The 72,089-nt window shown below is 41.0% G+C and overlaps 3 protein-coding genes across 3 annotated transcripts; 1 reads left to right on the forward strand and 2 right to left on the reverse strand.

Annotated features, from left to right (window-relative positions):
- Positions 1–8,995: 8,995 nt before the first annotated feature.
- On the reverse strand, positions 8,996–38,758 carry LOC138616179 (solute carrier organic anion transporter family member 3A1-like). Its single transcript, XM_069690304.1, has 10 exons — positions 38,167–38,758; positions 34,493–34,952; positions 17,820–17,918; positions 17,379–17,648; positions 17,074–17,238; positions 16,722–16,920; positions 16,441–16,576; positions 16,118–16,290; positions 14,532–14,596; positions 8,996–14,237 (listed from the first exon to the last, which is right to left on the reverse strand). Exons 1-10 carry the CDS (start codon positions 38,323–38,325, stop codon positions 13,861–13,863), a joined length of 2,103 nt encoding a protein of 700 aa, XP_069546405.1. The 5' UTR covers positions 38,326–38,758; the 3' UTR covers positions 8,996–13,860.
- A 6,359-nt stretch (positions 38,759–45,117) lies between these two features.
- On the forward strand, positions 45,118–45,912 carry LOC138616180 (high choriolytic enzyme 1-like). Its single transcript, XM_069690305.1, has one exon. It carries the CDS (start codon positions 45,118–45,120, stop codon positions 45,910–45,912), a length of 795 nt encoding a protein of 264 aa, XP_069546406.1.
- A 16,891-nt stretch (positions 45,913–62,803) lies between these two features.
- LOC138616181 (gonadotropin-releasing hormone II receptor-like) lies at positions 62,804–70,708 on the reverse strand. The gene is made up of 4 exons (XM_069690306.1): positions 70,544–70,708; positions 69,316–69,912; positions 66,826–67,030; positions 62,804–65,351 (listed from the first exon to the last, which is right to left on the reverse strand). The coding sequence occupies exons 2-4, from the start codon at positions 69,862–69,864 to the stop codon at positions 64,840–64,842; spliced, it is 1,266 nt and encodes a 421-aa protein (XP_069546407.1). The 5' UTR covers positions 69,865–69,912; positions 70,544–70,708; the 3' UTR covers positions 62,804–64,839.
- Between the last annotated feature and the right edge of the window lie 1,381 nt (positions 70,709–72,089).

Consider the following 72,089-nt stretch of genomic DNA (forward strand, 5'->3'; position numbering starts at 1 on the left):
TTTCGGTTGTAAATTACAAAATCACAGAACTTGTGGGGCGGCACGGTGGTGCAGTGGTTAGCATTGTCGCCTCACAGCAAAAAGGTTCCGGGTTCGAATCCGGTCCTGGGCCTTTCTGTGGGGAGTTTGCATGTTCTCCCTGTGCTTGCGTGGGTTCTCTCCGGGTTCTCCGGCTTCCTCCCATCATCCAAGAACATGCACCTCAGGTCAGGTTACCTGGCGCCGCGCTAGTGGCAGCCTGCTGCAGCATCTCCCCCCTGAGAGCCCCCCCTGCTGTAGTGAAGAAATTTCCCCTTGGGGATTAATAAAATAAAAAAAAGAACTTGTTGTGACATTTACAAACTTGAAATACGTCATGAATTTCTGACAGACGGTTCATTAAAATGAGGCTGCATAGATGTCTCGTTTTTTAAAATGCCTCGTCTCGTGTTTCTGTTCGTGTTTTTGTGCTTATTTACTTTTATATTTTCGTCATGTACGTGTTAATTTCTATATAGAGTGAGGCAATGAGATCGGATCACAAGTGATCACTGGAGATGCATGCAGAGATGCCTGATGATGTCAAATGTAAACAGACAGCTTAAAGTTGACCACTTGTGATCCAATCATGCCAGGACTGATCAGGCCAGATTGATAATGGAAGGTGGAAACAGGCTCAATGTTGTAGTGTTCGCTCTTGATGTATTTGACTGTTAAACCAGTCTGTGCATTTATTTTAGATTTAGTGTAGATGAACTGGAATCATTTGGCTGTCCATGGAAACCTTTGATAAAAAGTCATTGCCATGTTAAAATGTCTGTATGGCTCTTTCACTGTTGACTCATGCTCCATGAGTCCCCAGGCTGAGTGTGCTGTCACGTTCTTCCAAACGGCCAGAGCTGCAGTCATCCAGCGAGTGCTCACACACAAAACAAGCTCTGCTCTGCCTATTAACAAAACGCACGGCTATGGTACAATACCAATCAACAGTGGAAGGTCAAGGCTAAAGTGTTTACCGTACTGGATCGCCATGATGCATTCCTGTTTGTTTCACTGTCCCCTCCCCTCCCCTCCCCTGGCTCCGTCTCGTGACAAGCCGAGTTAATATTAATCACCGATTTAGGTGTTTAAAGATGATAAATCCCCCCTGTTTTTTGTGTGATCTGGTGCCCTTTAATGCTTATGACCAGTGGGGAGCTGAAAGCGAGCTAATTGGAGACAAAGTGAAGGAGAGTTAGGCCAGGAGAGACCTGCTGTGTGTGCAAAACCACCAGGACGCGACTGTTTACACCACAGTGGGAGGCATCTCCGGCTCGCTGCTCACAGATCTGCACCATTTTGTTTGTGCTTGATGTGACTTTGCTAAAAAAAAAAAAAAAAAAAAAAAAAAAAAAAGCTTTTTTTAATCCTGAAAATTATAAATAAACTTGGCTACAATTGAGCTAAGATTGAACTAAAAAGTAGTTTTGATGGAACAAAACTAACTTCTGCAGTGGGTATGATGACACGTACGAGGTCAGCGAAAACATTCGTTTTTAGAGGGCTATTAGAATTGCTTACAGGTTCATTATAGCTTTCTGGGAATATGCACTAGTATTCTTACCATTTAGAATAAATTGGTGCGGCATAAGCTCATCAGCGTAATGAGATTAGTGGGTGTGAGTTAAAATACACTGCAGCCCGTCTCAGATGTGACGGATGTCATCTGTCGCAGACCAAGTGAGCGTGCAGATTAAGTGTGTCTCGACCCAAATAAGAACACAGGGAAACATACAATTAAAAATCTGAAAGTTAAATTCACTTACAAATTCGAAGAAAAACTAAAAAAAAGTTGTGCTGCATGTGGTCAGTGAATGGATGATCATCAGGAGCAGCCTCTGATGTTTTTATTTCTGTGCATTTTTAGTTCCAGCACTTTTGTAATTATGATTATAATAAACATAATAATCCATTAATTACAGTGTGTACACACCCACACATTTCCGTGAAGAGACCTTACCAGGCAACATAAGTAAAAACAGTTACACTGTAAAAAAAAATACAAAAAAAACAACAAAGAAACTATATTTTAAGGCATTAAACTCTAAGATTTGTAATTTGAGGTTTGAAGTTTTCTAAAGTTTAGGCTTGAATTGATCTAATTTATAAGTTTAGATCATTTCAAGGCAGAGAAACATCATTTTACATATTACAGGTGTGAACTTAAAGTAACTAGTCTGCAAGCTTAAAATACCTTGTTTACAAATGAGCTAAAAGTTTGTGTCATGTCATCAGCAAACGATTCATTCAAAAGAGCAAATCTTTTTGGGGAACAAACTGAACTGAGTCACTTTTTCAAACGATTCGTTGTCAGTTGAGTTGAGCTGTCAGTCAGCTGCGAGTGAACGTGCAGGGAAACACTCACGGAGGACGTTATTTTCTTGGAGCTAACGATTAATGTAGCGCAAGTTAGCACAAGATCATCAGTGGCACTCTTTACAGGGTTACACTTACAAAGCCTTATGAACACAAACACACGGTTCCCTGTTGTTTTACCAGACTTACCCCGATAAACACAAATTAAAATGACCGGCTGGATCTGTCATAGAGGAGAGTGTAGAGAGCCACAGGTGTTGCTGCAGATACGATGAGAGGAAAACTCCAGTGATTTGTTCACTGGGCGTAGACGGCGAACGCGAGTCCTGAGTGACAGTCAACGGCTCAAACTGCATCAGGTTTAGAAAGATTCAGAGTAATGTCGAACTGTAGATCAGTTTAAAACGTTAAAACTGGCATTCATCTCAGAAAGTCAAAGTCAGCGAGGAAACTTTTAAAATATTAAGAATTTTAAACGTAGGTTGGCATGTTTGTCGAACAGCGCTTCCGGTTATTGAAGCCGGGGATTGTGACATCATTCATCATAAACTGTTCGGCTATGTTTCAGTTCACTGAGCGGGACTGTTCAGTCGGAGCTCCGGTCACAAACAGAGTGATTCAGTGAATGAATATTTTTTTTAAATAAAATGATTGTAGTGATTCAAGACAGTGAAAAGATTATTGTAGTTTTTCAGATACTGCTCATTGTCTTTTTCTATGCGGCCATCATTACTAGTGAGCTGAGAAATAGAGATGTTTATTGTGAGCTTTGTGATTGTTGCATTTGTCAGGCTTCACATTTGAAAGGTACAGGAAGTCTCTGAATCGTAGCTCGCACTTGAATTTTGATCGGAAAGCAGACCAGGTAAAACACACAAGTTTAAGTTCTGGAAACAATCATTGATCAATTTAAAGTTAAAACGGACAAACTTATGTTTATTTACAATAAGTGAAACGTGTATTTGATATACTTTAACATGACATTTCATAGCCCAACGAATAAAGTGGACATTGGGGGAACATTGTTTTTCCTAAATAAATAATGTGGAGTAACAGTTATTTTTTAAAAAAGTTACGTGTTACTTTAAGAATTACAATAACAACTGTACAATAAGTGACACCGTCGCTGGGCGGTGTAGAGAGCCTGTAGATTATCTCCTTGCCGTTGACCTTGGCAGCCACAAAGCTGGGATCTCTTAGGCTGTTAAGCAGGGTCACATCCTGGTGAGAGAGCAACAATAGTTTGTCAGTTAGATTAGCAGCCCCCAGCCGCTGCTTCACCTGCACCTTCTCTCGCCGTCCATTAACCACAGACCGCTGACCTCTGACTCCTTCGGGAGCATTCTTCCTGGAGCGAATTTCATGCTCGGTGGACACATTGTGCTGTAGGTCAGTGTGCAATGATAAACGCATCGCAAACGGTTCTTCCCAGTTATGACCAGATTCATCTTGGCAAAATGTTGGGATCCTCATTAGGACATGTACAAAGTCCTACTTAACCTCTGACCTCATTCAGCCTAAAACTCATTGTCTGGAACAAGATTAACCCACATTGCTGAACAAACAGACAGTATGTACAGTGAAATATACCAGAATATATTAAATAAATCACAAATGTTTCACACTTTGAAATAGACTTTTAGAATGACACAAATGTTTACCCACCTGATGCATGAATGGGCCAAAAATGACTCTGGCTGTCATATTTTTTTTTAAGACGTGTAAGCATTCCTCAACATTTTGGTTTTGATAATCCAAATTTAAATTTGACCTCTTAATTAAGTTCAGCAATTATTCATTTCATTTTATTAAATTCTTATTTCAAGTGGGTCAGAGTGGGTAAAACATAACCAAAATAATAACAATAAATGAAGAGCTGTTTTACATTTCTACTTTTACACTGAGGAAACATTTACGCAAATGAATATTTGTTGTGACTGCCAATTAGCAGCATAGCTAGCTAACATGAGCTTGTCAGCTCATTTACTGTCGATGACTAATGGTAAGCAGCTTAGTAGCTCAGCCAGCTCAATGGAAAGGCAGCGTACCTTGAGCATACCTCAAATATTTTTGAGTTTGATGAGTTGATGATGACTGACAAACATTACAAACTGTACTGGTGGGGAATTCAAATAATTATTATTACCCAAATTAGAGAAATGATTATTTGTGACACACAATCTTGTTCTCATACAGGTCATTTTCGATCCATCTAAGGGTATTTAAACAACCGCCGTGTGTCATTTATGCCTGCGTTTTTTCTCGCCGTATTTGCTGAGCAGCAGTGATACTCTGTAAGTTTGACTGAGGTGGGCTTGGAGAATTTGGTGTCTCCAGGAAGTTTCCTTGCACTTGATCTGTTGATCTGTGGCCACTGCAGGGAGGCGATGCAGGGACGTTGTGATGTATTGGATGTTGCATCGGTTCAGACAGCAGTGTGAAGGCCAGGGGGGATGTGGACAGTCGGAGGCATGTGTGAATGACACAGAAACTCAAAAAAACACGAGTGTGTCTCAGTGCTTTTCAAGGTCAGGTGCCGAACATGAGTGTAATTCAGAGAGACTGTTCTTTTGCATCTGTCCGCACTCAGGAAAAAGTTGTGGGCGGCAGGTTGCATGCGTCGTCTTTGAAAACAGGCATTTTGGAAGTAGAATTGGAAACGGCACAATGGTTTTAATTTGGCATTTAAATGGTGAAATGGTGAGACACTGCAACCACTTTTCTCTGCACCGCCCACTCAGCACGGTGTTGCTTCTACATTTTCACAGCACAAACACAACAAAGAAACAAACCCTCCCTCTCACTCTTCCACCAGAGGACCAAATGTCATTCAAAGCAAAGACACCTCTTTTGTCCTTCACAGCGGCACATTTCCTCAGACTGAGAGGACTGTCCAGTGTTTTGATTGATCATGTATTTGTATCTATTCATAGAGGCCAGATTCATCATTCCAATTTGTCAAGTTGCCGGAGTGCCGAGTTAATTATGTGCAGGAGAGCCGGAGAAAGAGGACAGCCTCCTGTTTAGACTCATCTGAGGTTTCTCTACCTCACCTCGTCTCCAAACGAGCAGCCAGAGCTTCGCTGGGCTACAGGAGCTGCTTGGCACCATGGGTAATTAGTGTGATGAATGCTTTAGCGGAACAAATAGTGGCAGTCGGCTGTCTCGCTCATCGTGTGGCTGTGCTGTCATAGCTGCGGGGCTGTGGGCTCATCAGGGTAATGGATGATTCTGCAACAGGACCATCCTTCAACCAACAGCGCCAACACCGAGCACGAAACAGTGTTTTAACGTATTTTTTTTCTGAGTGAAAACAGCCTGTCTGGTTGTGTTGAAGGCTGGTTATGGATGTCAAGTGCATATTTGGAGGTTACCGACATCCAATAACACTTAAGTCTGGATAAATGTAATAAAAAGTCTATTTTATTGGTCACAGGAATTGCAAGGGAATGGCTTGACACATTATTTGAAATATGTTTTTGTGATTTTTTTTTTTTTTTTTTCCCCCCTTCTACAGGGTCTCTTAGGACTGCATACATGGATATGCAAAGATCCTGATACTAATCCTCTGTGGGATTGTTCTCTGTGCCTCGGCTGTAGAGCCGTCGCTGCTGAAATGATGGATCACATTATTAGATTAGAGGAGAGCAAGGACAGCCTACAACTACATTTGCAATTCACAGCCTCTTTTGTATGTGGACCTTTTCTGCATGAAAGGAATGTGCCTAATTGGGCCGTTGTCTCTGAGTCAGAGATTGTTTTTTAACAATGCGGGGAACCTTGCAATAAATCAGGTCAGCTGTCGAAACCACGTCACAAGAACGAGGCATTAGTCAGATATGCAGAGTGATCCTTTTTGCATACAATGTAAAGAAGAATACATCATCATTTACTGGCACTGAGCCCTAATTCTTCCTACAAATGAAGGGCATATGGTGATTTTTATTTTTTTTCCTGGATGAACCCGGGGGCAGAGGCAGCCATGAAGGTCTGGCTCTTTGTGCTGTCATTTGAGTACCAGCTAATAGCCCGTGCTTACTCTGTGCCTTGACTTTTCAACCCACTGTGACAGTGAATAATATGCTGTATGTAAGGTTGAATTGCCAGCCATGTCATCCATGTAGCGGAAACTGAGTAGGTTGACTGCCACAGACAGGTAATCCATAGCTATATGAGAAAAAAAACACAAGTTCAGTGAATTGTTTCAATGTCAGCCAGACCCAAGGCTAACAGAGCATGAGAGACAGGCGGGGTTGTAGAAAGGTTATTTCTGGGTTCAGGAGGTGAGACTTTGGGGATGTGGATATGTCAGTCCAGCAGAGTCCTCAGGTCAATGTGAAGACAAGTGGAAGACACATTTCTCTGTCAGCACGCAGAGAGCCCGCACGGGTTCAGGCTTTTGTCGTGAAGTCCCAAGTCATTGAGTCAATAGCCAAGGAACATGACACAACCTCTCACAGTCACTCGGCATCAAGCGGAACAGGGAATGGCATGCTTTCCATTTCACTGCACCGTGGCCCCACCAAGACCCCGTCTGCACTCGAGAAACAGGAGAGCTCTCAGCCCAGGCTCTCGGATAAAAGAAACGGCGCAACCTGGCCCTGAACACGTACGTCGCTCCCTCAGAGCAGCGGTACAAGATGATTCATCGGTCAATCCATAACCCCGGCTATTATCTCTACTGGCTGTTGTAGCGCGGCAGGGAGGCCCGTGGATAACCAGAGGGCTTGGATGACAGGAAATTAGATCATGGCAAAGCACAAGCACATTTCGATTAAACTCATGTCAGAATTTATCTTCTTCTGTCAGTGCATTTAGATGGGGAAAGAAAATTCTGCGTTTCACCCTATCAGACTGAGCACTGATCAAATGAATGGGTCTTTATCACGCATGTAATAAAGCAAATTACATTTTATTGTCTGTGCAAAAAAAAAAAGTGAATAAAAATAGTGTATCTTGTATTCTGTTTCATCATCTAATCATCTCCCCAAATGTTTTGCTTGTGACGCTTACAGTTACTCACGACCTCTTTTAAGATTCCTGAGAAGATAAAATGATAAAATGAGCCTGACCAAAATTCACTGCATAAATGTATAGGTCTGGGTAGCCTCCACAAGAAATCGATTCCAGTCGTTGCAGCCTATAGGTGTAGAACAAATTTGTAACTTTTGGAGCAGCCTTTAACCATTTAGCATTGAGCACCATATGCACCAAAACTCTGCAACTACATTTAGGATTTTTATAATCCCAGAAAAAAACCCTGAAACTATGAGAAATAGGCTGGCACAGCCAGGCTAGAAATAAAACGGTAGGAAGATGAGATGAAAAACTGGAAAAATATCTGGAAAAATCTCTCCTCTGCATTTAATTATCTCATGATAAAATGTATCATGCAACCCCTTGTGGGCCTATTGTCCTGGGTGGGAACCAGCGATCTATTGGATGAAACATACACGGGGATGTACAATCATTAGCATGTGGCTACTGATAATTTGCATCTGCGTTCACATGGTTTTATTCATAGCATCGTGGCTCAAGGGATCTGTTTGTTGCAGTTGACTTATTCAGGCAGATTTTTTATTTCAAGACATAGCAGATCAATCGATGAAGGGGCAAGGGGAGCCTTCAGATGCAGTCCAGAGAAGGAAGCTGGTAATGGGTTGAGTGGTGCAGAGGTGTGCAGGCCCAAAGAGGTCTCCAGTTGAACCGAGTGAGCAGGGATCCAAAAGTGAGTGCCAGAAATTGAGGCTGGGCACCAGGCGAGGGAGACGAGGCAGAGATGCTATGACCAGGAGGATATGTAGAATCGAGATCAAAAACACTGAGCGTGTCAGGCTAGAACAGCATTAACCGCAATGCAATTTTAATCTGGCAGTGTCAAGGTGGCAGATCTGAGTATAGCTAGAGGTCTACATTACTGTAATGAGGTGCAGCTGGTGGCTCCGCCCACGACTTGGGCACACCTGCAGACAATCACACAAAGACACAGAGAGAAGGAGAGGGAGGGGGAGCTGCTCTGAGGGAGACCTGTGGCACTGCTGCTTAGATGATGTTCCAGGGGCAGATGCAAAAAAACAACAACATAGGAATATATGTGAAACCCACCAGATTACATGTAAAACTCATCTACTACCGTCCCACATGAAACCCAAATATTTGCCTATGTGGAACCTGTGTGCATTGCCATGTGAAATCTGAATAATTATGTGCCGCACCAAAAAAAAAAAACAAACAAATACGCGATATAGATTAAAAAAAAAAAAAAAAAGAAAAGAAAAAGGAATTAACATGCAATACATGCAATACAAATGTATTGACAAAACCGTCCATAAAAAGGGTAAAAATGTTAAAAAATGTTTTAATTAAGTGGGCAAAAAATAGCTTGACTTTGCCTTTTGTCAAGGCTCTGTCTTCTTTCACTGGCAAATCCCTTTGTTCCTGAGTGGTGTGCTTTCTTAACACAGGTTAAATATTTATAACATTTATCAATATTGTTGAACCTTTATGTTTGTCAGAGCTCATACGTTGTTGTTGATGTGATTATGACATAATGAATGAATAATGATGTTTCAGTGGTGTGAAAATAATAATATCTCACAATGTAAATGAGATGCTATCAAACACAAAGTCTTAGTTTTCTAGTAATAATCAGGCAGAGCAGTTTAGAAACAAAAATAATATATTTAATGTATTTACAATAAACATACAATCATGTAATCTTCTCCAAGAAATATACAGAACATAAAGCTTTTAAATATAAATCCATGTAACTTAAAAGGAAAAAAAAGGGAAAAAAAAAAAAGATCCAAAGAAGCAACATGGCATATCTAAAAATCTTTAGTGATGCTTTGAAAATATAGGTGATATTTTCTTATTTCAATGCCCTTTTCCTTTTCAAAGGTCCCCTGCGAAGAGCCTTGAAATTCACAAATTGAATACCACCCACAACATAAGGAGACACATCACTCTAAAACCCTCACTAACATTGTTAGCACAAGGTTTCACTTAAATCAAAGGCAACATGCTGCCTAAAGGCTCAAAACCGAAGGATTATCTACCTGCATATGAAGAGTTTCCTTCCAAAATAACAGCCATCATTGACAAAAACTGTAAAAAATGGTTAATAGCAACAAAAAGATCAACAAATTATGGCCTTATTTACAGTAAATCTGATCAATGTTGGCAAAAAATGTCTCCTGAAACTAAAGATAATAATGTTTTTGCCCGCAGCTGTCATATTTGGCCGGTAAACTCTTCATATGCCAATACTCCTGTCTATAAAAGTCAACCTGCTGTTGCCACAAAGCAAGGCCATCAAAAGAGAATAATGTGAAAATAGGATGTAAAAAACATTTATGCTCTAAAGTTATTTTCGTCATCACAAGGCAAAACATCTCAAGCACATTTCGGTGCCAAAAGAAACAGTCCTGTTGCCGCAGGTGAAAACAAGGTCACAAGCAAAGTGCTGTCACACTTGCCAGCGCATTGGACAGACCTAGGAATATGTTGGCTTCTTCTTCTTTGCGAGTGTTGAATGTTACAGTGCACAGGTTGATATGGCACAACAAGGGCTCCTCGGCAAAGTCTCAGAGTGGACCTTAACATCCAGGCACAGTTGCAGGACCGCTAGTGGTGAAGTTTGGCTGATTTTCTACAGTCAACCTCGAATACTGTACAATGTCAGGCCGCAGCTCAACATTGGTGCCACTTATTTCAAGCAAAGTGTTGTTTTTATTTGGACCAAAAGCAACAAACAGTTATCAGCTTTGCCACTGATGGAAAGAGAGATAATCTAAATTAGACAATACCTTCACTAGTAGAAAAGTCCTACATATTAACAGTTATTACATCCTAAATAATACTGTTTTCTAGACCAATATACAATATTTTATAGGCATTATGTTTTTGGGACACTTTTGTATGATATGGTGAAAGTAAGTTGAGGGATATCACAGAAAGGCTACATACAGCTGGAGGATCTGCTCCGACCTCCAGCGTGTTGAGACAAAGTTCTCCGCAGGACGTCACAGAACACTTCTATGGTGTCACTTTGGCACTTGTATGGCACTATTATGTACAGAGGAGTCAGCACTATGACACACTGGACGTTACGGATATTGACGACAACGCCGCCTGACGGGGGTTGCTGAGGAGGAGATGGTGGTGGCCAGCTGGTAACGTTACTCATCACCCTCCTCACTGCTCGAAAGCTTTTTTTTTTTTTTTTTTTTTTTTTTAACTGTTTGTACTTCTCAGCGTTAGTTCCAGCTGTCCTGAAGGTCCTGCTAGGAGCCAATCTTCCCATCTAATTTTGAGCTCGGGAACTGTTTCAGGCACTACCTGTTCAGGGCACGAAGATTCTGCTGTTTTGAGGATTGAAATCTCGCTGCGTTGTCTCACTGTTTTCACAGCGACACCAAGCAGACGTGGTCTGGTTTGGTTTGGCATGGCTCTGTGGTGAATGTAGGTCCATTAAGGGTTGAACTGTTTTTTTATTTTCCCCGCTTGATCTAATATTCTCTGCATCATTTATGATGGCAAAGCAGCATCACTGTAGAGTTTAAATCTTATACTATTGGTTCATTGAAGTGCTAAACTAAATTAATACATCGTATGAGTCATTTGGATACAAAATAAACAGCAAGAAATGACTCATGAACCATGAGTGGTGGCACAAACTGAGGAACTGTTCAAAGGATGGTGGCTTTGAGTAGCTTCAAGGAACAGTTTGATATTTGGGGAAATATGCTGCTTTGCTTTCATATCTGTATGCTAAGTATGACGCTACAGTTCGCAGTTTACAGCACAAATAACAGGAGCAGCACAGGAAGCAAAATCCAGTTACCAGCACCTCTAAAGTTAGCTTGTTAGCACTTCTCGTTTGTTTCATTCATACAAAAACTGAAGTGTAAACCTGACGTGTTTTAGTTTTAAGGGGGGTTTCGTGCATTTGTTGGCGGGGTGCAGTGACCCCGAGGCGGAGCAAGGCGACCCCTCAAGGCAAAAACTTGTCGTATTTATGTTTCAGTTTCTGTATGGAGTCAACAAACAAGATATTGCCTGTAAATAACTTGAGATTTGGAGGTGTAAGTAGGCAGATTGTGGACAAAGCCTGGTTGCTGTTGTTGCCCTCTTTGCAGTCTTTATGCTAAGCTAAGCTAACGAGCTTCAACCTTTCTGTACAGTTGTGAGTCATCATCATTCTCTCCTTTAACTCATAGCAAGAAAACAAATACACATATTTCCCAAAATGTTGAATTTCTCCTCTCACTACCGTCTCCAAACCTCAAAGGGATTGTACATTTGGGAAACGAAATTGATGACAGGTGGCTGGATTTTTGATGCAAAACATATTAAATGCTTACAGAGTAAGCCAGGAAAAACACTATATTCTCTACATATATAAACTGGATATGTCAGAAATCAGAATCCCATTGAATTCATTGACAAAAAAACAAAAACAAATCTGTATTTAGACAATCACTTCAGTGTGAGTGATTATGAGTCAGCTGAGGTTTGATAATAAAAAAAAGTTGTCAACATCACAATGCAGTATGCATTATAAAGCTCTTCCATGGTCAGTAATAGAATTTGGAGGCCATTCAAGTTAAATGTGTATTTAACCATTGTGATGGCCAACAAACCACAGAGTCTGTGCAACTTAGTGACATCATACTGAATATATCTTTTTATATTTTCTATGCATGCTTTAGCAGCATGCTCTGAAATGAAATGAAATGATACCTCTGGCTGGACACTGTGCGTCATGCTCTGCTGCATCTGCTGACAGCTAGCCCACCACAATCACTAGGTCTCACTGCGTTGACTTGGTGCTCTACTTAAAAGCCTTTCACACTCTCAGCGTGTGCGCTCATAACGTGAACTTTGCTGCCAATACCGGTGCTCTTGGCGAAGGTCTCCTCCCCCACAGCCTCCACCTGCTTCGGCCCTACTACACGCACGTACCCTGGAGAGTCTCATTTGCTACGTCCCCTGCTTGTTATTTATAAAGTTGCTTTGTGTTCCATGCATCACTGCTGCAGGGGGCGTCCCCCAGAGGAGAATTACACGCCAAGTCAAACTGTATTTCTGCATCTATCTGCCGTCGACATGACTGTTCCTGGCAGAATTATAGTGGCGGTACGATCAAATCGGTGGTTAGAGATACAGCTATGTAACTGAAATGTCACAGGTTTAGTTACTGAATCAGATCATGTGTGTCTTGTCCAATTATTCATGAAAAGGTCACCTCACTCAGTATGTTGCTTTGAGTGATATCATTATATAAACTATAAGACTAAAGTTTTATTTTAATTAGCTCGTGGAAGTTGCACCTAATTCTATAAATGTTGAGTATAAATAAGAAGAACAAACAGTTCTGCGGCTCTGAAATGACAAAATTTGATCTCAGACTTTCATCCAGCATTTAAACTAAAAACTCCACACTATCACACAGTAAAGGGATCATTATTGGCTCAGCGGTCCTCCACTTTCAAGGATGTCCTCCAGAAGAACAATGGGACTTTTAGTCTGAGGGCAATCGTGAAAGAACGCCTTCCTTATTTCTCTAATAACGTGTGAAACATCTTTCACATCGACTCAAACTGAAGACTTTGGTTCCAAAATCGGATGAACCGCCTCTTTAGGTAAAGTGACCTCTACTCTTGCAGATGATCGGTGGCATGTAAATAGAAGAAAATAATCCTTTTCTGTTAAAATATTGCTGTAAACTTCACCTCTCGACCTTTTTTACAACATAAGTGAACATTGTTTTCATTAGAAAATGAAATGATTTTTAAAACCACATTATTTCATTCATTTTCCGCAGCTTACTGGTCGGGTCTCTGGGGTCAAGGTTGTTTTACAGTGGCTTTGAAATTAATTAGGTTTGAATTGAGTGAAAACTTAGAGACGTTTAGGGGGTGTTAGTAACACACAGGTGTCTTAAGAGGCCTTCTGGAGGGTTGTTAGAAGAGTGGTCCAAATTGCACTACATTGTAAAGAAAAGTGGTCACAAAATAAATTATGTAAATATTCTCCATGTTACCTGTCATCCTTTTTGCATCTACTAATGACTGGACCTGAGAAATACTAAAGGAAAATAAATTGTCTGATAAGATCTGGTGTATTAAATCCAAATATAATGTGACTGATTTTAAATGGACTTTTTAGGGGGGACATCTCTTGAATGGTGTTGTTCCTTTTTTTTCTTATTGCTGTTGACCTCAACTCTGCTGTCAATTAAGGGGGAAAAAAACATGCTCAAAATAACTAAAAGAAAATGTAAATACAGATGTTTTTCAGCCAACTTCTGATTGTAGCTGACAGAAATGTGGATGTAGAGCATTTTGGGATTCATCTCTTAATTTTTTTTTTTTGTTCAATATGTCAGATGTTTTGGGTGAGAAGAAGATAAGACCCTTACTGAGGACATTCCTCTGAACAGATACGACACTAAAGAAACATCTCACATCGGGTCAGTTGCACATTAACAGCCCCAGACTGCAGTCCCTTTGAGGATCACCACTATAAAACCGACTCCATGTTGTCGCACATCTCATGGTCCTCCAGGTTGTATATGAACTTTGTCCTGTTGGCTGGATTCTGCGTTATCTCCTTGCCCAAATTGTCCAGAGTCACGTTGGAGGCGAAGAGTTCGGTGGGCGTGAGGTACCCCTCGCTGTTCTTGATGTACTTCCTGTAGTTCTTTCTCAGACACTGCCACGTGGTGGTGTACAGGACGAAGGCGGACGACTTGAGGGCGATGGCAATGCTGACGTACAGGTGCCTGTAGGCCACGTTGTCGTACAGCATGCAGGCGCCCTTCTCGCCGCAGACGGAGCTCCAGAACAGACAGGTGGAGTCGATGCCCATGCCGAAGATCAGGGGGGGAGGGATGAAGCCTGCAGTGGGGGGGGTGGGAGGATTGTGGACAGACAGCAGGTCAGGAGGTCAAAAAGAGTACCAGTTTGAGTTTAAGTTGCAGACAGACTGATGAAGTTCATCTCAAGCAAGGTGAGGAATTGGTCTGACATTTAAATCACAGAGTAAAACTACAGAGGAACAGCCTGTAGCACAAACACAACACAGTGAGACTTAGTGCGCAGTGGGCGCCAATACAAATGAACCGTACCGATATAAAAGCAGAAAAACAGAATAAAAATATATAAATGTTAAGAAAATGTAAAGTTTCGTACCTATCAGTCGTAGGAGCAGGAACAGAACTCCGAGGGCGTACGATTTCAGCTCTGGACTTACAGTTCTGAAAATCAAGAAACAACTGGGGTGAACAATGTGGACTGATAATCTGAATAGAGTGGCTGTCTGTGGTTGAGTAGTGCGAGGAAGACAAAATTGGTAATCAGTCAGGGAAATTTTGCCATTGAAAACAAACACCAGTAAAAACTTCAAAGCTGTGTTCAGGGACAACTCAGATAGTCTTTTTACAATCTAAGTCTGATTTTTTTGGATGATCAAAACCTTTTCTTCACCAGAATATTCCATTACAGATAAAAACACGAGTTTCCTATGTTCCCCACATGGGACACGTGACCACATGAATGATGTGTTTACCACATGTTGCAACATATGATAACATGGGGAAAATATGTTGAACGGTTTTCACATGGGAATCTACAGTACATGGGCTTCACACATTACACCATGAAAATGTTCCAAAACACCATGCTTACCATGGGCAAAATACATGTTTTGCATACATGAAATTCATGTGTTTTTTTTCTGTAAAGGTTTGATTAGATCTGGGAACGTGGTAACATTGTTTCAGCAAAGCCCACAATCAGTGCGGTCATGAACACGTCAATATTTTAGCTTTTTGAATCTTAAACTTTTTTTATCTGGATGTAAAACAGAAATGTTGGCATGATCGCTCATGAACTCTCAATTACGATAACTATAATTTAAGGTTGAACCAGGAAGTTGGTCTATAAACTGTAGCTATGTCTGGTTGTACTAGTATGTTCACACTGGTAAACTGACAAAATAGTTACTCAAAACAGTCAGTATGCATATAAACAAAATTGATTTTGGAGCATGCTGTCGATTATGTCTGTATTTTTCCTCCCCAATGAAATACACATAGGAAATGGGAAGAAATGCACATTGTTGAAAAAGTGCAACTTTATACCACGTAATAGTATGATAGATAGTATGTAGGTGACTTCAATCTAATTTTCATAATGTACCGCTTTAAAAGTTAGCCCAAACTTAAAAAGTATTTTTTTTTACTAATAGTTACTGATAAAACAAGGACAATGTCAGATATCAGACAAACTGTGACTCTGGGAGTATCACTGAAATTCAAACTTCACAGGAAAAAAAAAAAAAGTCTGTCAAATCTGAAAATGGTTTTAGATGCGGCAAAAAAAAAAAAGTTTTAAATTGTTTCAACAGTGAGCTGCTCCTCTTTCTTTGTACACTGCATTGTGGGAAAATAGTCTCCATCAATAGTCCACTAAAAAAAATCCCATTGAGTTTAGGATGAGTTATTATTACCTTAGCAGTTAAGGCCACCAACATTTACTGTAAGTAAGATCAAGAAGTACATTTATACACATTGGCCTTATTGTCTGTTTTGTGCCTTCAATGTTCTTTGTCATTATAGATGACGTAATGTTCCCCTGTGCGTCAATATTTCTCTGAAGAAAAATCCTTCTTCAGACTACTGAAGTGACTCAGACTTCATGAGTTTGCAGTTAATCTGCTTTAAATGCCATCAGCTCCCTCTTGTGGGCCGTCTATGAACAGCCGCGGGTCTCCCCACCTGATGAGGATGATGACGGAGGGCGTCTGGGCCATGGCTCCGATCATGCTGCACACACAGATAACACACAGGAAGGTGAGGAAGGCCTGCTGACAGCCTGGACTTGGACACTTTCCTGGTAACGCCACGGCCTCTTCAGAGGTGCTGGATATACACGTACAGCTGGTCAGGTTCTGACGCAGAGACAAGAGATAGCATCGTCAATATCACACACGTGACTGCAGCACTGCATGTGCGTGTATACATGTATGTTTCCTGTTGTTTACTGACAGCTCTTCAGGGCTCAGGGCGGTCTGAAAACAGCTTGTTTCAGTTAGACTCACTGGTTTGGTGCAGCCAGCGAAGCAGGCTGAGAGGTAGGTGACTCCATTGGAACCACAGACAGGGCTCACTGATGCTGTGTAACAGTTACAGTTATTGATGCATGCTGACTCAGGCTGCTGCCAGGACTGCAGCGTCCTGTGGAGGAGGTCAAAGGTCATGTTAGGATTATACAGCAATCACTGTAAACAGATATAAGACTGGTGGAAAAACAACAGGAAAGCCTTCCTCGGAACAAAAAATTCACGAGAGAACTCGGTATACATCACGAGGTCGCTCTTACTCGTTGCCGTAGGCTACCGTAACCCCGGCGACAGGTCCCGTGTCACAGCCCAAGAAGAGGAAAGAGACGTAGCAGGCAGTGGACACCAGGTTGACCAGCATGGCCATGCGGACGGCACCCAGAGCTGACAGGTTCAGCTTCTTCACCAGGAGCCCCCCGAGGAAGATGCCCAGACAGGCACAGGGGATGGCCGTCATGCCTGGAGACGGAAACACAAGCACGTCCAATGGAAAGATTCTCTACTGCACAAAGACTGTTTTTATGACCTATACAACCGTCCTCTGTGATGATTTAATGGTACAAAAGACAAAATACTTTGTCTCCATTCTGACAAGATAAAAACCCCGCCTACCTAGCAGCTGATTGGCTGAGGAGGTGGTAAGGTTGAACTGCTGCTCCAGGTATTTGCCCAGAAAGGCAGCGAAGCCAGCAACCACAGCGATCTCCATGCAGGCTGCCAGCGTGATGCAGCTGAACACCGGATTGGAGAGAAGGTGCCTGGTTACCCGCGGGATCACTATGGAGACAAGAATGAAGGAAAAAGGGGGGAAAGAAGAAAGACAAACAAGAACAAAAGTATTCGTGTGATTGTTAAATACAAATCGTATTTATTTGTCACTTATTGCAGCCCCTCTCGTCCTCTCTTCCTCTCCTTACCTCTCAGATGCTCACACACCGAGAGTCCACTGTTCATATCAAAGCCATGAATGGCCCCGTTGAGTTTGGAGCCCTGGTACTCCAGGGTCAGCGAAGAAGGCAGCATGGCCTGCTCACTCTCCCCTCCACCGTCCATGTCCTGCTCGCCCAGCGCCTGGGGGAAGCCAAACATGAAGAGGGCCGACAGGAAGAGTAAGGCACCGCAGAGGAGGAAGCCGCCCCACCACGCCCCGATCCAGCGAGGGTCATCTGGGGTGATGTCCAGCTTACCTGGAGGGAGGGTGGGAAAATTCAACACGGTTATAAATGGAGGGGTGGATGGCTAAAAATTAGGTTGCAAATACTTATGTATTACAATAATAAATATATGTTGTCTTTAGGTAATTGTGGTATAATGTGGTAATATTCTTCAATTTTTGTTTTCTTAATTTGCCAACTTACTGGTGTCAATGAAGACAGCATCAACATAGACTTTGGTACAGACAGAACCTAAGATGAAGCCACAGGCCGGGCCAAACACTAATGTGGAAAATAAGATACCTGAAAGACAAAACGAAGGGACAGAATAACTTAATATGTCAGTCAGGTAAAACAGCAACAGCAAAATTTAGCAATATTTTCAAGTTTGCATCATAAAATCAAGCAAAACATAAGGATAAATGAAATCAGTGCATTTCACCACATTTTCAGCAGAGGGCAGTATTGTATCAAGGTTGTAAGGTGTTTTTTTTTAGGACCTTTCATAATATATGAAACATCCTAGCAGAGAGAGCACTTCTCTTGTTAAATTCACTGTATGACTGGGAACCAAAGGTTTGGTATTCAAGCCAAGGGACTTTAAATTTCATCAGATGTCTTCCATGGACAGATTTATTCACCGTCACTGTAATATAGGTTGCACAATGTAATTGATCCAAGACTAGATTATCCTGCAGCATCATAAATAATCAAGCAGGAAATGGGTTCTTAGTGTAAGAGCAGAGGGAAGCCACTGATACCGCAACTCTGATTGACTTTCTCTTGAGTGCAAAAAGCGGCCCAGCTTCAGCCCAGAGGCTGAAAGGTTTCCATAAAGCATCAGACCGCACCGTGTGTGTGTGTGTGTGTGTGTGTGTGTGTGTGTGTGTGTGTGTGTGTGTGTGTGTGTGTGTGTGTGTGTGTGTGTGTGTGTGTGTGTGTGTGTGTGTGTGTGTGTGTGTGTGTGTGTGTGTCAGTTAATCTGTGATCCAAGCTGGTGGTAAGTGGAACAATAGGTGTGAGCTCCACTAGCCTGACTGCTAATAATGGAAGCCAGAGTAGGGAGGTGCAGCTCCCTCCAAACTGAATGAGAGCGCCAGTCAATTTCTGTGCGAGCGATCTAAAGATTAGTCCTGCGGTTATCGTCAGTGATGAATGTGAAGGCGGACTGGTGTTATGAATGCATTTCTTTGCAGGCATAAAAATCTATATCTATACAATATTGTACTTTAAGTACAAAGTAGTAAAAGGTAGAAAAGAAAACTCTCAAACATGCATGAAAGTGGTGAAAAATGTCATCAGTCTCATGTCAGTGGCAGGAGGACAGTTATGTGCAAAACACTTACAAGAAGTTATCTCTGCTAAAGAGGGAAATATTAGCTTCTGGGCAGGAGTGTATTTCATTTTACAGTTATTGATATTTTTTTTTGTGGAGTAAATATTGAAATAGCAAATTTTCTTTGCGGGGTTATTCAAGTATACCATCTTTATCTGCAGGTGCAGATGCTGGCTTGACCAAATATGTTAATAAAAAGCCAGCAATGGAACATGAAACACTAATGTTTTCACATGACTGTACATGAGGCGTGCCTCCAAAGCAAAGACATACATGACCATCAGTGAGTCCCATCAGATTACTAACTTAACATATCATTTCCATTAAGATATGCTGTTCTAACATAACTGACCCTGGCCAATAGGCCACCTCTCTGTCATCTGTGTTCATTTCAGCAGTCACTGATCGAGTCAGGTGATCGAGGAGGTCTGGGGTTACAGCAGCAACGGTTCAACGTCCAACTAATGACTAGCCTTCCTCCTCTGTCTTCCACTGGGGTCAAATCACAGACAAACGCAGGACAACTAATCCATAATGAATGTGATGCAGGGAGGCTGACACACACACACACACACACGCACGCACGCACGCACGCACGCACGCACGCACGCACGCACGCACGCACACACACACACACACACACACACACACACACACGTGGCAGCGAACCAGCAGGAAATGTTGGACTTCAGCCAATCTGATGTAAAACGTCATTGTGGGTACAACCAGCTTTACTGTGTCCCGTTACATGAGACGAAGGTGAGAGCCCGGAGCAGACTTCAAAGAGAAACAGCTGATGACAACAGCAGCAGAAAGTATGATGACAGAGGTGTGTGTTCAGCTCTCTTGTGCCATGAGAAAGGAGGATGGAAAGCTCATGATCCTTTAGCACGGCTGCTAGACAGCCATCAAGAGAACCATTCAGGACTGATGCCAGTCTGCTGTCTGGACTCAACAGTTGGTACATCCGAGGCCATTTCCTTGGAGACGAGGCTGAGGGCTCACGGCAGTGGAAGAATCTGTGTAGTGAGGTACGGAGGCTCTAACCGTACTCTAAAAGGTGCCGAGTGAAAACTATTGATATCACAAGATTTCAGGGTATTTCTGTGATAACAATGTTCTTGACAAAATAATGAAAATATTTTATTATCGTTCAAGACCATAACATCGCAAAATAACCTGAGTTATAGTTTTATGTGTCAGTATAAACAAAGCAGTTTGCCTTCAAATATTATGCACAAACTAACAGATTACTTTGGTTTGTTGTATATATGATTTTTTGTAACTAAACTACTTCCACATGACTAAAGTCGCCCCTTTTTGAGACGAACTCCATCACGATGGAGCCGCTTTCAGCCGTGCTCATAGTTTTTGTTGTGCGCAAGTTAAACATGTAACATGCATCGTGTCGTTACAAAGCGTAGGTATAATGTCATTAAGTCTTATATTGCCATTATCACACTACAAATTTGATTTATAATATACAAAAATGATTAAAAAAAATATTGTACTGTTTTGACTCATATTTTCTTACAGAAAGATTGTGTTTATGTGTCTATGTGAAATTATAATAATGTGCATACATTTTAATTTATAATAGACTCAGCATAGGATCTGGTTGCACAGAATATGAGTTTCAGAAGTAATAAATAAAATAAGACCAATGAATCTAATTTAAAATTCACAAAGATGAAGTCGAAAGCCAGTAAAAAAAAAGTGTAAACACTAATATTACAGAAATGTTTAACATCCTGTGCAAGACAAAAACTCAAAGCAGGAATGCAAAATGAAAAAAAATCAACTTTGAACTTTACTTGAAATTTAAGTTGCTGCGTTGTGATGTCACACATTTTGCAACATCATCCGCTGCCTGACTTATTTGATGACGTGCACACATTCTTAAAAACTTTCTTTAAAATAATGACACCTCTGACACAGGATTGGTTTAACTTTTGATTGCTCATTAGAGGCTGAATGTAAATCTGTCAGGACTTATTGACTTTGCAGTGATTGCAGTTCTGCCTGAGTGTAACCGAGGATGGAAACCTTTCACTGTCTTCAGATGAGCTACAGTGGAGCTGCATATGTCGGAGGATTGATGGCTCTGGTACATGCAATCAGGAGAGTAAGGTACAGCAGGTCTGTCACCACTATAAAACTAGTGTTTCAGAGTGATAATACACAGCTATAGAGATGACCGTCTCTCTTTTCATTACAATTAAAACAATCCAGCAACCAGCTGATTTAAATAATGACCAAGCTTGTGCAGTAAGGAAATTAACATTATTTGTATATTCTATAAAATTTCTTTCGAAATATAAGATACGTTACATCCATTTTGGGAAAAATAACATGAAGTTTATGATGAAATATCTCGACCTCATCCAGTTTACACTACCTACTGTACTGTGGCCTCCAAAAGTAGGTTAACAGTGAAACTGATGTTTTTGCTGTTGAGACAATAGAGATGACTTTAGATTTGATTTTGCCTATTTATGTACAAATAATATATAACTGCATGTATTTATATATGGATATCTAAAAATATATATATTTATACCCATAAGTATGTTAACAGTACAGTGAAATATGAATCTATTGTTAACAGTTTTTCATTTAAATGTCAAATACAAAAATGTATTTCCCTACATATTTTGGAGTGCATTTTATTAATGGCCATTTTGTGTATATTGTGGTACCGACTAAAAAAACTACCCATTTATTTACACAGTGCTCTCAGTCATGTTTGATTATTTTGGAATCAACTCGTTAATTTGAGATTGCACACGGATGAACTGATGCAACAGATGCTGCTGTACTGACACACAAAGGTAATATAAAGTTTTATACCCAGGTATATTTTTTTATCCTTTCTAGGTTTAAAAAAATAGTAGGTATAAAAGGTATAAGAAGATGGTTGGTTGACATGAAAGAGTTAAATCTGCCAAAGCAAAGAGCTCGACCGGCGGCTCTGTTCGATGCTGCGCACTATAAAATATTTCCAGAGACTTCCATTGTTCTTGTGAAAAAACAGCGGACTGATGTTGCTGTGTCTGAGCACTGACAGTGAACGCAGACATCAGAGGAGCTGGAGATCAAGCTCACGTTAATACAGTCTTACTAACAAACACAACAGAGGAAGGTTTATTCCTGCCACATAAGGCTGTCTGCATAATAACTGTGTCACGTGAAACCAGATGAGTGAAGAAAAACTGTAAGAGAAATGTATAATTTTCAGAATTGTTTTTAAAGCACAAACACTTTGGGGAGATAGAGAGCAGGTTGGTCATCGTCTATCTGAGCTGAACATTTGGAGATGGCAGGTAGAGACACTCCACTTATGCAGAGAGCTCGTAGTGGATGTGAGACAGCTCAGCACTATATACTGTATAATATATAGGTCTGCAACATGGCCCGACCTGACAGGCTTGTGCCTGAAATATTAGTATTGACATAACATGTACGAAAAAATATGGTTCCAGTATCCACATCAGTCTATGTACATTAAAAAAAATCTGTTAATAATATTAGACATTATATTAATATACTAACATATCTGTCCATAAGGAAAATCTAAAATTTTCTTTCAAAGTCTTTACCAACATACAATATTATTACAATGTCAGAGTCTGAAAAAAATTGGGATAAATTCACACAAAACAATAAAAAAAAGTGTTGGACCCACATCTCTATATTATAAAAAAAAAAAAAAGTAAATTATATTTATCATATCTTATTTCGGATTTATTTAATTTAGTCAAATGATACATATATTACATTTCATGTAAATTTTATTTCCCAGCAATTTTTACCAAATTCACAGTTTGTTTGTTTTTTACCAAAAAGTATTTATTTGAACACTCCACTCTTATACTACTTATAAAACACTGCAATCGGCCCATAAAATACCAACCACTGAGATAAGACCCCTTAAATCTAATGTGAAGAAATATGAGGAGTGTCCTAAATTGCAACACAGCCCTGATTACACCCGTATTATATACCAGGGCTTCTGTTTAACTGATCACTGATGTACAAACAGGCAGTAAGTGGAGGGAAGCATGGACAGTCTTAAAGATACTGTACAGCAAATTCCAAGATTTGCTTCTCAATACATTACATACGTGTTAAATGAGTTGCTGAAAGCATGTGCAACGTTTGAAAACTTTGTCGCACTGAAATGTAGAGTTAGACCGTTAAACAGTTTCTCATCCTCATCGTCTTCAGCTCAGGTTTTTTCAGGCGAAGGTAAAAGGTAACTTCAGTACGTCACCGAGCTACCGCAGAGCTGGTTTATATAACCTTCTGCATGGCTCCTCCTCTCACACCGTGAAACGCTATAAAAGCCTGGAGCTCATTTGCATAAGAGGTCATCCCACTGGACTTCAGTTCTACTCCTGACGTAGTCAGATTGTTATTGTACATCAGCCAGCTGCTACAGGACGTCTCCCTCCACCCGCAAGGGAATCTTTCCTGGAAGCAAGAACCTCCAAACTAGCGCTGCATCGCTATTTAAATTCCCTACTGATGAAGGAAAAAGAGGTGGATTGATTTTGTGAAGAGTCTCGCTAAAGGAGACTTTAGGATTAACACCAACAGCCGCCTCAACAGGGACCATTTCAGGAAGGATAGTTTCACCAACTTCCACCGGAGACGGACGGAGCTCACGGACGCACCGTTCCTCCTGCAGCGCAGAGCTGAACTGACCATCGTCCTCTCGGCCGTTCACTCTCCAGACACACCGGCACCGTTCACCGCCGCCGGCAGTCCACTACTCAGGGTAAGTTCTGTCCTTGTTATAATTATACTAGATAACTTTTCCACAGTAACTCTGCTATATTTAGTCTGCGGTGCAAACCGCTAACGTGATTTTATTCGGTGTAGAAGAACTTTATTTTCATGAAATGGGAGCTAACGTGCTAATTAGCTTCTATTGAGCTCGTAGCAGAGTTCAGAGGAAAATGCTCCGATAACCGCGGATTGTTTTATGCGTCTCAATAAAGCTCCGATAAGGACTATAATATATGTAACTCTGTATTTTACATGTCAGGGTGATGGTAAACATGGACCAGAGGAGATCTAGTCCTCCCGATTAATGAGGATTGTTGTTTTTGTACTCCGGTGTAACGTTACAATCACCGACCCTCTCGGTTACATGTACCGGTACCGGTCCGGATAAACGAACCCGACTACATGCAGGAGGCTGCAGAGAGCAGGTGGAGGTGGAGATGGAGGAGGAGGAGGAGGAGGATATCAGTGGAAGAGAAAGACTGTCTGCTCAACCTGAGCAGGTTCAAAGTTTGAATTGACGTGATGTAATGAATTGACATGTGATGTAATGAATTAACATGTGATGTAATGAATTGACATGTGATATAATGAATTGACATGTGATGTAATGAATTGATGTGATGTAATGAATTGACATGTGATGTAATGAATTGACATGTGATGTAATGAATTGACATGTGATGTAATGAATTAACATGTGATGTAATGAATTGACATGTGATGTAATGAATTGACATGTGATGTAATGAATTGATGTGATGTAATGAATTGACATGTGATGTAATGAATTGACATGTGATGTAATGAATTAACATTTGATGTAATGAATTGACATGTGATGTAATGAATAGACGTGATGTAATGAATTAACATTTGATGTAATGAATTGACGTGATGTAATGAATTAACATGTGATGTAATGAATTAACATGTGATGTAATGAATTGACATGTGATGTAATGAATAGACGTGATGTAATGAATTGACGTGATGTAATGAATTAACATGTGATGTAATGAATTGACATGTGATGTAATGAATTGACATGTGATGTAATGAATTAACATGTGATGTAATGAATTGACATGTGATGTAATGAATTGACATGTGATGTAATGAATTAACATGTGATGTAATGAATTAACATGTGATGTAATGAATTGACATGTGATATAATGAATTGACATGTGATGTAATGAATTGACATGTAATATAATGAATTGACATGTGATGTAATGCAGCGTTGTTCATGTTGCAGTCGTTACAGAACTAAATCAACTCCTCTCTTATTATCTCCACTATTGTAATGCAGGTGCGTTAGAAGTAGTTGGAGACTCACTGTCTGCTGTCTCTGGTGTCCAGTTTTACTTCCTGTGTTACAGATCAGGGGGACAAGCTGGATTTGATTGCATCTGTATGTTTCACTCATTGGACAAATAAATTCTGATTCTATTCTGTTTTCATAAAGCAGGCTGCTCCGTCCACCAGAGAGACAGAGGACCAGTGGGACATCATGCATAAAGTCACCGAGAGGTTGGATGTCTGACAGACTGCTTAGTGGGGAAAAGAACTGCAGCCACAGGACTGTCATACTGAACACTGAACACCTTCCAGTGAGTGGGCGGAGCCTCAGCTCCTTCAGGACACGCCCCCCCAGTCTCAGAGCAGGGAAAACTGCTGATTTCTCACTATTTCAAACTAATACCTAATTTAACAAACTTGTCTGTGTTTTTTTTTTCATTTAAATTTGGATGGGTAGTTAACAACCCATACGTCTGTGGTGTGATGACCTTAAAACTCATTTTCACTTCTACTTTACAGCATCTTTAACTCCATTATCACAAATACAATAGTACTAAACTGATTTGTAAAACAATTTCAATCTACATTGTAGTCAGTGTTTGTTATAAATATAGTGACCATTGACCTTTGTCTAAAAACTGCAAAGAAAAATGGCACACTCAAAGGGCATGAAAGTCGTACTTAAGCTGATGGTCATCCAATCTAATAATATGTCTTTGTAACGAACAGTAACGAATGCAGCAGAGGCAAGGTCACACTGTGAGGAACAAGGCTCCTCTACCTGCTCACCCTGCCAGCACATGAATAATTTCACACTCAGACTCACATTATGGCATAGTTCAATCGCTGGCTCTTTGTATCTTGGCAAAGGTGCTCCTAAAAGGTGCACATATAAAACAGCCCGGGCCGATCTGAGCGGACAGCGTGTGCTGAGTCAGCGTCCGTTCCTTCCTCTGTTGTCCTACGGTGGAAGAGTAATAACTCCAGTGGAGTAAAAAAAAAAAAAGAAAAAGAAAAATTGCTGCAGTGGACTCCCGACTTGCAGCCTCACACCGCTTCATTAGACGCGTTACAGCGATGAATAGAAGCTAAGATATGAAGAAGAGAGAAGCTGACCCAGCGGCTACAGAGCTGGACTCCACCGGCTTAGAGGCTGCTCTCCCTGTACTTCATGTATTGTAGGTTAGTGCACAGCTCTGCGCTGTAATCTGCTGTATTGTTGTTGCCATTTAGCACTCTGCTGCAGGCGTGAAACACTCCTGTTGTGGTGCGGTTCACGCTGATTTACTGCACGCTTTCACTTGATAATAGGAAGATCTAACTGGGGTGTTCTCATTAGTCACACTTCTCACCGACTGAGCAAACTTTTTTTTAACCCAGTGAGACAAAAATATGATGGTTATCATGACTAACTACGCGCTAATAACAAGGCTGGGGTTTACGGTTTTTATAAGATTGTACTTTGGTACAGAAGAGCTTTGACAAAATGACGAAGTCGGCATCCTGACATGCTGATGTGTAGCATCGACTGAGTTAAACATGTTAGCATGGTTGCCAACTTGTGCAGCTGGGACTGATGGGAATGCACCTTTGGAATTATTTAGTCGTGAACTAAACAATTGCACAAAATAATAGTTTGACCTATCAGATGAAAATTAAGAGGTTTCAAAAGTTGTTACAATCCATCGTGAGGGGAAACATGAACACGTGAAACAAATCCCTTCGTTTTTGAGAGATTTGACTCAGAAACCACAAATGCGAACTTTATTGTGACAATATCAAAATCTGTACAATTCATCCTGAATGTAGTGAACCCTGAGACATATTTTAGTCTGGACCGAGCGGCAACCAAACCCATTGGTTTGTGACTGGATGTTACGAGGCCTCGAGTTTGGGTTTTGGCCGGCGCCATCTTGCTAGTTCGGAGGGGTTTGGAGCCAGAAGTGACCATATTTGGGCGAGCTGAAGGGAAGCGAGTGGTGGATCGGATTCGGTCTGATTAGAAACCCGACGATACTAAGTCCCGCCCACCGATAGCCGTAACATGACTGCACCACAGGCCTGTCAATCAAACAGACCTGCCCTCAAAACCACAACTTTTTGAGGCTTATTTTCGAATTCATTCATTTCAGATGGACCGCCAGAAAACTAATAAGAAGGAGCGACTTTAGATAACAACACCAAAATGACTAGTGAAAAAAACGTGGCTGTGAATTTAATGAACGGGAGTCGAAGGAGCCGGAGCCTTTTTGGAGCCAACCTCTAGTGGCACTCGGTGGTATTGCAGCTTAAGGCTCTTCAGCATCAACCTAATTTTTCAGACCCGGAAGCTACGTCCACTTTTATATACAGTCCCTGGTCCGGACCCCGTGTGGTAGACTAACCAACAGTTTGAAAGCGTCCTCCTTGGAGACACGTCACTTGTGTGGTATAAAATTAATGTGCTTCTGTGAAGCTTTATTTAAAGATGAAAGATAAAATGAGAATGCACAGAAACTGAGTAGAGCTGGAGGCCTTTGAAGAGCCCAGAGTAACGTTACTGTGCAGCACACAAAAGACCAAAGTGTTTACAGTGTAGAACAAGATTTACATCTTCTATTACCGAGATACAAACATTTACACAGCACCACATGCTGAACCCCCATCAGGATGTAAAGCAGAAATTATTTGGGGAACGTTATTGTTAAAAAAAAGAAAAAAAGAAAAACAGCACAGAGCATGAATACGCTAATTAAATAGCTGCTTTTCTGTTAGACCCTCTGTGAGGGATACAATAGATAGGAGGGCTGGTTGCCTTCGCCTGGGGTATCAGTCAAGCAGTGGACAGCAATCAATAATACAATTACAATCTGACTCGGACAGAACAGTCCACCGAGCTAAAGAGCAGCTTTAGTCTTTCTGTAGGAAGCCATTTTCTACTCACATCAGAAATGTATCACAGCTGACCAAAACAAGCCACGAGGTCAAGACTTTAAATATTAGATAGACACGGACACATTGTAATATCAATTGATTAATCCAGCATGCACACACACGCAACATATTGTGCATATACTAAAAATGCAGCCGGTGATGAGTCCTCTGCTCCTGGTTCGATTACCATGACATTTGTGGTCCTCAGATAGCAGCAAAGTTTAGATGTGTCCAGTGAAACACAACAAAGCCTTTACAGAACGGATTGGCCCAAAGTTTTGTACTGATGTTCATGTTTCCCAGAGGTTGAATCTTCATCGGTTTGAGGTTTAAATTTGTCCCCTACTCACCCAGACATTACCATTACTTTGTGTTAATTGCTAATGCGCTAAATGCGGGTGAAGATGTGGCCACAAGAGAGCAGCCTTTCTTTCAATCACCTGGTTTGTTAGAAAGCCTGTGGAGAGCTGCTGCTTAAATGTTTAATCATCTGGTTAGATGTTTGCTAAACTACTCCTAACTGCCTGTCTGTTGGCTGCATTATTCAGGGAGGTTTCTTACAATGGAAATATGCCTTCACACGTCAGGCGTGTCTCACGATGCCACCGCCTTGAGACCAGAGAAAGGAAGCAGCAGAAGGACTGAGCAGCACATCAACATGTCCGAGAACATACCGAGTAAAAACCAGGCTCCGTGCAATTACCAAGCCACAACAGCAGTCACGCTGTAGGAGGTAACCATGGCGATCATCAGTCCTGGGTTGTCAAAAAACGGAGAACGGAGACAGATAACAGAGATGGGAGCCAGCTTGAGCCAGGACATACTGTATAATAGACTTGATAACAAATCAGAGTCAGTATTTAAGTCCATAAAGTAATTCATACACATTTACAAATTGAAAAAACTAGGGGAAAAAAAGCAGGAAACGGTGTTACTTCAGTGGCGAGGGGACATCCTTGGTTACTCAGTTGTTTTTGTCTGTCAGAAATCTGGCCACTATTTGTAGCCTACTATTTGTTCATATTTTTTGCAGTTGATCATTATTTAATGGATTGCCTTCACACCATCATCGGGACAAAGTTTGTCAAATACTTTGGTTTCTGCTCAACCTCGTGCTAAATGTTAGCATTCTGACATGCTAAACTGAGACGGTGCAGACGGTAGACACAACATCTGTCAAAGGACCAGTGTGTAGGATTTAGGAGCTCTATTGGCATCTGTGTAATCCCCTGAATCGCTGTGTCACATCTACGTAAGCAGTGGGGCCTCTTCTGTAACACACAGATCAAACGCACCTTCTATGGGAGTTTCATGGCTTCTGTACACTTGGAAGAGGAGGTGGGGGCGAGGAGTGTTCGGTTGATTGCAATCTGCCACTTCACTGTTAGGTGCCATGAAACCATACACACTGGTCATTTCAGCATGACAATGTCAAGTTCAGACCAGAGAAAAGGAGCTTCGGTGGCCCTTCACAGCTCGACTCCAGCCAGCTGACGGTGTCGCCTGTCGCTCGGCTTGTCCTGTTGCAAGTGGTCAGTTTTACAGCGTAAGGCATGTGATTAATGTTTAGAGAAAACACCAACTTCTCTAAATAATGGAACTGCTCTAGTAGGTAGTAGAAATTGACAAAACCCAGTTTCCAATTCATGGCACAAATCTGCATTAGCCCCCCTGGGTCTTCCATGAATCATGAGAGGCTCCAAATTGTCTACCATCTTGATTTTTCACGTTTTTGATCATTTAATCACTATTTAAAATGCAACTGTTACAAATAAATCAGTATAACTATCTTCATTTATGTTGTGATACGCTACAGATTATGTCCAGCTAGAAAAAAAAGCCAGAGAAGGCGGCAGTTAAAATGGAAATACAGAGTCGCTGCTCTGGAAACGGTACATCATCTCATCTAGTTGATTTGGAGTGAAGTGTCAGGTTTCAGAATATTGCTGCGTGCTTCAAATCATCTCGACAAGAATCTTTGTCCTGAACTGGCCTTCAGCATTGTCTTTGTGAGCATGTTAGTATGTTAGCAGCAGCATTAGGCTAACAGAGCTGACAGCTGTTAGTGTAAGGCTTTAGTTTGAATTTAATCTCAGTGTATAAATATGTAGACCAGGTCGTGTAATATGCATGTTTTTGAAACACTGAAGGAAATTTAAACAAAACAGGAACAACATGCGAACTCTACACAGACAGCATGACCAGACAACAGTGATGATCACTGAACTGAGCTGCCCAGCTGATGGATGTGCTGTATGAGAAATGTCCCCCCCCCCCTCCTATACTGCTTTCGTTCTTTTGAATCAGCAATAAATTTGGCATTTTAGAATGCATTGTCACATCAAAATAAGAGACTGTAGGATTAATAAATCATATTTAGTTAAGTGGAGGGAATTCCTTTACATTTTATAAACAGGAAAGAAATATGAAGTGCAACATGCAACACCGGACATCTGGTATGAGTTGGCTTCTCGCCAAGCGGGGGGGTGGCCTGTTGGCTGCTTTGCTCGCCTGGTTTGCTCTCCCTTTCCTCCATCCTCTGTCCATCCCTTCCTCCCTCCTCTCCACCCTGAGTGCTGCTGGCAGAGACTGTGCAGATCAAAGCGTGCACAGAACAAACCGCAGGCCTCCTCGCCATGCAAAGATGTCTGCACTGAAACTCAGGCCTCGGACAGCGCAACTAGCCAAGGAGCCTGTGAGGAGGGGCAACTGGCCACATGGTAGTCAAACACTAACCGTGCATGATTAGTTGTTAACACCTCTGTTTATCTTTTAAAAGTTTAGTATGATAATGATTTACGAGCATGAGAAAATAACTGAACTTTATATCCTGCTGGAAAATTTCACAATTTTCCCCAAATTCTGTTTTAAAGACGCACTCAATGTGGAAATTCAGGACTGATAAGAATGACCAATAGTTAATCGGTAATTGCTGACCAATAATTACCAATAACCGATAACATTATTTTTTCATTTGCAAAAATTGAAAGTGGACAATTATTGAAACCTTTTAACACTTTTACAGACATCCTTCATCAAAAATGCATCTTTTTCTCTCTTGTTATGATAACGGCTGTAGTGCAATTCATATTAATGTGAGAAAAACCTTTGAATGGGTGGACAGCCTCCACATTAGACATGACATTAAGCTATACAACACAACTTAACACAACTATTTCAGCTTTGCCCACCCACCTGTTTAAGTAGAGAAGAGCATAGCTTTAATCTCCTGGAGGGGTAATTTGACCCACAGTCAGCAGTCAATAAGAGTAAAAATACATGCAATATGTACATGAAGACATGAATAAACACTAACACACAACAGCAACAATGCTGTTGTTGTCACTGTCACTCCATAACATATCACAACCACAGCAAATAACAGGTCGAATCACATCTGTTTAAAAAGTTAATATCTCAGCCCTGATGGAAGCACATTAAACTCACTGAAGATGCAGAGACTCCAGTTAGATGAGGTGAGCTTTCCGCATGGCTCTGACTCAATTATAAGGTTCACTGTTGCATTAAACTCACAGGACACGTCAGTCTGACCTGCTAAAAAAAAAAGCATCTGCCTTCAATATTGTACTATGAACGGTGTCCAGTCACAGTCACAGAAGAACCACAGTTCACATAAGAAAATCATATTTGATTCTTGGCTGAAATTATTATTTTTTTTTACATTTATATTCCTTATTTTAGTCATGATCGATGTGTCTCTCCCTTTATTTCTCTCTTCGGTGTGTCTCACTCTCTCCATCTGCCCAGATGGAGCTCTGCTACCAGCAGGTCGCTGAGCGGTGAGAAGCACAGAAATGGCACATAGCTTCAGCGACTGTCTCTGAACTGTTGCCTTGGCAATTTTGGTGGACAGGCTGTAATGCGTGTTATGTTGACCTCTTGGCTGTTGCTGTAACTATAACCACAAACCTTTGCTGCTGGCCTGTGAACATTTGCTGAAGTTGGGAATAAAGACCCACAATTTCCATCTCAACCATGACAACACAGAAATTAGTGGTCAGTAATTCTCTGTTCACAGAACTGTTTCTCTAACCTTTAAAAGACAAGTTAATTTTGATATTGCACCTACCAGTGTCCCAAAAATGTAATTTGCATAAATAAGCCACTTACAGCAACACTGTAATGTGCTGCTGATCTCCTGGGACTTTTAGGCACGACAGTCTCTAGAGTACTCTGAGCGGTGCAAAAAAAAACCTTAAAGTTGGCTGCACTTCTGATGATGAAAGTGTCGTATAGATGAGAGAGGTTAGGGGTAAAGGGCCACACTGGTTGGAGCTGAGGAGAAGGCTACAAGGTGACTGAAATCTGATGCTGCAGTGGGCACAGACTCACCAAAACTGGACAGTTGAAGACTGTAAAAAAAAAACATAGCCTGGTATAATTCTCGATTTCTTCCATGGTCAGAATTTGGTGTCAACAGCATGAATCCATGGACCCAACCTGTCTTGGTTAAACAGTCCAGGCTGTTTGGATTTTCTTGGCATAATTTGGGCCCCATAATATCAATCAATCCCAATGGCACTTTGGTTCTTTCAACATGTGTTGAAATCCTGCCAGTTTCTCGCCCACTACAACACAATGGCCGCTCCCCACCGCCCCTACTCACCGATTCGGCTTCCTGCGTCGTCTCCGTTTTCCCAAAATTTTAGTCAACATTTAATGTTCTCTCTGTGATCTAGTTTTAGGTCCATGGTGAAATATATGTGCAGAAACCAGTTGTCACAAAAATGCATGTAACTCAGATGCTGATGTCGATCGAACGACGTGACTTGGAATACTTGAACGCAAAAGTTATTGTTTCCACCAGCTCCATGCGCATTAATGTGCTCTACTCCCTTCATGCACAACAGAAACAATCCAAACTTTTTGATCGACCCTCCAATTATGAGAGGACTGAGTAGTTGGTGTGTGAACCTGCTGACATACAGTTTAAACATTTTTAAGGACAAAGACACCAGTAATCTGATCTATGATCAGATCACAGATATATTCATTATATACTTCTTTGGGTTGACATAATAGGATACATTGGTCCTGCAAGAATTGTTTTTGACCTGCTCCTCCACCACCTGCTGCTAATACTCCCGCCAACAACTTGCTTCAGCTTCCAACCACATTACTTTTTTTTTTAAAGCATCCACCATTCACCATTTGTCTAACAAATCATGACTAATTATGACTTTGTGGAGATTACGTCTGGGATAATACCCAACAAGTTGTACGTTCAGTGATTGCAATAGATGACGCAGAGGTTAAGAACCGCCGACGCAAAGTGGAGTCTTCGCTGTCTTTCTCTCACTGCCTAACTCTTTAGGGACTCTGTGATTTCACATCTCTAGTTTCTTTTCTTTTGAACCTTCAGATTCACACAATTATGATACACATTTAAATTTAGATTTACTATTTATTCTGTTTCTTGGGCTGTTGTTAGTGGTTACACAAATAAGCAAAGGATATTGCTGGCTTTACCTGAGCAACTGCTTGATACTGGTCCATCAATTTGCAACAACAAACAAATACTTTCATCATAATTGTTAGGTTAAATTGCTTGCCTACTATAAATTAATCCACACCTTCCAACCAAGCACAATCCATCATTTTCATGATTTCAGTTCAGTATTAGCAAGCAGTAAGTAGCGTTGACGTCACCCATTTATTTGCAAACTGCCATTTTTGAGCCTCAAATTCGGTATTTTGACCGTCGCCATCTTGTTTTTTTGGAGCAAAAAGAGACCATATTTGGATGAGCTGGGGAGGAGCAAGCGATAGATCTGAATCGATCTGACTGTGGACACAAGGAGCACTGCACCATCCCACCTGACCGACTACACCCCAGACTTGTCAATCAAAGCAGGTACACTCCAAAATATGCAGCTGTTTGAGGCCTAATATTTAATTAATCATAGAATTATTTTCAGAAGGACCACCAGAAGATTGATCAGGTGTGAATTTAGCAAATGGCACCATAATGACTTGTGGGAAAAAAATAATTATTGCCTTTATCTCTTTTGTTTAAACAAAAAGAAATGTAAATATGAAAAGATGTGTTTTTACGGGAAGTTACGTGCTGCTAGGCTCCCACCTCTTTCCAAACTGCTGCCTCAATCATTTAGTTAGTTTGTGTTAATGTGTGACTTTTACAGTGGTTTAGCAAGTTAGTTTGGATCTAAACTAACACCAAAGTCACACAATAACACAAACAAATTAACCGATTGAGACGGCGGTATACCAGCAATTGCTGTGTTGCGCAAGGTAAAATTATAGTTTTTGTCTCTAGAGTCTGGTGGCTTTGAAGAAGGACCATAATGGCTCCACTTCTCCATCGGAAAGGGCAGTCGGACAGCAAAGTAAAAGGTATTCTAAATATAATGTACACATATTGATGTTTTAACTATCCCTTTAAGGATTCTGTTAGATTTTTCATGCACTGAGCATTTCTAAAACTGGCTATCCAAAAACATCCATGACAATCACCTCCTATGTTTTACCTGTACAGTACATCCATGTGACTCACCTATATACAGTGAGGAGTCCTTCCTGTGGACATGGTCATCGATGTAGGACACTCCCAGAGGCTGCACAGGTGTGGCCCCGATGCCCAGCAGAACCTGGGCTCCGATCAGCAGAAGGTACATCATGTTGGTGTTGGCTCGGTTGCCACATTTAAACCCAGAGTCTCGGTTTTCTGACCTAGTGTTGTTGGAGCAGACGTCCCTGCCGTCCTCAGCGTGCCACGAGTCCCCGGCCTCGTATTCGTACTGATGAGTCAGGAACTCCGGCAGAGCGGATAGCAACGCCCCCAAAGCCATGACGATCCCGCCGCAGCCGATCAGGCGTGGCCGGTGGGCCTTGGCGCCGAAGTAGCTGACGAACAGGATGAGAGCCAGGTTGCCGATTTCGAAGCTGCTGGCGATGACGCCCACATCGGCACTCTGGAGGTTGAAGCGTCTCTCCAGAGTGGTCAGAACGCTCACCTGGCAGAAAAGGAGAGACAAGGAGGCAGACGAAGAACAAATGTTACAACTAGCAGCCGATAACGTCACAGCAACCCTCTACGTGTTAAAGGCGGGTTTAGACTGGATTTCAGATCATTTCTGAGCTATATCATTTCTGGGCTTGGTGTCATGGGAGTATACAGTTTTTATATACTCCATCCCATTCAAATGTTTGTGTAATAATAAACAACAATAAGAGCATTTAGCTTCATGTGTTTTACAGTAGAATCTGGAAACCCAGCCATCTGCCACTCCCTCATAGCTCAGTGACCTGTTGACGGCACACAGTTGCCGAGATCCTCTGCAGAGTGGACTGTTTCCAACATTTTCATCCTCATACTCCTCCACCGTCCTCCCAAAAACAACCCTGAGGCAAGTCTGATGCCAACTTGAGAGAAGGAGATATGTGCATGTGTGTGGCTTGAGGCAAGAAACCTCATGCCGCTGTTCTAATTACGCACAAAACCACCGTAGCAGCTGAATCCTGGGTGTGTAAGTGATGAACTGGCTCCCTGTGTGCTGAATCATCTACAGGACTGAGGGTAAATGGCTGGTCAGAAGTTATTTTAAACTTGTATTAATCATTCATCAAGAGCAAAGGGTAAAGCAGAAACCCAACGACTTCTTAAAGCATTTCCAGATAAAAAAAAAAAAAAAAAAAGAGGATTTCTTCATGCACACCAACGAGGGGAACTCAGTTGATCATGGAAAATCTTTCATCCTTCTGCTGTGTTGTTTATCCTGTTTGTCCTGTCACACCAAACTCCATTGAAAAATCTGACAATTTTTTTTGTTGCCTTGTTTATTACCTAGTAGGGCTGCAACTCGTGATCATTTTAGTTTTTGATTAATCAATATCATGTAAAAATGCCCGTTAAAATTTCTAAAAGATGTGGACTATCACAGCAAAGATAAACTTCAAATCCTCATGAAGAAATTGGAAGTCATGTTTGGTATTTCTGCTAGAAATTGCATTATCAAAACAACTGATAACTAACAGATTCTGTCAATCAACTAATTAATCAATCGAAAAATAGTTTCAGCTTTTCCGGCATAGAAAAAGACTGGAGACCATTTCTGATATTTAAGAGAGAAAGATTTACCTTAATCTTACTTCAACTTGCCTTTTAAAAGGTATCCTGATAAAAAGACGACTGCTAGCACAGGTTGTGAAAAAGCTATGGATTGTATGTATGCTAGTAGGTTACCATGCCAGTACAGCATGTCCTGTGCGCAGCATGTGGTGCTGTACTGGAACTGTCCTTGGAGAAACACCACTGGAGGTGTCTGAACAGCCCTCCATAAAACTAACCATCTTTCAAAATAAGATGAACAAGCTGTAATTCACTTCTAAAATAGTAAGATGAAAGTTAAGAGGTCAATTATTTCAACTGTGGAACACTAACCTAGTTCTGTAACCAGATGATGGGAGGCAGACAAGAGGTTACACAAGCATGTCTCAATACTAGTTTAAATCATTTTACATTTACTGAACGCTCAACTTATAAAAAGAAAGAGTCATAGAGTATAAATTGGGAGTAAATATGACAGAGGTCAGTGGGTCCAGATGACGGGGCTCAGATTTACTCAGTGGTCCTTTGAGATTTATGTATTGCCTCATACAGCACGCAAAGAGAACAGACACTTTGCACCTTTTATATTACAGATGAAGCCATTTTAGTCCAATTCAGTCCAATGTTTACAGACAAAAGAAAGGTGTTGTGTCACTGAGCAAAAGAAAAAACAAAAGAAATGCAAAATGTGAATCAGGAAAGCAGCTGAAAACTAAAGAAATAGAGAATAAAAGGGATGATAAACAGTATTTTAAGAGAGCGTAGGCACGGCTTTTATGGTGCTTTTATCTGCAGAGGGATTTGCTAAATGTGCAGTTTTTGGTTTGGAAGTTTCCCTTCAGTCTTCAAAAAAATAAAAAAGAAAGGACTTTAAAATGTCTGACTGTTGCCAAACACATTAAAACCAACTCAGTGGCGTATCTGCCAAGCTGCAGAGTCAAACAAACATCATGGAAGAGCATTTCCTTACAGATTTTTTTCAAAACAAGCCCTTATTTCAAACCAGCAATCAAAAGGTATATAATCAGGGTCAAGCCACTGACCTTTGACCTTGCCGCTTTCAAAATGACTTCCCTGTGTTGAATTGACAAAGCTCATAGAAGCATTTCTCATTATCCACACGTTTCGTGGTATATTTAGAAGACAGGTGTAAAGACACTGCGTCCCTGAGCTCATTAAAAATAACTTCCAGCCCCATCCTATTATGAACCTTACAGTTATTTATAGTATCAGGCCTGTGCTGACACATATCAGGGGAATTGGCTCAGATCAGACAAACAAACCTGATTACAATTGCATCTTTCTTCTTTTATAGAGATTTAGAGTAAGTGGTTGTGAGCCAACTATAGGTAGATGTTGTAACTGCTGGGGTTGAGGATTTGGCTTCACCACAAAGAGAAAATAATTGCAAAAGCCACAAAAAGCAGTTTCAAATGCATTCATTTTAACCTCTGCATCAATGATTCTGTTGGCATTTTATTTTGTTTTCATTAATTTTAATTTTACCATTCTGTTTTCTGCTTATCTTTCATGCAGTGGAAAAAAAACACAGCACATCATTTTAAAATAAGTGTCACAGGAAGAAGGAGTTTATATATATATATATATACACACACACAAAAAAAATCTCTTGTCTCTTGTGGAGATCACGTCATCTCTTAGGCCTGTATCCTCCCGTGTCAAAGGCCTCCTGCATTATTGAGGCATATGGGTGCAGAGAGTGCAGCAGAGCCGGCAGGTTGGATGGACCTCCTGACCACTGTTTCGTAACCCGCTCTCCATCAGACCATCCATCTAACGTGTAGCGAATTTCCCAAACAACGTGGAGCCTACGGCCGCTGTGACGCGCTTTGTGTCATGCAGATGGCGCATAGGCCTTGATGGATAATACGCAGCAAGTCATCAATCACTGAAAGCACCGCGTCCCGTGCTTACTGGAGGATGTGATTATACTAATGTGATCAGAATAATGTGACTATTAACCGCATCAGCTGAAGCGCCGCATCGTTACTCATTGTCTGCCTGTGCCGGTCTGAAGGGCGCTGCGTTAACCCGATCATACCTGAGAAACACAGAGTTACGACGCTCCGTCAGATCAACGCGGTGCCCGTGAAACTCACCAGATAGGCGCCCACGGTGCCCTGTGCCAGCATGAGCGCACATTCCGACACCAGGAAGATCTTAATGTTGGAAAAACACGAGGTTTTCTTCTGGTTGTCATCCTGCTCCGGGTCGTCGGTGCTGCTCGGCTCGGTGCAGATCTGGTTTTTAACCTGCATCCTTCGGCTCAGGCTCCGGTCGGGTTGGACGGCATGAAACTGAACGGGTCCGGTCCGGCGGAAAGCATCTGGTTATGATGATGACGAGCTGCACTGCAGGAGAAGTGCGAATCTCGTGTCAATAGCCCGTCTAGGCTGGAATATACAGCAAGAAATGCTGCTGTCCACTCAGCATTACGCGCAGTCCGTCAGCGACCTCTCTTCACCGCCTGTCCAGCCAGTGCGAATCGGCTACATCATATTTAAATACGTAGGCTACGCATGTATATGTATGACGGCTTCTAATACCCGACGTAGAACTACAGGACGCCGTTTCACCACATCCGGGATGTTAGCCTATCTCCACCCAGCGCCGGTGCCGACTGGTTTTGGTTTCCGATCCCGGTTCCGAGCTGCAGCTCTGCGTCCTGTAAAGCGCTGTATGATGCTCCTCCCATATATCGACCAAAGCACAACGAGAGCTGTTACCTCACTGTCTCCCCCCTCTCTGTCTCTCTGAGTTCCTCCCCCTCTGTTTCAACGCGCTTCCTTAGATAATCCTGTACCTGCGCAGACTTTCAGTTTATTAATTATTTCATCAGAACAGGAGCAGCAGCAGTGTTAGTTGTGTAGTTATACATATCCACACAGTGACAAATCTGGGCGTGCATCACTGCTGGTCATTAACCAAGAATCTTGTGCTGCAGATAAATACTGCAACACAAGCACAACCGCCTGTGAAACGGATTTCCATATTCAAAAACCATCATACATGGTCCTTGTGGGATTTATCCAATGGGGCAGAGCGCCTAGTGGCCCTCAGGCCAGAACACGTGCTCACACTTGCTTCCTCACAATAATTCAGCCTTATTTTGGACAGATATGCTTTTTTTTTTTTTTTTTTAACTCTCCTTCACCTCTGGTGAGGTCCATTCAAGCCTTTCTGATATCGAGTAGTCAGACATGACCGGCAATGCTGTTAAAGCCCGTTTTGTCACTTAGCAGTGGAGTGACTGTCAATTTAGACTTTATTGACAGCAACCATTCATTCACATAAAAGTGGCAGACTCATGTAAACTTTTGTCCAATATGTCATGGAAGATCAAACAGAGAGAAAAGTGGACGAATGGAAGGTGATGCACAGAGAGGTTTTATTAAACACTGTATGTATTAAACAAAGTAGGAAAAATGACCTTAGATTGTTTCCCTCTATTGTGCATTGCTGCTCTCATAACTGACCCATCACCATTGATTGGATTCTCTCTCTGTTTTTGTGTTACAAATGTAATTTTTGCAGACAACATTTCTAAATGTCTGGAATGAGCTGAATGAGCCATTTTATGATTAGTACATTGTCTATGGTTCACCATATTTTAATGTGCAAGAGTGCAGCTCTGGATCATCTCAAACTTCAGCCACTGATTGCTAATAACTTTGCCGCAGGCTTTACTTTCCGATACATACGCAGGTTATTTAGCAACGCTGACAGACTCTAAGGAGCAGTGGCAAAATAACACAAAAGAGGTTCCTGTATGTGTTGGAGATTTGTCCTCAAACTACATAGTAAAAGGTAAAACAAACTAAAATTCAAACAGCCACGAAGGCACCGAGGAACTAATACATAAGAAAAATAAGTTAATTGTCCAGGAAAGCATAACACTTCATTTTATCATTTCAACAAGCAAACAAACAAATAATGGTGGCGCTTGCTGCCTCTCTTGCCTTGCTAACAAAACGTAAACCCTTCCTGGTGAGACTGCCCCTATGTGCCTAAGCTGCCCCGTACCTTCAAAATAAATGTCTTAACAACAACTCAATTCACTAAAATAATGACACTAATACTGTAGTTAATCAAATCCAGCCATATTCTTCAAACTAAACAGCAACAGAACAAATTATTATTATTAACTCCACAAAAACACTAAATAGTTAAAACTATACTTTGCACAGGGTTATAATTTTGCTTTGTTTTATTGTTTATGTTTTCTTTAATTCAAGAGTGTGGCACTTGGACTAACCATCGGGTCCCTTATTCCAACAATGGGGCCGTTGAGGAGTGTCTCTATGCCAAACATGAAGCGTGTAAGTGTCTTATTAGGCTGCTAACATTTCTTAGGTCCAGGCTCAAAGAATTAGACTTGTGTTAAAGTATTATTGTAACAGCAGTTTTAGCTGAGCTAATCTGACTTCATGCGTGGCTGAATTGTACTTTGACGGCTCAGCATGGTTAAAAATTCAAAACGTGCAACACAAGAAATCTATTACACATGTCAGTGTGTTGTACTGATGTAGATGCTTTCCATGAAAATGTTCTCTATGAAGTACTATTGTATCAGTGTTGACAAATGGTTAGGGACCATATTTATTTTATGACTTTAAATGTGCACTTAAAGGATTAAACTGCTGTAATGTGACACTTAAGGTGGTGTGATCTTCTTCCTCGTGTCAACTTAATGATGAGAAGGTGGTGTGTGTCTTGTTGAATTGTTACAATAAACTTAATAGCTGTTAAGAGAACTGAAATTGAGACCGCTGTAACCATTCAACCAAAAGGTAACAACCTGGTGAATAACTAGTAGTGCTAGTGTAGTGCAACCTATCCAACGAGCAGTCAGACAGACATAATGCAACTCTCCATTGTGCTATTTAACCTTCGTGTTGTCCTTGTATCAAAATGACCCGCAGTTGTGTTCAACCAAGTTCTATTTTATTTTCATATTTTTTTGTGATCATTGGTGACAAGGAGCTGCGAGGGTTTCTTTAAAGAATGATGACCAATGATCCCAAAAAATATAAAAATATAGAAATAAAATAGAACTTGGCTGAACACAGCTGCGGGTCATTTTGACCCGAGGACAACACGAGGGTTAAAGTTAATGCCTCCCGGAAATCTGGTACGGATGTGATGGTTGAATCAGACCACCAGCACCTCCAAAGTGGCTCCTGTGTGTAGTAGTCCCTTCAGTTGTGTGGTGATCTTGAGCTTTATGCTTAATACTGGTGTTTTTTTAAATGTATTTATAAAGCTTTTTTTTTTTTTACCAGGTATAAAATGTTAATATTCACTTTAAGCACCAATTTAAAGTCTAGTTGTAGAGATCTGAATGATGACGTTTATCCTTCCTGACATTTGCCATACAGCAGAAATTAAAGTGACAGCACAGAGATACAGAGACAGCAGGAAAAAAAACACCAGGTGGGCATCCTCTATTATAACCATGAAATAAGAGAGCACTGAGTGCCAAGGTCACTTACCACTCAGCCTGCAGCTTTTGGCTCACAATATTCCTCGGACAATTCAGATTCTCTATCAGGACCAATTCAATAGCATCTGAAGCAGCACAATCTATCAGGCAAACTGTGGACTCAGCAGGGAGAGCATCCATTTCTCATGGAGTCACTCAGAGTACCCGGGGTGATTTAAGATCACCCACAGTGGCTGCTGATGCAGTGCAAGCCTACTGAAGACATTATTTTAGGATGCCTCTTAATCACAAGGTCCACTGAAAGAAGAATGCACTCATGCATTTATCCTGTAACAAACAAATAAATCACCAGAACACAAATGTAAATGATGTCAGACTCAGTGCCAACACCTCTGAAGACCCTCGGCAGGTTTTGGCCTCATACCTACAGATGAGTGTTATGTTGTTTTTCGGCATGATACATATACTGTGAAGGATGTTTTAGAGACTACTGAGTATTTATACAAATAGTGGCTTTATAGAAATGTCCACTTTGATTTTAAGGCGCAGAAAAGAACCATATTGAAGCAGCGCTGAAAACATGTAAACTTTGATCTTTTTGTTACAATTTGAGAAAAAATATACCAAAATAAAATTGAATCCAGAGATAAAGAATTATCCCTAAAATAATCAATAAAAACTTCATAAGGGTGGAGGGGGGGGGAGTGAGGGGGGGGATAAGATATGACATGTGAATTGGAAGTTGTTTACTAAGAGTCATCATGTTTGAAATTTTCACATCTGTAAACACACATTTTAATGTGTAAAAGAAAAAGGAAAAGAGAGTCATGCTTGAAAACTATTTGGAAGAATACCACATTTTCTAACACTTTTCTATTGACCTTAATTGGTAAGCAGAACAAATGAAGAGAAATGAACAGGACATTACCATGAGTACTTCTGTTGTACATTCAAGACCTCTGTGAGGTGACTGTGACCATCTGACTGCTGTCTGCCTGTCATTGTGATTTACTGACTAAAGGTCATTCCACTCTTGACCAAATTGCTAATTTACATAAAGATTAGCACCATTAAAATGTCTTACTTGAGTTAATCAGGTAGATTCAGTAATTTGATTTGAGAATTTTATCGTGTATAAAAAGAGAAGGTAAAAAGTGAACCGGGTCTTTGAGAGCGAGATGCTTTAAAAACAGAAGAAGAATCGTGTAATTTATTTCTGTTCTTAAATCAATGCATAAACATGACCAAATGTAAATGTAGAAAAGAAAATGGTTTTATTTTTTTTACCTTCTTTTTCTCTGAAAGTGACAATTGTTTTCTCAGTCAGTTGTTGCCAGGAAACCCAAAGTGATGTCATTATAATACTTGATTTTGTACAATGTTGTATTTCAGTTCCAAAGTTAGTTGTGATGGCTATAAATTAAAGGCAACAACGGTAATACATATTTTTTATTTTATTTTTTATTTTTATATGCCCCATACTTTGATTTATGAAAATTAATCATGTTTGTATGAGTGTATTTTTTTTTTTGGTGTTTATCAGAAAATATTAGCATGCTAACAGGCTAACCTAACAGGGTGAATGGGCTTCAAGATTTATTGCTCTTATCAGCATGTGAACTATTTTGAGTTTGTCAGCATGCTGGTGTTACAATGTGGCTCAAAACACTTCTCTACATATCAGTTGAACAAGAACTGTTTAGTAAGTGTACTGTTAGAGTTTATTTCTTTTGATTGAATAATATGGAATATGGAACACGGTCGTGAGAAGTATTTGACCAAAATTAAAGGTTGTTTTGATAGATAACATGAGGTCTTATTGGTAAAGACCACACAATGTGTTGAAACTACGTCTGTTTATCCATTTAAAGATGCTGTAAAGCAAATTCCATGATTTTCTTCTCAATACATTACATACGTGTGAAATGAGTTGCTGAAAGCATGTGCAAAGCTAGAAAACGTTGCTGCACTGAAATGTGGAGTTAGACCGTGAAACAGTTTCTCACCCGTTTTCAGCTCAGGTTTTTTTAGGCGGAGCTAAAACCCAACCTATCTACGTCACAACAACCTGTCTACATCACAACAACCAATCTACGTCAGATCACAGCCGGGTTATATAACCTTCTGCATGGCTCCTCCTGGTGAAACGCTATAAAAGCCTGGAGCTCATTTGCATAAGAGGTCATCCCACTGGACTTCAGTTCTACTCCTGACGTAGTCAGATTGTTATTGTACATCATCTAGCTGCTACAGGACGTCTCCCTCCACCAGCAAGGGAATCTTTCCTGGAAGCAAGAACCTCCAAACTAGCGCTGCATCGCTATTTAAATTTCCTACTGATGAAGAAAGGAAAAAGAGGTGGATTGATTTTGTCAAGAGCCTCACTGATGGAGAGCTTCGCATCAACAACAACAGCTATCTGTGCAGTGACCATTTCACGGCGGATTGTTTCACTAACTTCCACCGGAGACGGACGGAGTTCACGGACGCACCGCTCCTCCTGCAGCGCGGAGCCGATCCGAGCTTCACCCTCACGGCCGTTCATCTCTCGGTCGCACCGGCACCGTCCACTGCCGCCGCCAGCAGGGTCCGCCGCCGCTGACCGTGTCCACCGCTGCCGCCGCCATCGGCAGAGAAACACCCCCGCCCCCAGCAGTTCACCACTCAGCGCAAGTTCTGTGTCCTTGTTATAATTATACTAGATAACTTTTCCACAGTAACTCTGCTATATTTAGTCTGCGGTGCAAAACCCTAACGTGATTTTATTCGGTGTAGAAGAACTTTATTTTCATGAAATGGGAGCTAACGTGTTAATTAGCTTCTATTGAGCTCGTAGCAAAGTTCAGAGGAAAATGCTCCGATAACCGCGGATTGTTTTATGCCTGTCCATCTAGCTACGATAAGGAACTATAATATACGTAACTGTATTTTACATGTCAGGGTGATGGTAAGCATGGACCAGAGGAGATCTAGTCCTCCCGATTAATGAGGGTTGTTGTTTTTGTACTCCGGTGTAACGTTACAGCCACCGACCCTCTCGGTTACATGTACCGGTACCGGTCCGGATAAACGAACCCAACTACATGTGCAGGAGGCTGCAGAGAGCAGGTGGAGGTGGAGATGGAGGAGGAGGAGGGACATCAGTGGAAGAGAAAGACTGTCGACCTGAGCAGGTTCAAAGTTTGAATTGATATAATGAATTGACATTTGATGTAATGAATGGAGACTGAGGATTTTCTCTCTATTTCAAAGTCTAATTTAACATACTTGTCTGTTTTTTTTTCATTCAAATGTGGATGGGTAGTTAACAACCCATACTTGTGTGGTCTGATGAACTTAAAACTCATTTTCATTTCTACTTTACAGCATCTTTAAAGACCAGAGATAACAAGCCATGTTTAAAAAGTAGGTTTGTCTGTGGAGTCCTCCCTTCAGAGGTTTATTTAGGCCTAGTAGTGTGGACCCCAACCCATAATCCTCCTGCAGACACACCTACAGAGGAGAGTATAAAGACCCTGAACTGAACTGAGTCAGACATCCAGCTTCAAAGAGTCTCTCCACAGCTGCTCTCCACAGAAGCTCCACAGCCTCCACACCGATCCTGAAGATGACTCCCTCTGCCAGCCTGCTGCTGCTGCTCCTGCTCGGCCTCTCTCAGGCGTATCCTCTCCTGGAGGAAGAAGAACCAGAAGAACACCCAGATGAAGCTCCTGATGCCGTTGACATCACCACCGGGATTCTGACCGCAAACAACGGCTCCGATGAGATCCTGCTGGAAGGAGACCTGGTGGCTCCCAAAACCAGAAATGCACTGAGCTGCTGGCATAAAAGCTGCCTGTGGAGGAAAGGCTCCAACGGCGTGGTGATGGTCCCCTACAGCGTGAGCGGGGAGTTCAACTGGATGGAGATGCAGATGATGGAAAATGCCATGCAGGCCTTCCACGGCAGGACCTGCATCCGCTTCGTTCCCCGTCAGAACGAGAACGACTTCATCAGCATCGAGAACAGGGCTGGATGTTTCTCCAGTCTGGGCAGAACGGGAGGCCAACAGACGCTCTCTATCAGCAAGAGGGGCTGCGTCTCCCACGGCATCATCCAGCACGAGCTCAACCACGCTCTGGGCTTCCAGCACGAGCAGACTAGGAGCGACCGCGACCAGTACGTCAGGATCAACTGGGAGAACATGCACTACAGTATGGCCTACAACTTCCAAAGACAGAACACCAACAACCTGGGCACGCCCTACGACTACTCCTCCATCATGCACTACGGAAAAACAGCCTTCTCCATCAACAGTAAGGACACCATCACCCCCATCCCCTACGCCGGCGTCCGGATCGGACAGAGGCAGGGCCTGTCCCACTGGGACGTCACAAGGATCAACAGGCTCTACAGATGCTAACATCAATGTTTCTGATTATCATCCTATTAAAAAAAGGCTTTTTTTTCCCCCTCTCCCTCTCCTTACAGTCATCTGTAATAAGTGCAAAGCCTCTTAATGGAATTAATGTCCAGCTGGCAGAATTTTAAAAAGTAAAAAAAAAAAAGAAATCTGTTTGTAAAATGTCTTCAATAAAGTCAATGTCAGACAACTGATTGTATCATGATTTTTACCCATTGGTACGCCTTAACAAAATCCAACATACATACAGCAAACAAATCAGCAAATCCACCGCGGGACTACCAAGAAAACAAAACTGGCTCCTGTCACTGTATCTGACGGTATAGTGCTGTAAAATAACAGGAACACTTGTCTCTCAGAGTGACGTCTAAATAACCGGTCCTGTTTTAGCTCCACATGGAAGAACGACCTTCTCCACCAACAGAAGGGACACCATGACCTCATCCCCAACCCCAGAGTCCAGGTCGGACAGAGGTAGGTCCTGTCCCGCTGGGACATCACAAGGATCAACAAGCTCTACCAATGTTTATACTAATGTTGATGCTAATTATAAATAATTCACGCTTTCTCTTTTTTCCCGGTCATTAACTTAAGACTTCTATAACCCATGGAAATAATGCAACTGATTACTGCAGATAACTGAATATATGACCCCGTTAGCCAAAAATATCATAAAGATAATGCAAAATGACTGCTGTCCAATTATTTCTCTGTTTGAGCATGCACCTGCAAACATTTCACATTTGCACACATTAAGACAAACATGCAGTCACTGAGGAATATGTAACAACAACAAAGATATTATTCAACATTTAGAAAACAATCATCAAAATAAAATCAAAAACATCTCAATCAAATGTTTTTTTTAACTTTGAAATGAAAATGTCCACATCTGTAATCAGTTATCGTAGCTCCCAGCCCCCTATTCATTGTAAACAACAGAGCATGCAGAAATTATTACAATAATTCCAAACACTTGTTGGTCAAAAAGATCAGCGGAGGAACGGGACCCTTTGATAACATATTTACGATACGTTAAGGACATCGCCTCATAAACTTAGATATCTTGTTAAATTCTATGTTCAGTGATCTGGAGTAAATGGAGGTAAATGGGGCAGCTGCAGCTCAGGTAGTAGAGAGTTGGACTTTATTAATCCCACAGTGGGGAAATTTAGTTGTTACAGCTAATTTAAAGCTCATGTTTGTTTCTATAAAAAAAAAAAAGAGAGAGAGATGTTGACAAACTTAAGCTCAACATTTCTTTGCTCTCTGTCATGTTGCACACTGTACAGGTTTCATTATTTGTTTATCAGGTAACAGTATTATTTGTGTGACACCGGTCAAGCTTTTGTAGCCCCAGTATTTGCATTTGAATCACAGTCAAACATCAGAATAAAGACAACAAATATCTGGTCCTTTGTCTTGCAGCATTCAGATTTTTTTTTTTTCTATTTTCATTCATTTGGTTATACAAAGCTGAGAGTTTTCTGGAAATACCTTCAGAAAATAGATTCAGGGAGTTTTGTAAACAACCCTACTGGACTTTTTTAGCCGGTGCAGTTTTACAGGTGGCACCGTCAGCCTGTTGGTTGGTCCTCCACTCTGGTACAGACTGATTATCCATCCAATTGCTGTTGAGATTATGAATGATATGTGAAGGGACAATCATGGTCCTGGTAGAATAATCTTCATGTAGCTCAGCTCAGGTCAATCAAGAACGTTGTGTGTCATTTATTCCAAATTCTCCCCTCTCTCTCTCAGCTTCTTAAAATCACCTGATTTTGGGCGTTTTCAGTAAACCAATTCCATTTTGCCACAACTTCAATAAGCCCATCACTTCATTGCACTCAAAATGTAAATCTCCTCTCCTCTCTTCTGCCTTGGTGGCGACGTCAGAGCGATCTGCAGCAACCCTGTTCCACCTCACTGACCTCCAGTTTTCTTCTCCAGTTCCCAGATCAGGCTTATCAGAGTCCTCTCTTCATCACATCCAGAGCTGCGGTTACCGACACCGCCAACCAACCCAATGCTTGTTGTAATGTCTCTATACGCTGTTCTTTTCTCTCTCTGCTCTCTCCTCAACCCAACCGGTCGAGGCAGATGGCCGCCCACCCAAGTGTTTTTTTTGTACTTCTCCCGTAGCAGTTCATCTTCTTTACTCCTGTTGCAGCTCGACTTCTTCCCCTCTTTCTGTTGCAGTCTCACAGTGGATGAGAAGAGACTAGTTATCGAGGTCCAGAAATATCCCGAGTTGTATGACCCACAAAGCCGTTATAACAAGGACAAAATGAAACTCCTCCATAGTGTAGTCTTTCCTCATGCTGTGTGGGGCCTTAATGGGTTCCTGTGCGACGTATCCTATTGGTGCTCTGGGTGGCAGTTGATGCACAACACATGACACTCTTTGGCGCCTGTGTGTTTTCAGCTTAAGTTTCTCTCTCATTGTTAAGTGCACTGTGATGACTCATTTGTATTCTGGCGCTATATAAATTGAATTGCTTTCCTTCAGTTAACCCTCGTGTTGTCCTTGAAATACAGATGCCAGGTGCAGGAGTTACATGATACCAGATGTCAACAGAGTGTTAACACCAGGACCAGTGTCTAGACCAGGGGTCTCCAAACGTTTTTCTTCTCAGAGCTCTTTGATCTGCCGGGTAGATCGGCAAATACTGTCTGGAGACCCCTCGTCTAGACTCTGGGGTGTTTCCTGTATTAGGCACTGCCTCACCACTTTTAACCCTTGTGTTGTCCTTGGGTCAAAATGACCCGCAGCTGTGTTCAACCAAGTTCTATTTTATTTTCATATTTTTTGGGGATCATTGGTGACAAGGAGGCTGTGAGGGTTTCTTTAAAGAATGATGACCAATGATCCCAAAAAATATAAAAATATAGAAATAAAATAGAACTTGGTTGAACACAGTTGCGGGTCATTTTGACCCGAGGACAACAGGAGGGTTAAATATGATGACATCACAACAGGGTCAAATTGCGAAAGGCTCTAACATCCCTGACATTTCTTTTCTTGTTCTTGCACATGGCAAAAAAAAAAATATCGTACATTTGTTCATTCAGATCGAGTCTCTCCTGATTAAAATCAATCAAAATGACTTTGGTGAGCGTGTGAGCGTGTTTGTGGCGCCACCAGAAAATCCAACGAGGGACTACCAAGAAAACAAAACTGGCTCCTGTCACTGTATCTGACGGTATAGTGCTGTAAAATAACAGGAACACTTGTCTCTCAGAGTGACGTCTGAATAACCGGTCCTGTTTTAGCTCCACAATGAAACAGGTGTTCAGATCCTATAGCCCAGTGGGGGTGTGATGTGAGTGGGTGGGTGAAGGTGGGGGGCTTCATCTGCTGTTTCAGTGTGACTGAAAATAACTATCAGCATTACAGATAATGTCTACAGAACGTAGTCTATTGTCTTCTAACAGGGGGGTATTGTTGCAGACTTTTCTTTCGTTCAAGAATCTTTGACGAGCTGTGACGTCCTAACAGGTTTTTTTTTTTTTTTTTTTTTTTTGCCCTTTACCCCAGTAAGAAGAAGCCTTTACTGTTCATCCCATCTGTTTTCATCTTCCTGTGGTATCTCTCACCCCGGCTGCCTGCCTGCCAACTATCTCTGCCATGAAGTGGGGATATTTCTCTGCAATGCACATGAAGGACCCTCCTCCAACACCCAACAGACAGGCTGCGAGCTGCCTCAAACTGTGCTGCAAATGAATGCCCCTTATAGGAAACTCTGGTAAACCAGCAGTCGTTTGTGTTACTAGAAATCCGGTCAAAGGACAAAAAGAAAGAGATGCACACAGTGGAAAAGGTTTATTTCTACCCTTTAACCATTCACACTAATAATAAAGGAAAACTTTACATAATGTCAGTCCAGCCAGGGAATAACATAGCAGGCTAAATACCTCTTAATAAAATAGGCATTTAAAATTGGCTTCACTATTATTCATTGTTTTTTGTTTTTTTTTTGCCTCCGGTGAAAAGAAAGCAGAAATGTCTGTTATTGTGGGGCCTTAAAAATTAGTATGAGGTAGATGAAGATTCTAATTTGCATGTTCATTTCAATGCTATTTTAGCATCTCTTTGTCTGTTAAAGTTCTCAAATGTAAATATGAGTGTCTGTATATGCATTTACATTTCAGACAGTGTTCTGTAGTGCCATCTGGAGGTCACTGCGATTAATGTCAGCAAAGGTTCATCCATTCATTTTCTAAACCTGCTTTAATTTTGAACAGAATCACAGGGGGCTCTGGTTAACAGTAACATGACATTGGGGGACAGCGGGTAAGCCCTGGAAAAGTTGGTCCTTAGTCAAAGACAGGGCCAACACAGAAACGCAGACAACCATTCATGATCACATGCACACCTATGGCCAATTTAAAATCAGCAGTTAACCATAACACGCTTGTCTCTGGACTGCAGGAGGAAGCCACAGCACCTGGAGAAAACCCACGCAGGAACAAGGAGAACATGCAAACTCCACACAGAAAGACCTCAGACAACCAGAAACATCGAGACCCAGAACCTCCTTCCTCTTCAAACTGGCCACCTTTTTGTTTTCATAACAGCTTTGCAAAATCTTCAATCTCTCAACCAGCCTCAGGAGGTCATCACTTGGAAAAGTCACCAACAGTCTTGAAGGAGTTCCCAGAAAAGTTGAGCGGTGTTTTCCCTTCACTCTGTGGTCCAACTCATCCCAAACCATCTTTGGTTTCGGTCAGGTGAATGTGGAGGCCAGGTCAAACAGTTCTTCCAGATCCTGACCAAATGATGGTCCAACTACAGTCAAGAATGATGAGCTGGCATGTCACAGCAGGACATTGTGGTAACAATGCCGCTTAAGTGTTGCCTTGAACTCTGACTAAATCCCCTACGGTACTATTAGTAAAGCCCCCCCAAAACCATCACAGCTCCTCCTCCTCCTTCTTCTTCATGCTTCACAGTGGGACCCACAAATGCAGACACCATCTGTTCACCTTTCCCACATCTGACAAAGACACAATGGCTGGAATCAAAAAAAAAAATCTAAAATTTAACCTCATCCAACTAAAGTCCAGATTTACACTGGTTTAATGTCCACTCCTTGTGTTTCTTGTCCTGAGCAGTTCTCTTCTTATTATTGGTCTCCCTCAGTGGTGGTTTCTCTGCAGCACTTTAACCATGAAGGCCTCATTCACACAGCCTCCTCCCAACAATTGATGTTGAGACGTGTCTGCAGCTTGAATTGTTGGCCGCATTAATGTGGGCTCTAATCTGAGGCGCTGTTCATTTCTGATGCTGGTAAATTCTGAACTTTTCAGTAGTTGAATAGGGCTATTTGCTATGTACCAGCACAACACAAGTGACGGTTTCATATGCATTAAGAGGGCAAGACATTGTCACAGTTAACCTTCCACAAGGTTCACTTGTGAATTGAAAAGAAATTCCAGGAGATCACCTCATGAAGCTGGTCAAAATATTGCTGATAGTGTGCAAAACTATCAGCAAGGCAAACAGTGGATACTACGAGGAATCCAAAAGACAAAACGTATTCTGGTTTGTTTGCTGACCACATCATTCAATATGTGTTATTTTACAATTTTGATGTCACCAGTTTCATTCTAAATAGAAGAGAATAGTAAATATAATGAAAAATCACTTTTTCTGTGACTTTTCTATATTCTGTGCATTTTTACATATATTGTATATTTTTACTACCTCTATTTTTATTCTGTCATTTTTATTGCTTTTACCATGTATCTTTCCATGCTGCTGTAGCGAAAAACATTTCCCCTCGTGGGATCAATATAGTCTATCTATCTATCTATCTATCTATCTATCTATCTATCTATCTATCTATCTATCTATCTATCTATCTATCTATCTATCTATCTATCTATCTATCTATCTATCTATCTATCTATCTATCTATCTATCTATCTATCTATCTATCTATCTATCTATCTATCTATCTATCTATCTATCTATCTATCTATCTATCTGTCTGTCTGTCTATCTATCTATCTATCTTTTTTAACCTCTGACAGTCCTTCAGTGTACCAGCACTGGACTGACAGACTTCAAAGATAGAGTAAAAGTTTGAAAACAGCATTATAATAAATTAGAAAAATAATAAACTGGTAAATATTAAACAAGACACATAATTTGTATTAAATTAAATTATTTTTAATTTGAATTGTAATGGTCTGCACTTATATAATGCTTTATTACCGTAGCGTTCTCAAAGCACTTTACAGTTTGCCTCCCATTAACCAACTCACACACATTCACCCACCAGTGACGGCACACCTGCCATGCAAGGTGTTCGCCTGCATCGGTCGTCACTTCAGGTTCAGTGTCTTGCCCAAGGCATTTGGACAAGAAGAACTGGGGATCGAACCACCGACCTCATGATTAGTGGGCACCGTGCTCTACCATCTGAGGCACTGCTGCACCATCAAATCAAAAGGTGTCATTAATAAAATTAAAGATGGCTGACTTCAATTTATCTGCTGATATTATGAATGTTGTTTCACTATGACAATGCACTTGACTAATAGAAAACACAGTCATCATATAACTGTGCTTTTCTTATAATGACAAGTTATAATGTCATGTGAAAAAGGCATTGAGGCTATTTTGATGCATTTTATTTATGTAATGTATTTGAACAATGTTTTCTTAAGTACTGGACTGTTTGTTATTTCATGCCACTAGATGGCAGCAAAGTCTGTCCTAACGATCTATACATGGTTTAGTCATACTGAACCTGCCTTCAGCTGCTGTCAGTACCGTGTTTGAAACTCGTGTAATGTCTGCATTTTGTTTTTTTCACTCCTGAGTCTTCCACTATCTGCTTTTACTTTGGTTTAATTCCTCCACAGAGAGCATTAAAGTTTCATTTTTACTGCTCTACAAACAACAGAAGGTCAAAGGTTCAGACTGAGGAAGAAAATGAGAATTCATCCCTCTCATCCCTCAACATATACTGTACTACATTATGTAATAATATTACACTGTGCAGTATATTATACTCACAGGTGCTCTGGTTTTTACGAAGGAGCTCCCAGATGTCACTCTACCCATATCTTACCCAAAAGGCAAGTTTAGGTTTTCATAGCTGACTGTGAGATGCCTTGTTCAAGGAGAACTAGTTATTGTTAGCAGGTCCGGGAAAAAAAAAAGTCATCTCTGACCTTTAGCATATCAACCTCACTCACACCTCAACATCTCCACATCTGACAGGGACAATGTCCGGGCTCGGAAAACCAATTTCCACCATTCACATCTTTCCTTTGTGTTTTCAAAGCTGACATTTAGTGCTAGCAATGTGTAGCATCTCTTTACGTAGTCATTTTTAAATGTTTTTAACGTTAGAGTACACAACACCAGAGTACACAACACTAGAGTACACAATGTTAGAGTACACAACACCAGAGTACACAACACTAGAGTACACAATGTTAGAGTACACAACACTAGAGTACACAACACTAGAGTACACAAGGTTAGAGTACACAATGTTAGAGTACACAACACCACAGTACACAACGCTAGAGTACACAATGTTAGAGTACACAACACCAGAGTACACAACACTAGAGTACACAAGGTTAGAGTACACAATGTTAGAGTGAGGCTGTCAGGATCCTGAACTGTCTCCCCTCTCTCCCCTTTGGCCCATAAAGTCTGAACTTTTGCACCATGGACCAGTATTTGCACTACATAAACATAAAACTACATTTAAAAAAAAAAACAACACAATGGTAATGTTGCTCCTTGTCAAATCATAGTAAATGTTTAAAAAAAAAGAATGTTTTTCCAAGCCTTTGTTGGGGTATAGGCTTGCAACATGCTCCACTGGACTAATTGATTCGTATTGTTTTATCGGAGAGGACAAACATTAAGCACTTACACTTAAACAGACTAACTCTCTCTGACATTCTCCATGACTGGGGAACTGAAGCATACTGGCTCCCTTTAATGCTCCGGCGTGTTAACTAATACTTTCTGAAGAAAGGATCTGGATAAACAAGAAGCCAATGTGGTGCTCAAGAGATTTTTTTTGCCACTTTGTTATTATCATGTGCACCTAACAAATAATAGGATGAAAAAGGCTCACTGGCAATGAATCTGTGTCCCATCTTATTTTACTCTTTCAGAAACACAATAATGTGAAGACTTTAATTATAATAATTCACATTATTAAGCACAATTACTGGTAAATCTGAAAGCGTATCCAACCATTTTATTAATTTTTTGATGAAATCACTCCTCTCACATCAGGTTCAGTTTCCTCTCTACTTCTATTCAATCTCTTATCACTTCAAAGTTTTATTGGTTTAAAGCTGAAACGTATTTTCAGTGTCCAAAATGGAGCCACTAAGCAACAACATCAGAAAACATGGAAATTATTTATTTGTATGCAACAGCATGATCCCCAGCCCTCTTTTGAAAAAGTATACAAATTTTTGCAAGTGTGCAGAAAAAAAAGAGACAGATAACACAGTTTCAGCTAAGCAGTGATTAACAATATGATATGTATATCCCTTCTTACACTTCTGTGGTTTTTCTGCATCCTTCTTCCATCCTCTGAGTTTCTTCATGCACTGTTTGGTGAGTATACGTTAAGGATGATAGAAAAACTTTCACATTTCTTTTACTTCCTTTGAGTTAAAGCGTTCATTGATTTAATCTTTGAGGACTCGGTTCTCCCAGGATGGTGGTTAGTTGTCATTAGCTGCTATTTCCCTCTCATGTTCTACGCTTTTTTCATACATCTGGCTTTCTAGATTAGTTTACACCAACCAATTAAATGTATTAATTGGTCTGCCAGTGTTAATCCCTCATACCAGGATGAGCTAAACTCCTTTTATCCTTTAGTAATTGCGAGGTATTGTATTTTATCCGGGGTTTCTTTCCCGCCCGACATGTCTGTGTTCCTTTTTCAACACTTACTGCGCTGAAACTGAGAAGGTTTTAGACGTAGGAAAGATGAACACATCAAGTTTTTTTTTCCATTTTAACAACATTCAATAGGTTACATAATTTATGATCATGAAGTGAGTTTAGTGGGATGTCAAAAACATCAACAGCTACAGGAGCTAATTTTCCCTGATAATAACCATGAAATGGACAATCAACAGGCAGTGAGATGACGAGCTCTGAAAGTTCATCATCCTTAATGGCCATTTTCACCCCAGAACAAGCTTCACAGAGACAAAGATGAGACCCTCAAGAGATGATAAAATACAAACTGCTTGACTGATGCAGAGTATACTTTAGGGAATAGAGGAAATGCCATAGCCAAGCTTAACCTAAAACCAGGTTGTTAAATGATATTTTTCAGTCAGAGGGTTGTAGAAAACAATTCTTAAATCTCTGGTTAAATGAAAACCTATATATGTAATTATATAAAATAGTCGCATTGGATTATTTTGCAAAATTTTGTATTATTTGTATTTGTATTATAATAATAATAATAATAATAAATATTATTATTATTATTATTATTATCATCATTATTATTATTATTATTGCGAGGATTTATGCAACCCTACACATGCTCTTGCCCTGTCTCCCATAACTCAGCATGAGGGTTCAACACATCCCTGACCTGGTCTGCCAAGTCTGACCTGACAGTCATGAGGCCAGACTTGTTGGGTCCTTGTCCTTGAGTTATCAGTAGGCTATTAAATAATTGTTTTTATCAGTATGGTTGTTACATAAAATGTAGGTTAATTTTTATTTTGAAGTTTAATTTCCTCATTTTTTTTTTTTAGTTTATTGTTGATTTAGCAGCAACACAATCTGTGTTGAAGGACCAAAGCAGCGAGTGTGTTGCTTTGTACAGGGACTATAGACTGCATCAACAATGAGTTCACTCATTTCTCAATAGTTTCCAGTTTCTCCGAAGTCATTTCTTCCTGCACAAGACACAAACCTTTTAAGGAAATAGATTATATAATTTTATCAAATAGTTGGGCACTGTAGTTTTTGTAGTTATGTTTATTACCTGGTAAGCTGCTGTCCCAGAGAAAAATAAAGCAAAACATTTAATCTGCTGCCTCATCTTTGATTTCCTGTTGGTTCACAGGCTTCAGCAGGTCCAGATACTGTTTCTGTGGAGGATGTTCAGACACTTGGCAAGGATGGAGTCCAGAGTCCTTGCAGAGGAACAACTAAAGATAGAGCCTGAATAACACTGAACCAAATGAACCACATCACCCAGTATATATGCGGGAGGAGGAGCTGCACACAAAGCTGCTTGTGTTGTTTCCCACCATAAAAATCATTCTTCTAAAATGAAAAAAATGGAAATTGCCAAAAAATTGCTACTACTTTATGAGAGCATTTAAATTTAATATAGTTTCAATAAAGAAGCTGATTTAAATGAGGTGATACAACTGTATCAATATCAACTTATTTTACTGGTGAAAAAGTGTCCAGGTTTAATTTATACCACATCTCAACATATAGTGAGTTTCTGAGAGTGTTGACACATTTGAAAAGGTCACAATGTGTTAAATGCCACTTTGAAATGACAAAACCAGTTACCAATGACTGTGATTCTCAGCATCTGGAAAATAAGGGGTGGGCTTTTTGTGTACTCCTAATGACTCTCTGCTATCTCGGCACTTTATCTGGACCGGTATTTGACAGAGAAAATTGCATTAGCCCATTTGACAAAGTGGCTGAATGTTGGCTGAAAAGCCAAGTCTTCAAGCCAAGAGATCTGCCATCAGCTGAAACTGACCTTTAAAATGCAAAGAGGCTCAGCTCCAAAGTGACATTTCCTTTTTTTTTTTTGATAAAAAGGAGGAGATTTTGCTGGCACAAGTCAAACAAGATCTTTGTTAAATCGGTCCTCTGAATTTAAAGCTACTGACAGATCATTGAATATGATGTTTTCTGGTCCAAGATGGAACCAAAGGACCAAATAACGCAAATACTGAAAATCACAGTAACAACTTGTGTGACGCACACTGAGAAGTGAGGCGCCACCTGCTCCTCTCAGGCAAAATACGGGCTCAAATATTGCAACGGAGCTTTTTCAATGAAGAATGTCAATGCACAAAGAAGAAATGTCATGAAGTCTGACACAGTGAGAAGTCACGCTTTCAGCAGCACCTGAATAACACAATAGTCAGATTAGATAAACATGAGCTTCTTCACTTATATCTCCTGATTTCACAAATGTCATTTTCATCATGCATTTTGTCAGTTTGTCTTCATTTATCAACGGATCACATTGATAGCCTGTATATACATCCCAACTAAAAGTTGTACCTGAATGTCAGCACCTCCGAAGACGATACAAAATAGATTCTTTTTAATGCCATTATTGTTCTGTTTTTTTCTTGTAGCATTTTGATATGAATAACATCGGAGATCGAGTGGGACTTCTCCGTTTTGTGTTTTAATCTAAGAAGGGGATTGTTGGCAGAAGATTTACAGAGATTATTTCCCTGGTTAAAATAAGGGCAAGCATTTTTATTTTCTCATTAATCTTGCTTAAATACAGCAAGCTGAAAGAACTAAACAAAGACACTAAAAAAATCGAATGTATGCCAAAAATATGATATTAATAATTGAGGAGGAACATTTCGATCAATAACATCTTCTTCAGAACAATCTGTAAATATCACGTGTGCGTCTCTATATACAGTATATTATATTGTTTACAATGCAAAATGTGCACTGTTTGTGCCTGACGAAGATCGTATTGATCAAAGCATTGCAGTTATCAATAAAACATTGTGGGAGCACAGGGGGATGCTGACACTGCTTCTTTTTAAATCCTCAGTTGTTGTGTGTTTGGTAAGCATCACATACAGTATTTATGTTACTTTCCTCGTCTTTCGCTCACAGTTTCAGATATATATATATGTATATATATATAAAACTACTAAATAGTTTGGTAGTATGGGTATTGGAATTCAAAGTCTGTGTCTGTGTTTCCTGTGTGTCCTGCTTTGCACCGGCGTGGACGTGGCTCGCTGATTGCAGGCTGATGACACACACCTGTTCCTCATCTCCTCATCAACCTCAGTATTTCTACCCTGACTTGACATCCAATCTTTGCCAGATTGTCCGTTCAACCTCACTGCTGAACAAGCGCAAGCCCACTTAGACTGTTCTGTGTTATTTTCTTGTGCGGAGCCAGAATTAACTCTGACTTCTTGTGTTCAGGACCTCCAGCCTGTAAGTCAGCAGCTCCACACCTGCCAGCATCTGTCAGCTCTGCCTGCCTCCACTCGGGTATCTCTGCACCATGCCTCCCTCGTCACCTCCACAGCTCTCCCTCACCAGCTCCTGCTCCCCCCTTTCTTCCCAACACAATAAAACCTGTGTGAAAACCTGGCTGAGTCTTGCATCTGGGTCCTCCTATACACATAACAAGAAAACATACTGTGAACACCTTAAAACTAATAGCTAAATTTACTTTTTCAAGGTAATCAGTTTCCTACATATTTTAAGGTTGACTTGTTTTGGTGATATGGTGTGGTAACACAACACAGGGATGCTGTGTTGTGTTACATGTACTTCCTCTGCTTTTAAAGTTTACAGTAACAAAGTCAAAGATTTCAGTTTCTTTTTCTTTGGCAACACCTTTGGCAATAAACGGTAACTGCAGCTGCATTTTTGGATGTCACTTCCCAGAGATCGAAACAGTGTGATGTCAGTCAGTTGGCACTTTGTCTATGCCTTGATAACAATACAAGGACGACAGTAAACATGAAAGGAAAAAGAAGGAAAATGATGTAGTTTGAGACACCAGCAGAGACTGGAAAAACCAGTACGCTGCTTCCTCTTCTTCCTCTTCTCAGTACCCCACTTTTAAAATAACACATCTGGGAGATGAAAAATATTCCACTAACTGTGCACCACTTGAGTTTTTTTCCATAGACTGTATATTAAAGTGAATGTAGCTTCCAGGTCTGACAAGTGAAGCCAATACAGAAGTGCATTAAACTGCACTACCAACGACAGCCACTAGGGGTTAGCTGCATGTACTCCCATTCAACTTCTTTAATAAAGTACAAAGTCAATCAATTCTTTCCACATAACAGTATGGTGTAATTTGCTACAGTTACTCCTTCTTATTAGTTCCTTCATCATTAATTAGATATTAGGCCTCAAATCGTGGTATTTTGGGGGTATTTCTGTTTGATTGACAGGCCTGTGGTGCAGTCAGGTTTTCACTATGGGTAGGCAGGCTTAGTGTTCTCCGGTTACCAAATGACTCACTTCGGAAGGACAGTTCACAAACCAGTGGGTGACGTCACTGTTGGTTGCCGCTTGTTTTTTTTCCCAGGAGTTTCACCACCAACACCAAGCTCATTCAGTTTGTAATATTGTAAAATAGAAAGGCTTTCATAAATGGACCACAGGCTCAATCACCATTGTGTTATCTTATTGGGCGACAGAAAGACACGTAACCGACATTTATTTTAGTGCAAATCTTTGGTATTACTACTCTAAGCAGGAACTAACAACTGATATGATCTGAACAGACATGACCAAACCAAATCACTTGTTAAATATGAACTTTCCGTATTTATTGCGGCTAAGCTCCAGCATGCTAGAGAATGTATTCAGGCTCATGCCTCTCAGTCAGACACATCGTCTGACCTGGCTGTCCTGATATGAGAAAATTGACGGAGCAGAGGTCATTCCACCAGAGGCAGCTGGTTGAGTCAGCAATTAAAAAAAACATGATTTAAATTAAATCTATAAGGGAAGCAGTCCTTATACGGAGCCACTGATCTGTCTTGAAGTGGCTGCACATCTGTGTGGATTTCAGGTTCATCAGCACAGCGGCTGCAGCAGCTGCCCTTTATGGAGCTACAGGTATGTGCATCTGTTTTCTAATTGGTATGAGGGGAATTAATGTTGAAGGGAGGCCTGTGTAGAGATGTACTCATCACACAATTTGCTCCCCTTTCACTGGGCGAGATGTAATATGAGCAGACATGCCTGGGAAGGATCAGTGAGCAGTGAATGAGTTGGCATTCTCCAACTGACAAGAGATGAGAAAATAATGTGGGCCAAGTCCAAAACAACGTAATACCTTGTTCTGCCACAACAAGAAAAAAAATCAGCAAACACACAATATATTTCAGTCTGAAAATAGCAGCAACTCCAGGATCAGTGATGTGGATCCTGGCAGGTGACCAAGCAGATTAAAACTATAACACTGCCATGGGTCACCACAGCTATTTTTTCTTTCACTAAGCCAGTGGCTCTTCAGTCATTCAGTTCATCCTTGACCAGATGTGCTGACTGCGGTGGTAACAGGGATCTATACTTTCAGAGTGTCTAGAGAAGTAAGCGAGACTGGTCGCGATACGACAGCGTTCTGATTAAATGTCCTGAGCTGAGAGACTTCGAACACCAACTTCATCCTGGTCAACCAACCCAGTATCACAGCAAAGCCTGAAATACACACGACCGTCCACTACAGCAAAATGTGAGATAGCCACGCTTTGGCCTCTCTAGGCGTAACAGTTTTTGCCGCAGTGGACGGGCGTGTCTATTTCACGCTTTATCATGAAACTGGGTTGGGTCAACAAAGCCTGTAAAAGCAGAGGTTATTAGAAATGCTGAGTTAAGGAATAGTTTGCCATTTTTGGAAATTGACAAATTTCACTTCTCTAGGGGAAAATCCTCTCAGTCATCCAAAGGCAACTGGACTAGCATTTCAACTCATCCAAGAGGCCTCTCCAGTTCTTACAGACTGGAGGGGAGTCTCCTGCTTATAACTTCGTGTGGGATCGTTGACACCCTGAGAGTCGTTGAAGTCGTGTGAGACCCACCCGGCTATCCTGTGTGACACTAGGGTCACGATGGTAGTGGTATGAGTGGGTTTTAGGTCATTGACTCACCCGGCCATTATGTGAGCTGTTGGGTTCCTGGAGTGACTGGGTGTTAAACTTCCTAGGAAAGGACTGTCAGGACTGCATTGTAAATGGCTGATTAGTGGTGTCGTAGTCCACCTCCTCTGTTCAGTAATGGATGTTCACGTTGATGGGTTCTTCCACTCCTTTCAATCTTCACTGGCTAAAATGTGTACATTACTGTCCTTAACCCTTTAAGCCCTAGAGGCCCCCAATTGGGGGCCAGGGACTAAACTATTATTAAAACATGGACATATATACTGATATCTACACATCTGAACAAATCTCAGTGTTCCCTTTATTATTAAAAATATTTTTTTTTAAATTATTTTTTTATTGTGGTTGCAGAGATATATCCTTTTGACAATTTTTGAGCAGAAGCCTAAAAATAGGTTTGTTTTTAAAGGGTTAAATGAGTGTCCCCTGTCCTTTATATGAAGATGGACTGCTGAGTCTTGTCCTGAGGAGTTGACTTGCCTGTGTTGTGCCATTTGTTTGTGAATAAGTTGTTTTGCTTCCCCGATATGTCTGAGCATTGCTCTGATGAAGGCTGGGTGTTCTGTCCTTTGGGTGGACAGGCTTTTGTCTTAGAAGTCTGAAGTCTTAAGGGACATAAAGTTATCCTCCTGATTTTTTTGGACCTCCAACATAAGGAATGACAGAGCTCCATTTATTGTCTTTTTCCCTTTTGTGTAATCACACATTTAAAGAGTGCGACAGACGTGTTGCCGTCACTGTGGGTTCTTCCGGTCCAAACGAACAATAATAAGCCCAGTACAGTCAGTAGCCGTGTTTATTCAGCATAAACAATGTTCTCAAAGTTTTGTCACACTTGGTGTCTCCTGCCACACGTCCTCTCCACAGCCAGCCTGCTGCTCTGTGTCCTCGGGAGTGCGAGCCCATCTGGTGACCTGCTAGAGCTTATATCTGGAGAGAGACAAATCAATAATTGCCTGCAGCTGTGCCAATTAAGCCTCTTCCAGGCACCGTTCCCTGAATCACTCCCCCAATCAGTCTCTCCTGCAGCTGAGCCAAACTACGCCCCGCCACCACAGAGAGCTTGATGGGTTTTTCTTTCTTCTCCTTTCCCTCCCTGAGATCTGTCCTAGTGGACCCAGAACATGCCCACCAGGAGATATCTCAATTCTTGTTGAGATCTTTGATGAGAAGATCAATACAACTTTGGTGTTGTAGTTGGCAAACATTTTGTAAGTAGTTGAAAGCTGCAGAAAGTGCTGGTGTTGCCCTGATATATGCTGTTTGCATGCTCTTTGATGGAGTGTGCAAAGTTATCATGACCCTCAGAGCCACTTTTGACACATTGATGGGAAATATGCCTCAAATGCTAATGGGTTTAATTTTCTCATTTAATGAATGAGCATGTTAGTTAAAAGGGTACTTCTATGAAAAGGTTTGGACAAGGCCATTTCTTTAGAAATGAATGTGAGAAATTCAAAGCTGAATGTTTCGAAGCAACGCTGTGACAAATAAAGCAATTAATTCTGTCATTATAAAGAAAACAGCATTGCATAAATGAATTGCAAATTTAATTAGAAACTATACAAACAAACTGACTGGCGTGTCATAACTACAATTCATAATCTACTGTAACATTGGAGCACAAATAATTCTGCTGTTTGTCTCAGTGAATATAAACCTCGTATAGTGAAACATACTGTAGTTAAATATGGTTATATTGCCATAGTTTTCATTTATCGTCCTCTGTATACGCCATAGTGTCCTTTACCAGCTGCGAGATGCAGTTTTTAGCATGACTATTCATGTCTGTTCAGATCCTTTTCACAGGTGTCTGTGTCCAGCTCAGAGCAGGAAGGCATTCAGGTGGCATCCTTTAAATGTGCCAGAACCAACATGCATGACATTTCTCTTTTAATTTACAAGCACACCATTAATCTCCTCTGACACATCGTTTTGGCTGTTTGCATTTGTAATCTCCTTTTTTTTTTTTTTTTTTCCCCCAGTCACTATTCCACACTCATTGCTGCAGGCCAGAGGAAAAGGAAGGGAGGGAAGGGAATGGAGGGTGCGGGGTGGGATTTGGAGTAGAGATTGTCCAATTAAAGGAGAGCCATGCCTTGTGTATCACTTTTCTTTCCAGCGGTATTGAACATTACAATGTGCACATGAATGCAGCTCACACATGCTACCACTGATACAATAGAATGCTTTATATTAACAGTATGTCTGTACAGTACATATTTATTAACATCGTTCATCATTGTCTATTCAATGGCTGTTTCATCTAAACCCTTATCTGCTGGCTGTATGAACTATATCAATTGAATTATATAGGGCCGGACTTAAAGGATCTAACTTCTGTATAGAGGTTTACTCAGCTCATGTTCTTTGCTGCTGACAATCATTTCGATCAGAGGCGGGTCAGTGAGTCACAGACACGCCGTGTTCCTCGCCATCGGAAAGCAATAAAGAGGAGAGGCAAAGAGTGTTGATGAACCAACAGCTGATACTCAAGTTGTGAACGCACCTGTCACGCAGGCAGTGTGTCCCAGGCCTTAAAGTTTGTTACATCAGGATAATCTTGAATATTTCTCCAGTTTCTTTTCTTGTTTTTGTGCAGCTGAGTCAGACTTTTAGCATCCCACTCAGAGTGAAGATCGTGTCATGTTCATATTTTTGAGACGTTCATTTTGGTTTTCAGGGGCAGAAAAACATACTTTGATTCGTGGATCTGTCTATTGTATGGTCAGGGCACATTATCTTGGTATATTCTCATCTCATTTAATAGAATTTAATGACAGTTGGAGCTGCTGTCACCACTTAATGCTTGGTGGAGACATCAGTTGGATATATAGTGAGTGCATATCAGACTTGGTTATTAGTAGAATTAATTCTTCCAAAAACATCTTCCAAGATCATCATTAAACTTCTGGCTGTAATCCAATACTCATTCAATGATTCTGTTAGTTAGGTAACAGGGTAATAGAAGGGCTGTATTATAACCATTGGCCTATTTCAATTACTGCCTGTATGAAATGTAGATTAATTTGTTAGAAATTAAATTAAATTAAATTATTCAGGTTTAATCAAGCCAAATGCTAATGTTCTCTAATCAGCAATCTTCTTGTGACCGTTTTTCTTACAATTTTTTTATGGGGAAAATTAAGATAATAAGCAGTAGTTTACATTATTCAGAGTAGAGTTCACCGTGTGAGATGCATTAAACAAGCAGCCTTTAACAATCTCCGTTATCAGCATTAACAGTACATGCAATGGTCCTGATGTTCTTTAATCTTCCATCCTGTAAAGGAGAGTAGTCTCAGAAAAGACAAAACTGTGTCTTTTCTGTAAAATGTGACCTCTGAAAGCCTTTTTCAAACAAGACGTTGTAACATCACAGTATTAAAAAAGGTGTAAGAGTTGCTTCAGCTATACCAGCAGGCTGGCAGCTGTGCCTCATGTCATTAGTGACAGCAGTCCATTTCTATTGTGACAAGACAAAATGTCAACTAAGAAAGGGTCTTTTTGCAGTCACAGCTTAAAACTTTCTGACTCGGTTAGTTTCTTTGACATCTACAGTGCAGCATAACCTCGATTGTTCTCTGCATGTTTTCGGCCTCCTGAACTGAATTCCCACTTTATTAATGAGGCTTCATCTTCATCTGGGGATCAGCTCTCTAATACACCTGCAGGCATGTATATAACCAGAAACATCAGAACACAAACATCATTCCTCTGTAATCATGGCAATGCCCGTCTTCTATTCTTCTTTTAATGCCGGAGCTTTTTGAAGACATATAATGTATATAGTAGAGTGAAAAGCTTCAAGCTTCCAACACGTTTCACTGTGTTTATGGAGAAAGATGGACAGCCTCGTACACACAAAGACACATCTGGAGACAAAGACGCTGGTCAGCCAAGTGTTGGACACATCACATCTTCAGATGTATTCTACACATGCATGTCAGGTCTGATTGTGACACAAAATATGTTCACACACATCCTTTAGAAGGTAAAAGTATTGAACAAGTTCATTAGAAATTTTAAGTCCCTTGTTAATCATATTTTGCTCTCAGTGCTGAAATGGCAAAGTTGCCTTCCTCCTACCTGGACTGAACTAAGTCCGACTCTGCTGTCAGTGGGTTTTGTCTCTACCTGTTCACAGCTGCTGTCCTTTTCACCAGTGGTCTTCCCTCTTTTACAGGGTAAAGCAGTTGCAGTGCATTTCAACGACTCCGATATCACAGTGTGAGTTTCCAGGCTAGACATCGCCGGAGCTTTGCAGTAGCAGTTTCTCAGCCTCCCGTGGAAGCGTATGGTGAACAGGCCGTAGATGATGGGGTCCAGGCAGGCGTTGAAAAGCCCGAAGATGAACAGGATATGGGTGAGGGAGTGTGAGACCTTTCCCTCCAGGTCATCCGGGAAGAACCAGTACCACAGACCCAACAGGTAGTACGGTGTCCAGCACACGATGAAGCAGATCACGATGACGATGCTCATCTTCAGAGTTCTCATTCGCGCTTTGGGGATGTTGTTCTTTGAGCAGCGGAGATGTGGCTCATTGGAGGATACTGGAGGAAAGAAGGACAATCAGCAACTTATACAAACACAATTTTTAGAAGAACTGGGAATTTAGGAGAATTTATATAAGATAACGAGCTGTTTCACAAATAAAACCGTCAATTTGTATCTTCCTTTTTACACTTTTTTTTTTTTTCATTGAGGCCATCTTTGTCAGCTCTCCATACATTACTCCACATATCGTTCCCCGACACAATCCTTGAGGGAAAGGTCAAAACATTACTTCTTATTTGTTATACAGCACTAAGCTTTAACTTAAAATGTATTATCATGATCCAACATATGTCCTGTTGCAAAATCAGCATTGTAATCCAATATTTCCTGCTTAACTGACTTAATGTACTTTACAAGACAGAGGGCACAGAGTACTTAAAACGTTTGGACCTAAACATTGATGGCAGCCCCAGAAAACCTTTTTAAATTGCAGAAAATAGGAGAAATATGTGCAATTATGAAAACACTTACTACTGGATGACAAGATAAGGAGTCTACAGCAATGCTAGTTGCTCTATGATGCTATAGGACACAGTGGTGCTTTGAGCTCACATACTATAGCATGTTGTCACGTCAGCATTAGCAGTATCTGCAAATTACAACTACAGCTGATGGAATGTGATTACTTTTTAAGGTATTTGATTTTTAAACGTCACTAGAGGAAAAATGATGTTCAAAATAGTTCAATTCATCTGGAGGGGGGCCCAAATATCTGCAGATTTACATGAAATCCAGCTTTTGACACGTCAGAAAGAAAAATCACAGCCTGTGATGATAGATTAAAGATCAGGGTATCACCACAGACTTAAAGGTTCATCCTCTGGGTACCATGAATGTCACATTGCATACTGTAGCAATGCATCCAATAGTTGTTGAGTTATTTCTGTCTGGAACAAAAGTGGTGGACAGATCAAGAGACGTGAAGAGGCGGGATGTAGGATGTTGGTATAAACCTGTTATTGGCTGACTATTTCAGGTGATATTCTCCTCTTATTCTGAAATCTGTGTGAAACACTAACAACCTCTGAGCTATCAACCTACAGGCTGAAAAAGGAAAGGTACAACAAAGATTTGGATCATGCAAAACGACCACCAGAGCACAGAGAATCTGTCGAAGACTACTGAAAAAGGACTTGTATGTGAACTAAGGAGGTAATGAGGGAAGGAGCAGCAGGTGTGCATGTGGGTGGAGAGGTTAGGGGATGCTGAAAGTAGGAATATTAACCACAGGGCAAGTGGGAATGGTTGGGTCTAAAATCACAGGAGACGTTACTGACAGGTAAAAACAACAGGAAGTGGATGAAGAAATAGGTTACGTCACATAGTGACGTAACAGGTGCTGAGGTCAAAAGTCGAATCCACCCAACCTGCTGTATTCAACGCCTTTCAGCCTGAACGTGTCTCTCATCTTTGCTTGGTGTCTCGTCTTTGTTTGGAGCAACTGAATAGCAGAACTATGTGTGTACTCACATTTCCTATTTGTCATCTGCTTGGAGATCTGGATGAAGATCCTGGTGTAGCAGATGATCATGATGAGCAGCGGCAGCAGGAAGAGGCAGGAGAAGGTGAACATGTTGTAGGCCGTTTCTTGCCAGTGAGTGACGAAGCTCCCCCTAGTGGTGCACTGAGTGAAGTTTGCTGGATAGGTAATGGTCACGTTATGGAAAATGAACATCTATGGGATTAAAAGTAAAAAATAAAAACATGTTAATATTTTGCTGTCAGCAGTCATAAGTCTGTATTTTCTTTGCCATGACTGTTGTTTCAAGATTCAAATATTATTTCAATGATTTGACCGAACAGCCCATCAATAGATTACAATTTACTGCTACATGCCGGTGTACTATGCCAATTAGTAATGTAGCGTTACAGTGCATAACATGGAAAAAACTAAGTGTGTTGAGTTTGGTGTGTTTAATAGGTTGATAGGTTGAGTTTGCCAAACCCCTCACACAAACAGTGGTTATTATCACTATAAATAGCATCATTTTGTGGAGTTATGTGTTTTCTGCACTGTGTGGAAGCTGATCATGGATGCAATTTGAATCTCCTGTCCCATTTTTGGGGGGGATTTTGGAAAGTTTACATTCCAGCGACCCCAGCCAGACACATTACAAGATAATGTCATCTTACACACTCATCATAGTCCTCAACCAAAAAGCATTTTCTCTTGTATCGTTAATAGTGAAACGTATTCTCCAAAAATATGAGCAGCAACGCTTGAATCTATCCTTTCCATAGAAAAGCACAAAAAATAGTGATTCTTTATTCCTATATTTTTGCAACCAGCCACAGCGAAGTGTGTAATAGGCTTCACCTGCTGGTCCACTACAGGATAACTGCGTCAGCCTCTCGTTTAGCCTCACCAGGCATGAAAAGTAAGCTGCCTTGGGTTTAGCCACCAAAAACCATGTGGTTAGGAAAAAAAACACTTGATTAACGTTAGGAAAATATCACGGTTTGGGATACAATAACAGTACGTTTCTGCATTTTTTTTTAAAACTTATTTACATTACCTAAAAGAAATCCATGCCACTTTTTCATGAACTTGAACCCTGGTCGATAAAAAAAATTCCTGGGTTTGATACATTCAACCACCTCACACCTCCATCCTTACTCTGACTTTATTGAGCTTCATACTTTGTCACATGACCTCCTTCTTTGACCCTGGTCACACCCGTGTGTACGTTTCACGACTAATCGAGGCAAAATGTGACGCTGACACTCCTCTAGTGGACTGAAGGGTGTATTACACACTTTGGCATCGATACCATGCTGGTCTCCAAATGGAGCTGTTGAGAATACTTATTTTTGGCCTGATATGCGCTTATATGCGCTATTTAAACCTATTTAAGAGACTATGCCGGGATTCGGTTTTAAAAATGGGTCAACTTGGAACAGAGAGTCAACCAGAGAAAGCATTTTCTACCCACTCAAGTTAGCTTATCTGCTAGCGGCAGGTTTCATTTCTACTGGCAAAATTAATGGTTGCTTGCTAAAAATGGGAGGCGTGCATTTTTATTTCTTTACCTGTTTCTCAGTGTTTCAAAAATGACTACTACTTTTAAATGACAAACCTGCCACTGTTAACATGAAGGGTCAGTTAGTTAACAAAGAGGGCTAATTTTATTTTTAGTTTGCAGACCTGAATCATAATTGTTGCATCCCAATATATATAAAGCATGAGTCCAGAAAAAAAAATCCCATTATGATTTCCCAGAGCCTAAGCTGACGTTCTCAAATTGCTTACTTTATCCAACCAAGAGTCCATAAGCCAAAAGATATTATTAAGAAGAACTGACTGATCATCTAATCCTTTCAGACCTCATCTTATTGTATTCTCTATATGTGATGTAGGAGTTCTCGGACATTTTCAGAAGATACCATCAAGTATCTTCCACTTCTGTGCAGTATCATCTAACATGTTTGGAGAGCTTGGTGGCCACATTTCTTTCTTTTTTTTTCCCACAACATGATCAACAATTTTTCACGCTCCGCTGCCTCTCACTGATTACAAGGAGGCCTCTGTACCACCAGGATTACGGCTCCTCATCCTTATAACAGAACTGTAGAGCTATTAATCCCTCAAACCGAGACTTTATTGGGACCCCTGGAGCATACGGCAGGTTTTCTTGCATCAGAGCCTCCGCAAAATGCTACATTTTATGTAAATGCACATAGATAATGATGAACCATGTATGGGAATTAATTTAATGTAAAACGTCACATTTTAATATCCTCTACGCATACAGCTCTATAGCTCTATATGAGACTGAGAAAACATATGCAAATGTAGCTATCTCCTGCTCAGTAAAAAGGTCCATAGCCTGCACGCTGTGACAGAGGAGAGCTTTCGGTTGTTCATTGAAGAGCCTTACACAAGAGTCCTTTTCACCAATTCTCTCTGAATCGCTTCCTTCCAAATGGGCAGTCAAGCTGTAATCACCTGTCTTATTTTACCTGAGGGATTGAGAACAAGGCGCTCATAGTCCACGCCACCATTAGCATGACTCTGTTCCTTTTCCGCGCCATGGTGATGGCCAGAGGGTTGAGGATAGCTGACTGTCTGTCCAGACTAATCACCACCGTCACAAAGGCACAGGAGTACATTGCCTGCAGCTTGAGGAACATGAGGAATCTGCAGGCCAGGTCACCGGCCAGCCACTGCACTGTGATGTTCCACACAGCATCGACAGGCATCACGATGAAGGTGACCAAGAGATCAGCTGCTGTCAGGTTGATTATCAGCACTCGGACATGGGATTTGCGCTTGTGTCCGTTGGCCGCCCAAAGCACAGCCAGATTGCAAAAAGTAGAAATACCGCACAGGATGAAGGTAATAATCACTCTGACTTTGGCCGCTGTAGAAAAAGTAGGCAGCTCCAGGTCTCTGTCCACTGACGTCCAATTACAGAGAGGAGTCGGCCAGTCGCAGCTGGCATTGAGGTCAAACCCTGAGCTCTGCTGATACATGACGACTGGAGGAGCACAGCAGGCGGAGGCATTCATTTTCTGACCCTCACCACGGAGTCAGCATGTTGTTCAGCTATATGGAGGCTGGTGGAGCCAATGGGAAATAAAGCAGAACAACACAATACATGAGCTTCATGCGTAAAGTTGGCTCAAAAGATGTATCTGCATTAATTTGCATAACAAGACAAAACAAATGTGTTGTGCAAGTAGAACAGTGGCTGACAGAGAGGGAGCAGCCTGCTGTGGTGGACACATGATGCTCACTGAGGTGGAAAGGTTGCCTCGAACAAACCATGGTATGTCCTTGGAGGGGTCTCCTGTTGAAATTTGCACCACAACCACCAGCAGCAACATCTGACAGCCAATCAAGATAATTACACCCTGATGACATCACTCTTAAATGAGTCCAAAAAAAATGGAGATTAACACATTTATGTAGGGAGTCTAAGTCTTACATATTTATAGGACAAACTTTAAATTCAGCAACCAGTGACAAATGAAAATTGCAATAAATAAAAGCTTAATCATGACTTCTAGTTTGCATAATGTATTTGTATCTGTCATATAAATTGTAAACCAACATTTAAGATGTGCAGCCAATGTAAAATACAGTCTACTGTGTGCGTAATTGCACATTTTCTGTACATGAAATGCAAAAAAACTAAATATATACATAAACATGTAAATACAATAAATAGCTGGGGAAAAAACGTACATTTTATATCCTTGGTGTTGTGAAGCAATGTATTTCCCAGATCAGACAAAGATTAAAAAAAAAAAAAAAACTCTTCTAAAGAACTCCTCGACGCTCCTGCTACACCGCTTATGATCCTGAGTGCAGAGCGAGTTTGTGGATAGTCCGTCAGTCAGTCTGTAGAGTCTCCAGTCTGCTCTCGCAGTCTGAGCACTGTGTCTCCTCCGTAGTTTTTCCAGCCGCGTTTTGTACTCCCTCCGCAGTGTGCGTCAGCCGCGCTCTGTGGGCGCGGCTATCTGCGGCACCCAGGAGCGTCAGTTCAGTGAATCTAAAGTTTCTAATTTTAACTCAGCCAGAACAAATGTAATGAGGCATTGCAGACCTTATTAGCATCGCTGCCACCGAGATCAAAGCAGACCTGCTCTTATTAACTCCATTCATTTGTAATGTTACTGTAGCCAATGCGTTCATACAAACTGTGAACAAAATCAGAATCAGAAATATTTTATGAATCCCTCATTAATTCCCTTTAGAAAAAAGTACAAGAAACTTTAAAAACAAGATAATATCTACAAAAAAAATCTACAGTGCAAATTTACTTTTGAATGCAAATCCTTAAAAAACATAAAAACTGAAACTCTATAAAAGGACAGTCCATTGACACCGATATCCCTTTTCCATCATGCATTAACATGTATCCTGGCGAGATCGGATCACAAGTGGCCAGCAAAAGTACAAATGGAAACGCACTCAGGTCATATTCGGAGGTGGTCTGGGACACGTGGCCACATTCCTTCAGTAGTGTGTACACAATGCCTCCTCAATGCATCCCAGGATACATTGTAAGACCGCCTACTGAGGTGACTTCCTCTGAAAATCAATAAAAAATAAATGCAGCTCCACGTTCCTGTTATCTGACCCTGTGTGTTACCGTCACATTACAGCAGGTTCTTGGTTTTGGATGTTTTTTTCCTCCACTCAGTCGTTTACCTGATGACATCTTCCTGCTCTTCTTTTACTTTTATTTAATCTCCTGTCCAATCTGCTGAGTTCATCTGAACTGAACTGACAGGAGGAGAGATTTACTGCAGATTTACATTATACAGCAGTTGATTAGTGAATTAGAACACAAGCTGTACTTTACGATTGTTTCACCAAAGCCTCCTCAGGGTTTAGTATTTTTTTTCTTTTAGTTTATGTCGTGTTTCTGACACACATCAGAACATAAATGTCAGAGAGCCGCCCCCTTTCATAGTTTATTGATCCACTGCAGCCGGCGCGCTGGAACAATTAATCAATCTGATCAATCAGGTCCTCATGTTTCAGGCTGTGTGTGAAACATTTACAGACATTTACAGACGTGAAAATATGTTATATTACAGATGGCGCATTAAAATGAGGCTCAGAAAGCAAAGATGTCCCGTTTTGGGAGATCCATTTGGAGACGCATGAAATGCCAGGTGGGAACGCACGGCTTAAAGTTGGCCACATGTGACCCGATATAGTCAGGAGGCATGTTGAATCAAGGTGGAAACAGGGTCAGAGAGTGTGACTCTGAGGGACGTGT

This window comes from Brachyistius frenatus, unplaced genomic scaffold, assembly GCF_029030835.1.
Source record: "Brachyistius frenatus isolate BFR_SWC_R1_liver_20210118 unplaced genomic scaffold, ASM2903083v1 Contig_9, whole genome shotgun sequence".
NCBI classification, from domain to species: domain Eukaryota; kingdom Metazoa; phylum Chordata; class Actinopteri; family Embiotocidae; genus Brachyistius; species Brachyistius frenatus.

What these genes read in the sequence shown, in the direction of transcription:
- LOC138616179 (XM_069690304.1), bottom strand. Translation starts at nt 38,325, where the DNA reads ATGCAGGTTAAAAACCAGATCTGCACCGAGCCGAGCAGCACCGACGAC. An exon ending in TGCTGTCTTCATTGACACCA is followed by an intron (nt 17,649 to 17,819) that starts GTAAGTTGGCAA and finishes CCCTCCCTCCAG; the next exon opens with GTAAGCTGGACATCACCCCA. An exon ending in GGTGTGTGAGCATCTGAGAG is followed by an intron (nt 17,239 to 17,378) that starts GTAAGGAGAGGA and finishes TTGTCTCCATAG; the next exon opens with TGATCCCGCGGGTAACCAGG.
- LOC138616181 (XM_069690306.1), bottom strand. Translation starts at nt 69,864, where the DNA reads ATGAATGCCTCCGCCTGCTGTGCTCCTCCAGTCGTCATGTATCAGCAG. An exon ending in CCTTGTTCTCAATCCCTCAG is followed by an intron (nt 67,031 to 69,315) that starts GTAAAATAAGAC and finishes TTAATCCCATAG; the next exon opens with ATGTTCATTTTCCATAACGT. An exon ending in GCAGATGACAAATAGGAAAT is followed by an intron (nt 65,352 to 66,825) that starts GTGAGTACACAC and finishes TCTTTCCTCCAG; the next exon opens with TATCCTCCAATGAGCCACAT.
- LOC138616180 (XM_069690305.1), top strand. Translation starts at nt 45,118, where the DNA reads ATGACTCCCTCTGCCAGCCTGCTGCTGCTGCTCCTGCTCGGCCTCTCT.